The 72,089-nt window shown below is 40.6% G+C and overlaps 1 protein-coding gene, 1 long non-coding RNA gene and 2 pseudogenes across 2 annotated transcripts; 2 read left to right on the forward strand and 2 right to left on the reverse strand.

Moving 5' to 3' along the window:
• Positions 1-10,266: 10,266 nt before the first annotated feature.
• LOC121750826 lies at positions 10,267-11,966 on the forward strand. Its single transcript, XR_006039945.1, has 3 exons — positions 10,267-10,887; positions 11,046-11,196; positions 11,760-11,966. It is a non-coding gene; the product is annotated as an uncharacterized LOC121750826 (long non-coding RNA).
• Positions 11,967-19,400: 7,434 nt separating this feature from the next.
• LOC121750459 lies at positions 19,401-36,889 on the forward strand (annotated as a pseudogene).
• A 1,178-nt stretch (positions 36,890-38,067) lies between these two features.
• On the reverse strand, positions 38,068-40,587 carry LOC121750330 (annotated as a pseudogene).
• Positions 40,588-44,538: 3,951 nt separating this feature from the next.
• On the reverse strand, positions 44,539-46,005 carry LOC121751236 (exocyst complex component EXO70B1-like). Its single transcript, XM_042145945.1, has 2 exons — positions 44,865-46,005; positions 44,539-44,739 (listed from the first exon to the last, which is right to left on the reverse strand). Exon 1 carries the CDS (start codon positions 45,849-45,851, stop codon positions 44,865-44,867), a length of 987 nt encoding a protein of 328 aa, XP_042001879.1. The 5' UTR covers positions 45,852-46,005; the 3' UTR covers positions 44,539-44,739.
• Positions 46,006-72,089: the final 26,084 nt, after the last annotated feature.

Below are 72,089 nucleotides of genomic sequence, written 5' to 3' on the forward strand. Positions count from 1 at the left end.
CGGAGGAGGTCGTGAAGCTGAAGGGCAGAATAGAGATTTCTGCGAAGGCTTCTAGAAGACCACCTCCACATCTATATAAGGGAGAGAGCATGCAATGTAAAGGAGTTTGGATCTTTTTTCTTTTGGCTCTCGGTTCACTCACGCACACTACACACTTAGGTCTCAAAATTCGAGGGATTTTGGGGGGTTCACTTTCAGCTTGGTTGTCGTGTAACACCATCCTCACGTAGGATGAAGATACAATTTACTGCTTTTATTTCGTTTGTTGCTGCGAATTTCACCGAGCTTCGCTGCTCGAAGCTCGACCTTGTTGACTGTTGAATTTTCATTTTTCGTATTCATGCAATTTCTGTTTTCCGTAATGATGGAGTTGATTTCGAGTTTAGATGATGTTTGTTTCTGAGTTTTTAGTTATTTACTTGAATGGATGCTTTTCGCACTTGATCGTTGAGATGGAGTAAAATCGTGGTTGGATTGTCGTTGATCGGAGCAGATTTGTTGAATCGGAATCCATGGAGTTGATTTTGGTCGTACTTTGGTTTGGATTGCTTGGATCCGGAGTGGATTAAGCATCCGACGTGTGGATCTGAAGCAGAGTTGTCTGATTGTGCATGAGTTTGATGTTTCATTTCTGTTTTTTGTTCACTTCGTCTAGTAGAAGTAGATCGGTTGGTTTCCGGTTAATTGTCCGTTTCCGACGTCCGAACCTGTATGTCCTGTTTGAATCTAGTTATTTGCTCTGTTTTCTTCATATCTGCATTTGAATCAGGTAATGAGATGCAGCTTGTTGTTAGTTAAATTCATAGTTTGTTATTTGCAGCTTTTCTTCCGTACCTTACTGTTTTGGGAGATGGTCCCCACTGCTTGCGTCCTTTATGTCTAGCTAATTTAGGTAGTTGTTTACTAGGTCAAGGAAATTTATTAGTTAGATATCTCGTAGTTACAAATATGTTCCAAGCCTGCATGATGTTTACAGTTTCCTAGGTCTAGTGTTAGATTTAGTTCCTGAGTCTAGTAATAGTTTTCCTCAACCCAAATTTGCGTGACAGCAGCCATTCATTTTTCCAGAGTCTTCTAAATGCTTTCTTACGAGTCCATCTTCGTGAGATCGATCCCTACTTCCCTGTACTAATTCATAGTATAGCGGGTTGAGGGTTTTGAAGGAGGAATTTGTGTGTCCAACGACTGAGACTTATGAGATCCTCTTAGTTCCTAGACCTCGTGATCTAGTGGATTCTCTGGGTTTGAGAAGCCTGACCTAGCATAAAAGCACACACGGTTCCGAGCAAGCTTTCAAATGGCACCGTTGCCTGGGATAGATGGCGTAGTTTATGATTGTGTTTAGAGATTTTGGCGTATATAGTTTTGATTTGTTTTTCTTTCTCTTTATTTTCAGTTTATGAGCAGAGGCTCACGGTTTGGACACCGGGGTAACTCATCTGGGTGGAGGAACGATCGGTTCACTTGGCAGGTCAAGGACACAGCATCTACGGTCACCACCAGATCGGGATTATCTACGGGAGATCCATTTCCGTTTGGTTCGGGAAGTGATGACGATTGGAGTTCGTCAGGAAGGGAGGATCCTAAGTCATCTTCAGAAACAGATACAGAGGAGGCAGAGATCAGAGACATGGCACACGTAGTCGACCCAGATCCGGAGATCGGTTCGCTCACTTCCCATTTAGATGGTGAGCCAGCCCAGGCTATAGTCATGAATCCGCGTCAGAGGGCCATCGATATTAAAACAAATGTGCTGGGCATTCTACCGACGTTCTCTGGACGTAGGAACGAGTGTCCATACGAGTTCTTGAATGAGTTTAGCAAGCTGTGCAGTATTCAGAAAAGGCCCAACGACACAACAGAGGAGGATTATCGCCTACCTGCAATCCCATTTGCCCTGAAGGGAGAGGCTAACACATGGCTACTGAGGCTACCTCCAGATTCGATTCGTACATAGAGAGATTTCAAGTTGGAATTTCTGGATTACTTTTTCCCTTCAAACAAGACCAACGCTCTGAAGAAGGAAATCGTTGAGTGTAAGCAGGAGTACGATGAGTCTCTTAGTCAGTATTGGTCGCGGTTTAAAGGATTGTTGGATGCTTGCCCGAACCATAGAATGATCGAGGCAGAGATTTTCTATTTGTTTTATAAAGGAGCCAACCCTGAGTAAAAGGATTTGATGAATTCCTTGAGTGGAGGAAATTTTACGAAGAAGAAGGGAAGTGAAGCGAGAGATCTTGGGGAAGTTGATAGAGGCCAAAAAGGCGTACGACAGCCCGAGGAATGTTATGAGGAGAGGTCCGCAAATGCACTGAGAGAGCAAGATGACAAAAGAGTCGAGGCGAGAATAGATAGGCTTGAGAAAGCACTCTTGAATGCAATCGAGAATACCAATCCGCCAGCCTCACGAGAAAAAGGAAAATCTCCGGGTCCAGGAGAAATTCCACCCCAACAATATTATGGTCCTCAAAAAGGAGATTACCAGGCCCAAGTTAATGCGATGGGGAGTTGGAACCCAGATGGAAGTTGGAATCTAGGGAGACAGAGGGGTGCACCATGGAGAAACCATCCCAATTTTAGATGGTCTGACAACGATCCGAACCAGCCACCCCCACAACAGAACGCTCAGTTGGCACATCAACCAGAAAGGCAGACTAACTGGTCTGGGAGAAATCAGGAGGGGCAGAACAACTGGAGCAACCGGAACTAGGGAGATCATGCGAATTGGGGAAACAGGAATCAAAACCACTAGGAGAACTCTTATGTGCCGCCACACCAAAGGAATTATGCAGGAAATTATCAAAATTCCCAACCTCCTTACCAGGGGAACCAAGGGCCAGGAAATCAGTACAACAACAGTTCAGGAAGTCAGGGGAATTTTTGCCAGAACCAAGGAAGTGGACCGAACCAGGGCTCGGGACCGAGTCCCAGACAACCCATTTCTAAGCCACCAAGGAATATTGATGATATGGTGCATGATCTAGTCAGCTCGCAACAACATATGCAGAACAACTTGCAATCTAACATTGACATGGTGCATAAGCTTCAAGATGCTCAGTTGGGGCAGAAGGCAACAATGGACATGTTGGCCAAGCAATTGTCCCAGATCGCGACTTCCTTGAGCGAGATGCGAGGGAACGAAGGAAACATTCCTGCCTCAGTAAGGACACCAGACAAAGCTAACATCAGTCAAATCACTTTGAGATCTGAGCGAGGTTATGATGGTCCAGTGATAAGGATGAATTGAGAGACACCTCCCACGGAAGGCGAAAAAGGGAAGAACTCAGCTCCCGAACTTGGAAACTCGAAGGGGGGCAGTACCGTAAGAGGAAATGACCTTCGGGAAGGTGATCTAGAGAAACCGCTACCTAGTGAAGCTGAACCATTTTTCCAAGACCCAGAGCCAGAAGCAGAGAAGGAATTAGCAAGGGAGGAAATAGGCGAGCTTCCAGCTGGAGGATCTGCAAGACCACAGAAATAATTGAAACCATTTCCGCACCGAGGAGGGGCTAAGAAGAAGAAGGATGAACCAGTGGATTTCATGGATGTCTTTGGAAAGTTGGAGATAAACCTACCATTTTTACAAGCTTTGAAACTGCCAGTCTTCAGCAAATTCATCAAAGAGTTCATAGCTGGAAAGACAAGACCCAGTGGGAAGATCCTAATTGGAGAAAATGTGTCAGCAGTGATTCAGAAACGCAGGATGCCTTCGAAATGCACTGACCCAGGTATGTTCACCTTACCCATTTCCATTGGTGATGTCATAATTGAGCATGCCATGTGTGATTTAGGGGCATCGATAAATGCTTTACCGCTTTCCATATACAAAAGGTTGGTAGGAGTAGGGATGGTGAATACAAAAGTGGTGATCCAATTGGCGGATAGGTCGTGCATTTGTCTAGAGGGAGTTTTAGAAAATGTAGTAGTCAAAGTGCATGATTTCCTGTATCCGGCCGATTTCCATGTAATTAAAATGAGTGATAATGAATCTGCCGAGTCTAGCGGGGTGCTTTTAGGACGACCTTTCCTGCGTACCGCTAAGACCATTATCGATGTCTTTGATGGAACAATATGCCTGGACTATAATGGGGGAAAATATACATTTAGCATAGATGAAGCAATGAAGAAACCTCTAGATGTAGAGAATTTGCATGCTATGGATGTTATTAACCCCCTGGTCCAGGAATATCTTGAGACCGAGTTAATGCAAGAGCAATTGAAAATTCGGATTTAAGTCACTCTATTGACAGGGAAGTAGCTTGTTGGTGGAGGCATTGCACATGAAGGAATTAACGGATGAGGAGCTAGCCGAAGCTATTTCGGAGTTTTGTAAAAATCCAGATACAGCTAAGTCAAGGGAATCATTCCAGGTGGCTAGTATGGAAAGTTCTTCTGGGTCTGGGACGGGAATGACAACAGATGCTACAAAAAAGAATCCCTTGCCCCAGGAAACAAGTACCCCCAAGAAGGAACTGAAAACTCTCTCGCCATACCTTAAGTATGCCTATCTAGAAGAAAATGAGACTTTCCCGGTCATTGTCAACAGCAACTTGACCAAGGAACAAGAAAGAGACCTACTTGAGGTAATCAGAAGAAATAAGAAGGTACTAGGATGGACTCTCTCAGACCTAGTAGGGATCAGTCCGGATCTTTGCATGCATCATATCAGGTTGGAAGAAGGAGCTAAGGCCTACAGAGATCCACAACGTAAGCTAAATCCAAACATGAGAGAGGAAGTTCTGAAAGAAGTTTTGAAGTTGCTTTCCCTAGGCATCATTTACTCCATACCAGACAGTGAATGGGTCAGTCTGGTTCATATGGTACCTAAAAAGTCAGGAATTCAGGTAGTTAAGAATGACAAAAATGAATTGGTTCCCACTCGACTTGTCACTGGGTGGAGGATGTGCATCGATTACAGGAAACTTAATGAAGCAACCAGGAAGGATCATTTTCCCTACCCTTCATTCATCAGATGTTAGAAAGGCTGGCCGGTAAGCAATATTTTTGTTTCCTTGACGGATACAGTGGATACTTCCAGATCTATGTAGATCTCGAAGACAAGAGAAGACTACATTTACGTGCCCTTTTGGCACGTATGCTTATAGAAGGATGTCGTTTGGGCTATGCAATGCGCCAGACACTTTTCAACGTTGCATGATGAGTATCTTCTTGGATCTACTGGAGGATTGTATCGAGATTTTCATGGATGATTTCACCGTATATGGGAACTCTTTCGAGTCCTGTTTAGCTAGCCTGGACGTAGTATTGAGGAGATGCCAGGAAAAGAATTTGGTCCTAAACTTTGAAAAGTGTCACTTCATGGTGCTCGAGGGAATCGTCTTGGGGCATGTAGTCTCAGAGAAAGGCATACAGGTGGACCAAGCTAAGGTTGATGTGATTTTGAAATTGCCATACCCTACGAATCAGAAAGAAGTTAGGGGATTCCTAGGGCATGCAGGTTTCTATAGAAGATTCATAAAGGACTTCGCAAAAATTGCCCAGTCGCTTACCCATTTATTGCATAATGAAGTTGATTTCGTCTTCGACGAAGAGTGTAAAAAGGCTTTTCAACTATTGAAAGATAAATTAGTATCTGCCCCTATCATCAGGGCACCCGACTGGAGTCTGCCGTTTGAAATAATGTGTGATGCAAGCGACTACGCAGTAGGGGCGGTACTAGGTCAAAGGGTTGATGGAAAAAGTTACGTGATCTTCTATGCTTCGAAGACACTCAACCAGACCCAGAAAAACTATGACACCACGGAAAAGGAAATGCTGGCAGTCGTGTATTCATTTGAAAAGTTCCGGCCATAATTACTGGGGTCGAGAGTGATAGTTTTTACCGACCACGCAGCTATCAAGTACTTACTGCGAAGAAAGAATCCAAGCCAAGGTTAATCAGTTGGGTGTTACTTTTGCAGGAATTTGATTGGGAAGTCAGAGACAAAAAAGGGACATAAAATAAAGTGGCTGTCCACTTGAGTCGGATTTTCCAGGGAGAAACGGAGGAAGCTATACCTGATGCATTCCCGGAGCAACATCTGTACTACATAGGAAAATTTCCTAGACCTATCAGTTGGGAGGAAATAATGGCGATCACAGGTCCAGGAGATGTTGAGAAAGGGAAGTGTCAGCTGAACGCTGAACCATGGTTCGCAGACCTGGCAAGTTACTTGGTCACAGGAGAGGTGCCTTGTTCACAAGAAATTTCCCCCGCCCAGAGGATGAAGCTTAAAAGCGAGACGAAGTATTATTTCTGGGACGATCCTTATTTATGGAGGATGGGAGCTGACCAGGTAATCAGGAGATGTATCCCCGAATGGGAACAGAGGGATGTGCTTAATCATTGCCATGCATTGGCGTGTGGAGGTCATTGTGGGCCGAGAAAAACTGCGAGAAAAGTCCTAGACAGTGGATTTTATTGGCCTACATTACACAAGGATTCCTTTGAATTATGTCAAAACTGCGAGAGGTGCCAGCAAACTGGAGAGATGAGATGCCGCAAGTCCCAGTAATCATCTGCGAAATCTTTGACGTCTGGGGGATGGACTTCATGGGTCCATTTCCATCTTCATACGGGAATACATACATCCTTGTGGCTGTAGATTATGTTTCAAAGTGGATAGAAGCCAAGGCTACAACGTCTTGTGAAGCCAAAGAGGTGGCTAAGTTTCTTAGAGCTAACATTTTCAACAGGTACGGGGTGCCCCGAGCTATTATATCTGATCAAGGGACGCATTTCCGTAACCGAACTATAGAAGCTCTGATGAGGAATACGGGGTCCACCATAGGACAGGCGGAGATCTCAAACAGGGAGATCAAGGTAATATTGGAGAAGACGGTGAATCCGTCAAGGAAAGATTGGAGTAAGAGGTTTGGTGATGCATTATGGGCTTACAGGACTGCATACAAAACGCCTATTGGGATGTCGCCCTACAGGTTGGTGTTTGGCAAGATGTGCCACCTGCCCGTGGGAGTGGAGCACAGAGCATATTGGGCGGTCAAGGAGATCAATATGAGGCCCCAGTCTTGTGAGGAAGAGAGGAAACTGCAACTTCAAGAGCTGGAAGAGTTGAGACTGGAATCATATGAGTCTGCAATGTGGTACAAAGAGAAGACGAGGCTCTGGCATGACAAAAACCTCCGGGTCAAGGAACTCCAAGTAGGGCAGAAGGTTCTCCTTTCCCAATCCAGGCTCAAGTTGATGCCTAGGAAACTGAAGTCCAAGTGGATCGGGCCATACACAATTGTTGGCCTTCGAGCAAATGGAGCTGTGGAAATCCAGGGAAGTGCCTCAAACTCTACTCCTTTCCTTGTTAATGGTCATCGAGTGAAAGTTTTTAGGGATAATTCGGAGTTGTGTGTAGTGGAGGAAGTGCCACTACGCGCACTCTCTAATATAGCATAATCGGTCTAGTGAGTAAGTGCTCTCGACGAATTCCTGGGTCAGGTAAATGGGGATGCATTTTTCAATCTATACACTGAACAGGGGATCTCGAGAGTACTCAATTGAAAGTGAAAATAGTTTAATTGCTTTTGTAAAAGAAAAAATTACCGAACAAAAAAAATTTCTAATCTTCTAAAATTTTTTTCGAAACATCAGCCTTCTTAGGGAAATTGTTTTGTCACATGTGAATCCTTGACCTGGGAGTCTGGCGTTTCATTTTTGATATAAATATGGTATTGCAGAGAGTAGCGTTTACATGGGGCAGAGAGATTTTAGTTTGGGAGGGAAGTGGTGAAGTTTCGAATTTCAAATTTTCACTTTATGGGAAGGCGTACGGTTGCTTACATCACGCCTGCAACCGCCTGCAACCGTTCCCATCCTTACTCAATATACCTAATTCCCTCCTTATTCTTTTATTTTCCAAAAACCTAATTCTCTCTCACTCTAAAAATCCCCAAATTTTCTCTGGCTATACCCATAGTTGTCTAACCCTAATCGAAATTTCTCCCAAGTTCTTGAGAATTTTGCAGATTCAGGTCATGAAGAACACATCGGAAGCAGGGAACCTCACCACATCCGCCGATTTCGGTGCGGCGGCGTTCATGTCAGACTTGGTGCAGAAATTTGGAAGTGCGGAGGAAGCGATGAAGGCTTTCGCCCTCTTCACGGCAATGATGGAAAAACCAAATCCTACCGCGTCAGCAACCACCACAACCACAGCACCACCACCGCCTACGATTCAAGTAGATTCGACGACCCAACCCGCTATTTTACATACAGTGGCCGAACCGACCATTAGCGCACCGGAGAAAGACGCTGCGGTAGGCGAAGAAAAAGAGGATGAGGCTGATCTGGCGGCGGGGTTTGAGCAAATGGTGGTTGGAGACCAGAGGTTAGCATGTGTTGTTGAGGGGGAAACCCCTCTTGTTTCTGTAAATGTTGGTGAGGGGGAAACCCCTGTTACAGGAGTGGTGATGGAGGGGGAAGCCCCAGTTGTTGATGAAAGAATTGCTAAGGGGGAAACCCCAGAAAGGTTCGTGGGCAGTGAAGCCCTTATTTCTGACCGGTTATTTGCTGAGGGGGAAACCCCCTGTTTACATTGAGGGGGGGAACCCCTAGTTTGTCTGAAGGGGGAGAAGCCTCCATTACTAAGGACGTTTCGGTGCCCATGGAGAGCAGGGTTGAGTTGGTGGTTGATCTGGAAGAGATTCCGAAGGATGCAGACTCACCGGTGGACAAAAGAGAGGCCAGGCGTAGGGCCCGAAGGAACTTGAGGGACGAGATTGAAGATCTCACTCTACCCACGGAGGAGGAATGCCTAGCCCCGGGAACAGAGGGCGTGAGGAGAAGCCGGAGTCGCCGGCCAGGAAGAAAGCGAAAGTGACCCGACCCTATGTTCCACTCCAGTTTGGCTCCCGATGGGGCCAAACCTCGAAGTGAGACCCCCATTGACCAAGTAACTTTACTTTCTGTTTTTTTTTTATTTTCTTTCAGTTCTTAGATGTTTATATGTTTGTTGTTTTGTGTTTGTACTTTTGTGTTTATTTTTCCAGCATGCCTTTTGATGTATATATTTGTCTACGTTTTTTTTATGTGTCTTCTCCCACTTAGCCCAAGCTTTGGTCTAAGTGTGAGAAGTTTGTTTTGCTTTTGGGCATGTTTTGGTTTTTGTTCTGTTGTAATTTCTCCCACTTAGCCCGTTGCTCGGTCTAAGTGTGAGAAGTTTGTTTTGTTGTGCGTTTTGTGTTGTTCTGATCTGTTATTACTTCCCTGTTTCCCCCTTCACTGGGATAGCTCGGGGATAAGCTTGAGTGAAGTGGGAGGGGGAAGGAGTAGTACAGTTTGTGTTTAATGTCGATAGGAGTCTTTACGTCTAGGATTTTTTGTGTCGCATGAGCTTGTGAATATAATACGGCAAGATTCCCTTAGTAAGAGCAATTGAAGATAGGATGCATGTCAACTTTGAGGCCTTTTTCCTTAATAAGCTGAATTCGATTTGAATGACGTAAGGACGATGGAGGATGCCTTAGATGACCTAGTTGTGAAGCCCCATCATAAATGTGAGTTATAAGCCATACAATTAGAGCTAACTAGTATAAAAAGGGGGCCACCACTTGATTGCGTAGGGAGAAGAGTCTGGAGGTATAAGCTGGACGAAGTCCAGAAAAGAAGAGTCTGGAGGTATAAGCTGGACGAAGTCCAGGGGAAAAGAAATAAAAGAAAAAAAATTGTAGCAAAAGAAAAAATTCCTAAGGGCAGGAAACAATAGCAACCTGACCCAGGAAGTAAAAAGGAGGACTGTAGGAAAGAGAAACTCTCATAACCAGACGCATCAGTGGTGTACCATTGACTTAAGAGTGATTCGATCCTAACATCCCTGGTAAGGAATGAGCGATCGAGTGAATCCAACAATTGGGTGGAGTTGTTGGGGTTGTGAGTGACGAGCTTGGTGCCGATGTAAGGGAGGAGATGCATTTAAAAGGTGTCACTAAAAAAATTGCCTATTACTACACCTAGTTTATCACACTTTTTAAAAGGTGTCACTATATATAGTCAAATCATTACACCCATATTTTATTACGTTTTTATCAAATGCTAATAATGCACTTCAAAATGAATGTAAGAACGAGATGCATTATTGGGTGTCTTAAAATATTACTCCTAGTAATAGAATAAAATATAAAACTAAATTAATACTAGAAAATGTAAAACGACTTAAAGCTTTTACCACACACCACAAATATTTGATTATTTCACTTCCCGCCATCCCTAATTCACGTCTCCCTCTCCTCAATTTCAAATCCCTCCAAACCCCTCTATTTCAAATCCCCCAAAATTCACGTTCCCCACTTCCCAATTTTAAAAATTCCTCCAACAGTATCCTTTCCCTAATTCTCTCAATCCGAGCAGGAGATTGGTTTTCCATTGTTAACATTATTTGTTGCAGAGAAACACCTTTAATTTGCGTTGATATACTGCAATTGTCCTTCGGATTCTCTCATCCAAAACTGAAACTACCACTTATTCATTTACATTCCCAAACTTTGATTATTTTCATGTGTATTGTCATTAGAATGCTACCCCAGCCCCTCATTTGTTTTAGTTCTATTTGAATGTCTTTGCTTTTAGTATTTGTTAGTTGGGTATCTTGAATTTCTTAATGATTGTACGTCCTATTACACATTTAAGCTTTCAATGTTTGATTTATGTTTGTGGTTCGAGTGTAATTCAATTTACATTGAAACCTTCTTCCTAGAAATTGTGTGTCGATATAGTTGCTTCGTCGAATAGATAGGTTATGCCGTATTTCTGATTGCTTGAAACTTGACTGGATGATAAATCAAACATTTTTGAACTAATAGGGAGTGCTTGAACTTGATGAAGGGTTGCTGGAAACAAAGGCAATAGTGGAGCTTGAGGAAGGGCTGCTAGAAACAAAGGTACGTCTTTAACTCTTATTTTTGTTTATTAATTATTAGACTGTATGTGAGTTTAGCCATGGGAGTGATGAGATACTATATTTTACTTTGGTCAGGTTGGAATAAAGTATTAAGGTTCTATGATGCATTGCTTGATTGATTTGCTTATTATGGTATAGGCAATAGTTGAGGCCAATGAAATAACAAAACCTGACTAGATGAAAAATCAAACATTTTTTAAACTAAGAGGGAGTATTGGAGCTTGATGAAGGGCTGCTGGAAACAGATGAAAGAGTGGTCAAGCTTGAGGAAGAGCTGTTGGAAATAGAGGTACTTCTTTACCTCTTATTTTTGTTTATTAATTATTGGATTGTATATGTGTGTTTAGCCATGGGTGTGATGATATACTATATTTTACTATATCAAGTCTATCAATATTATTATTTGTAGAGTTTTGTTTTACTATTTTGATTTGAGTATTCACAGTCCAAATATGTGTATTTCTTGATCCAAATGGTGCATAACCTTCCCAACTTTTTTCTTAAGTTCTCAATATCACTAGCCATCTACATAGCAGTTTATAAATTCATATATAAAAATTCTTTATTAGTTTGGGGAAGTAGAACAACTTGTTGATTGGACCTGGAACTTAAGCTTACAGATTATTAAAAATTCACTAGGAAACAGACAAGTAAAAGAGTATTGGTAAATTCATTAACAATTTGAGCTCGGTGTCATAAATTTTCTCTGTCCTGAAGAGCAGGTAACACCTTAGTAATTGTCTTGACCTTATTTATCATGTTAAGGAATGTGGCAATTTTTGAGTTATCAGTGCTAAGATATGTTATTGACACAAATTGAGGTTAATATTTGTGTTTCTAATATCTTAATAGGAACATATGATGTTGCTGCGAAAATGAAGTTAACCAAGTATTCTAATGCGGATGAGAATGCAATAAGGAGCTTCTAAGAGAAAACCTAAGTGATTGATAAATTGTATAGTCATTTAGAACCTTTTTTGTATTTTTTTAATTTAATATGTATACTTTGATTTCATGAAAATTATTACATAAATTATTTATATAAAAATATGTTTTATATTTGAAGTCATGCTAAATTTCATAGGGAAGTGATAGTACGTTGGAAAATGGATGTAATTATATACATTTAGATTTATTAAAATCAAATAATGCAATTTAAATATTTGAAGGGTGAAAAGATAATTTTTTCATATACGAAGGTTAAAACTATAAATTACGGATATTTGTAGGTGAAAATGTAATTATTAATATTTGTAGGAGGGATTTTGTAAATATTTAGATTTAGTAATGGGTGTGGTCACATTGATCATATCCTTGCACTTTTAAGTGACATGAGATTTTGTTTTTCTTGACATTTATGAGTGTGGTAATAAAATGTGTATTATTACACGTTACCTATTCTTACATCTACTGTCATCACACTCACACAAGGTATGATTATAGATAAAGTGTAATAAAAACATATTCCTGCTCGCATTTTCAAGTGTCATTAAAAGCCAATTCTCTAGAGGCGAGGTGGACCAAGAGGGCATGAGGATAGGGATGTCAATGTAGCCCGCAACCCGTGGGCTGACCCGAATAGCCCGCCAAATTTATAGGGTTAGGGTTGGAAATTTCTAGCCCGATAAAATTAAAACCCGATTAGCCCGCACCCGATTAACCCGCGACCCGTTAGGGCTAGACCCGAAAACCCGATGGGCTGGCCCGAAAACCCGATAAAATTTCTATTATTCTATTTTTTACTCATAATTCGACATTTTATTGATTAATTTTATAATATAGATAACTAAAAAAATAACTTTCAATTTTATATTAAATATACAAATTATATATTGAATTTTTATTAATATAATAATTGATAAATAAATTAAAAACTTCAAATTCACTTAAAAAAATATTTAAATTTCTACAACATGCATTAAAATTTATCGAAATATCTCAAATATTAGTATTTGATCATGTTTATGATTGAGTTTGACCATATATCTCAAATGTATCATAATTAAATATTTTTCATTTTATGAATATAACTAATTTTCATCGTTATTTATTGGATTGATTGCATGTAAATCTTATCAGTAGCAACCCGATTAACCCGCTGGGCTAGCCCGAAACCCGAGCTTTTAGGGTTAGGGTTGAACTTTTACAACCCGAAAAAATTCACAACCCGATTAGCCCGCACCCGATTGACCCGCAACCCGAGTAGGGCCGGCCCGAAACCCGATGGGCCGACCCGATTGACATCCCTACATGAGGAGGAAGGAAGAATTGGGGGTGATTTGATAGGCGTGGCAGAGAGGGGACTCAATGGCTGCCAATAGCGGAGGGGAGGGTGGATTTAAGGTGCACCGCCCTTGCTTCTTCCATTGGAGATCATTGAGTGAAGGAGAGACGAGAGTGTCGAGAGAGAGTAAAAAATAATTTACCTTAAAAAATAAGAAAAAAAATTAAATATTTTTATTTATGCCTATAATCTAATCAAAATTCCTAATCTTGTTGTTGGCCATCAATTTTAAACGATGTCATCCAAAATGGACTAATTCTAGCCGAGTTTAAATATATGTGATGTAATAATTCAAAACATAATATTTACGACCAAAATTATAAAATCGTCATATGTTTAGGACCATTTTGGCCGTTACTAAAAATCTAAAATTCATTCCAACTTATTTATTCAAACACTTATATGCATTATTATTATTATTATTATTATTATTATTATTATTATTATAAATAATAAGTATATTTAATTTATGGATACATAACGTACACTTATTGACCATACCATCATTTTAACTTAACTGATAATACACTCTTTGTTCTTAAAAATAAAAACTCTTTCCTTTTTAATTTATTCCTTAAAAATAAAAACTTTTCATTGTAGAAAACTTCTTTCTCTTTAATAAGTTCATACTTATTTACCAATAGCACACCTTTGTTTTAACCTATCTCTTAGCATTATCAATTTTGAATTAAAACCTATAACGTTTTAAATGTTCCTATTTTAGGAGACGAAGGAAGTATAATTTTATATATAAAATAATATGAATATATTTTTTAAGTTATACTTAGATGATTGTTTATATATATAAATAAATTATATAAATATTTTATCATCAACAAGTATAATTCTATTGAGATTACAAAATGGAACTGTAGTTCGTATTAATTTATAAGAGCACCCACAATGGGGCGCCCGATGGCACGCCCGATGCGTGCCATCGTCCTCAGGCGCGCCCGATGGCTCTATTGTGGGTGCCCGGACGATGGCACGCCCTACCTACGCCCACGCCCTAAGCTTCGGGTACGAAAGAAGCGCGGATGATAGGCCATCGTCCGCGCCATCGGGCACCATTGTGGGCTCCGCGGAAGATAGACACGGACGATGACACGCGTTTTTGATTTTTTTTTCCGAATCTTGTCTATTTAAACCTCGTTTCTCATTCACTTATTCATACGAACATCTCGCCTCTCTCATTTCTCTCATCTCTCACATTTCTACCACTTTTACATACCAAAATGAACCACGACGACGACACCACTAGTTCTTCGGAGGAAGGTAGTCCGATCGGGGATGCCTTAGATGCAGCCGTTGAAGAGGCCATGGCGGAATGCTTAGCCGAACTGCGGCGGCGGCGGCGGAGCGGATCCACAGGCCTATTCGACGTCGGACGGTTTGAATTAAAACCTATAACGTTTTAAATGTTCCTATTTTAGGAGACAGAGGAAGTATAATTTTATATATAAAATAATATGAATATATTTTTTAAGTTATACTTAGATGATTGTTTATATATATAAATAAATTATATAAATATTTTTATCATCAACACATATAATTCTGTTGAGATTACAAAATGGAACTGTAGTTCGTATTAATTTATAAGAGCACCAACAATGGGGCGCCCGATGGCACGCCCGATGCGTGCCATCGTCCTCAGGCGCGCCCGATGGCTCTATTGTGAGTGCCCGGACGATGGCACGCCCTACGCCCACGCCCTAAGCTTCGGGTACGGAAGAAGCGCGGATGATAGGCCATCGTCCGCGCCATCGGGCACCATTGTGGGCTCTGCGGAAGATAGACACGGACGTTGACACACGCTTTTTATTTTTTATTTCCGAATCTTGTCTATTTAAACCTCGTTTCTCATTCACTTGTTCATACGAACATCTCGCCTCTCTCATTTCTCTCATCTCTCACATTTCTACCTCTTTTACATACCAAAATGAACCACGACGACGACACCACTAGTTCCTCGGAGGAAGGTAGTCCGATCGGGGATGCCTTAGATGCAGCCGTTGAAGAGGCCATGGCGGAATGCTTAGCCGAACTGCAGCGCGAGGAGGCGGCGGAGCGGATCCACAGGCCTATTCGACGTCGGACGGTTGTCTGACGCGACCACGCGGTAGGTCACCAACGTCTGGTTGCAGACTATTTTGCCGAGCAACCACGGTAGGGCCCGACTGTTTTCCGCCGCCGGTTTAGAATGCCGCGTTACCTTTTTCTCAGCATTGTCCGGACGTTGGAGTCACGTGATTAATACATGATGTATCAGGAAGATGGCGTCGGAAGACCCGGCCTTACACCGTTGCAAAAGTGCACGGCTACACTCCGTCAGTTGGCCTACGGCACTACGACGGACATTTTCGACGAGTACCTCCACGTTGGGGAGACAACAGGCCGGGAGTGCCTGAAGAGATTTTTTAGGGGAATTGTGGAAGCCTACGGGGACACATATTTGCGCAGGCCGACTGCTGTTGATTGCCAGGGCCTAATGAAGATGCACGAGACGGTGCACGACTTTCCTGGGATACTAGAGAGCATCGACTGTATGCACTGGGAGTGGAAGAATTGTCCGAAGGTGTGGAGAGGCCAATTCACTAGTGGATACAAGGGCAGCCACCCGACGATGATCCTCGAAGCCGTCGCTGACTATCGGCTCTAGATCTGGCATGCTTACTTCGGTGTAGTCGGATCGAACAACGACATCAACGTCCTCAACTCGTCCACCCTCTTCACCGAGCAATGTAATGGCAACGGCCCGGCCATCGAGTTCACTGCCAACAGGCGTCAATACCACATGGGGTACTACTTGGCCGATGGCATATACCCATGGTGGCCTGTTTTTGTGAACAGCTGCCCAATTGGTGAGAAGAGGGTTTTATTTGCGCACAAGCAGGAGGCGGCGCGGAAGGATGTCGAGCGGGCATTTGGTGTACTCCAAGGACGGTAGGCAATAGTGAAATGGTCGGCTCGTCTCTGGTTCAAGGAAGTCATTGCCGATGTCATGTATGCGTGCATAATCATGCACAACATGATAGTCGAGCATGAAGGTGAGAGCATCACCGATTGGAACGATGATGAAGGTGCATCTAGCTCGTCCGGCACGGAGACCGCGCCCACCGCTAGAGGATTACCGACGGGCTTCAATGAGGTTCTATCTAGACAGGCCTCAATGCGCAACCAATAAGACCATGCTCAGCTCATGAACGACATGATTGAAGAAGTGTGGGTCCGTAACCGCCGTCGCTGAGTTTGCGTATTTTTTTAATTCGTATTGTAATGTATTAATTTTTATAAATGAAATGAAGTTTTTTCCTAATTTTTGTAGTTATTTAAATATTCAAATAAAAGAAAATGCATAGGGCGCGCCTTAGAGCGCCCCATTGCAGGTGAGAGGGTATGAGGATAAAAATGATGACGTGACGGTGCATAGCCGCCTTAGGGCGCGCCTAAGGGCGCCCATTGCTAATGCTCTAAGAATCACGAGTGATAGATAATTATGAATTCCTGTACAAATCACCCTCCTCATGTATTGTTTTTAAATAATTTATCAAAGGGATTATCTCAAAAATTATGTATAGCTTGTATTGAAGATTGGGTCGCTAAATTTTGTCTTAGCCGTGAGGAATAAAGAGAGAAATCCCTACCAATTCCTAACTTGAAAATTCAAAATTTGTTGTAATTGATAGAAATCAAATGAAGTTTAGTATAAATAAATTATTAGCAGGCACAAAAAATATATTCCATTCCACAGTCCACCCAACGCATTAGATTTCCAATTTTACAGCCCATAACTTACAAGACCCAAATTTCGCTATATTTTCATTTTTCTCAGTATGATTCATTTTGTCCTTTTATTTTACTGTATCTTGATTTGAAAATTTCTTTCAAAATAACTTGGATATACTATTTAGGTTTTTTTATTATATTTTTCTCCACTGTTTTCTTAATTTTCTGAACACCGTTCCAAATATAGACAAAAATTTAAAATTTTAACATAATTTGGCATAATAATGCAATTGTACATATTTGGAATAAAAATGTCCATTTAATTACAGATTATTTTCGTTGTTTTCAAAAATAACCTAAGAGCATCTCCAGTGGGCGGATGTCCCACTCGGACATCCACTAGGACATTCCAAAAACACCTCCTGCCACGTCACTAGGACTTCCCATCCCACTGCCACGTCACTAGGACATCCCCTGCACAATCCGCCCTTCCCATCGCCATTCCCACTAGGACTTCCCGCAATTAAAAAAATCACTATAATGTAATTACGTAAAAACGGAATTATAATTTTGACACGGAATACGAGAAAGCAAAATAAGGGCAAAAATACATAGTCATAAAACATAAAAAAACATAGTTAGAAAAAAAGCAAAATGCATAGTCATTCAAAAAAAGAAAAATACATAGTCCAATATCCCCGGCTCACTCCGCGCTGTCCTCGTCGCCCGTGCCGCCCCCGTCGCCCGTGCCAGCCCCGTGGCCCGTGCCGGCCCCGTCGTCCCCGCCGCTAATCTCGGCGCCATCATCTCCAATGGGTGGCATCCCCAAATCGCGCCGACATCCATCGATGACATCCTTCAACATCCTCTTGTACACCGGATCGGTCGTGCTATGCCACCTATGAATGGTCCGGACCAAGCTAGTCGTTAACTGCGCGCGGGCGAGTCGGTCGATATCTTCTGGGGGAGCAGGGGCTTCCGATTGGACCTCGAACGACCCGCTGCTGCTTCCCCTAGCCATCCGCTGCGCAGCCTTTTGCCCAACCAGGCGACGGCGGCGGCGAGAGTCTGATTGAGGTAGCGGGGACACTTCGTCGGCTTCTGGGAGCTCGTGCGAACCGGCACTGCTGCTGTATTCACCAGAAGCGTTGATCTTCGTCCGCTTCGCCCAGCCCGATTCGACTCCCCCACAAAACTTTGGGGAATCCTTCACCACGAGAAAGGCCTCCCACTGATCGAATTGTTTGAACTTCAAGGCTCTATCGGGGTACTGAGCAAAGGCACGGTTCCGGACATCCTCCTCGGACATACCGCTGCTTGCCTGGCAGAGATTGTTTTGGTAGAGGCCCGCAAATCGACTAAGCTTAGGCCTCAACCGCTCCCACTATTTCCGGCACTGTTCGGGAACGCGACGCTTCGCCCCAGCCGGTTTGTGTGTGTGGTAGGCTTCAGCGATGCGATACCACAGTCTGTCAATATGTTGGTTGGCACCGACATAGGGATCCTCAACTACTGAAACCCAGGCCTTCGCAAGCGCGACATTTTCCCACGGGCTCCATACCGTCCTCTTTCCCGTCTCATCCTCATCCTCCTCCTCTGCCACCGTTCGCGAGGAAGAGCCTAGGGCTTCCCCTTGCCCTTGACACGTCCCTTCCCCCTGCCTGGAGTCTCCCTGACTGGAGATAGTCCCAACTCCTCTAAAGAGAAAGTTTCCAAGTCGGTGAACTGAGTCTCCGGAACATAAGTGGAGGGGGTATCAGTAGACAGCATATCGATAACTGGCCGATAGACATCGTCCGCTTGTGGGCCCCTGCCATCCCCTCCCCCGGCATCATCCCCGTCATCATCCCCGGCATCATCCCACCCATCCCCATCATATTTGGGGTCATGCCCCCCATCCCCATCCCCGGCCCCGGCATCATCATATTTGGGGTCATGCCCCCCATCCCCATCCCCGGCATCATCATCTTTGGGGTCATGCCCCCCATCCCCGCAGCCCTGGGCATCATACCACCCATCCCACTCATCCAATTGTACATGTAAGGGGACATCATCCCACCCATTCCACCCATCCCCGACATTTTCGGAACTGTTGTCGCATTTCCGCTAACGTTTCCCTCCAGGTCGATGGGAAACGCCGGAGTCTGCGACTCGCTCGTGGCAGGGGAGTTCCTATCGTTCTCCATTAAGTAGAAATGAAATTTGTAGCAAAAGAAGAGAGAAACTTGTTAACACAAGTGGTGCGAATGAAATGAAGTTCAACGAGCCGTATATATAGAGTTTAAAAAAAAAATTAATTACCGGACGTCCGACCCACTCCACAATGGCGGGCGTCCGCCCGCCCGTCGCCCGCACGTCCGAGGACACCCGACGTCCTCACAGGACGTCCGTATCCGACCTTCGACGCCACAATGGCGGACGTCCCGGTCGCCCGTCGCGGACGTCCGACCTGACGTCCGCCATTGGAGATGCTCTAACAAATGAGACCGGAAGAGCTCCTGTGACGCCCTCTTCCCGCCCAAACCGCCAAGCTCACCCTCGGTTGCCCCATCCTCGATCGCCTCCTCCACGGCGGCATTCCTTGCGAGAGCATCACCGAAATCGTCGCCGAGAGCGGCTCCGGAAAAACACAGCTTGCCCTTCAGCTCCTTCTCGCCGCACAGCTCCCAATTTCCGACGGAGGCCTCGCCGCCGCCTCCCTCTATCTCCACTCCGAATTCCCATTCCCCTTCCGCCGCATCAACCAGCTATTATTTCACAGACCCCACTCCCCCCATAACCCTGTCGATGGGATTTTCATCGAGCCCCTACACTCCGTCGACCACCTGTTCGACGTATTGCCTCGCTTAGATATTCTCATCCCCAAATCGAACATCAAGCTTATTGTAATCGACTCCGTAGCGGCATTGTTCCGTGGGGAGTTTGACAACACCGCACCCGAATTGAAGCGGTGATCGGGCTTGTTCTTCAAGATATCATCCAAATTGATATTCTATGCACGGAAATTCGGGTTGCCGTTGTGCTGACGAACCAAATGACGGATGTAATAGAGTCTTGTGATAATCTTAGGGTAGGGAATCCTGTGTCTTTGTGCACTTTGGGGAGGAAGGTCTGCGCGGCTTTGGGGTTGTCGTGGGCGAATTGTGTGAATATGGTGCAGAATTGGGGCTGCCGGAGCTGAGAACGGCTACCGGAATCGCACCTATACAAATAGAACTCGGCGAGAGGGAAGATAGATTGAGAGGAGAAGAGTTTTGCATTAATATTTGAATTGAATGAGTACAAATGAGGAAGAGATCAGCTTATATAGCTGAATGTGTAACTAATCGACAGTTAACAGCTCTAACCGCCTCTAACTAACTTGATTTCAGCTCAACTAACTCTCAACTACACACTCGTGTGCATGCTTGCATGCACACGTCAGCTTTATTAGCATTACATTTATCATGTATTATTAATGATACATCATTCCTCCCAGCTATAAGTATCATTCCTCCCAACTACAAGTATCATTCTTCCCAGTTACAAGTATCATTCTTCCCAGCTACAAGTATCATGTATCAAACGTCCCCCCCCTCAAATAACCTTGCCCTCAAGGTTGGAATTGAGGAAATCTCTCTTGAATATCGTGCAAGAATTCCCATGTTGCATCTTCCGGAAAAGAGTTGGACCAATGGATCAAGACTTGAGTAGCCGGTTGATTCCCCCTTTTTACTAATCGACGATCAAGAATTTGAACTGGTTCCAGAAAGGTAGAGTTACCAATGACTGGGAGAGTGCCGTGAAGTTGCGATAGAGGACCTACCTTCTTTTTTAATTGAGAGACGTGAAAAACAAGGTGGATTTTCGCATCAGCCGGCAAGGCTAGTTTATACGCCACCTCCCCAAACTTGTCGATGATCTTGAAAGGTCCAAACAAACGAGGACTGAGCTTGTGAAATTGTCTATCACGCAAGGTATTTTGACGATAAGGCTGAAGCTTCAAATACACCCAATCACCTATAGCAAAACGTCGGTCCGATCGGTGCTTGTCGTGTTGTTGTTTCATGCGACGTTGGGCTCTGCCCAAATGGAATTTAAGCACCTCCATCATAGCTTCTCTGGCCAAAAGGTTCTCGTTTACATCATGTACTGTTGAATCACCTCTGAAATAGGGAATGTGAAGTGGAGGTGGATACCCGTATAAAGCTTCAAAGGGAGTAGTCTCAATGGCCGAGTGAAATGATGTGTTATACCAAAATTCAGCTAAGCTTAGCCATTTACTCCAGTTCGCAGGTTGATCTCCACACATACATCGCAAGTAAGTCTCAAGGCACCGGTTCACTACTTCAGTTTGGCCGTCGGATTGAGGGTGATAAGCAGTAGACATATGGAGTTCTACACCCTGCAATTTGAAGAAATCGGACCAAAATTGGCTGAGGAAAACTTTATCTCGGTCACTGATGAGAATGGTCGGTAGACCATGGAGCTTAAACACTTGATCAAGGAAAGCCTGAGCTACTGATAGAGCAGAATATGGATGAGTGAGTGGCATGAAATGAACATATTTAGTAAGCCGATCTACCACGACTAGTATAGTTGATTTCCCTCGGGATAATGGGAGGCTTCAATGAAGTCAAGGCTGACTTGTGACCATACGGCTTCAGGAATAGGCAATGGTTGTAGCAGCCCTGGTGAGGCACTGTTATCATATTTAAAACGTTGGCATGTATCGCACTCTCGTATGAAATTCCTGATTTGTTTCTCCATATTAGACCAGTAAAATAGAGCAGATAATGTTTTATATGTAGCAAGGACTCCTGAATGCCCACCACAGCTAAAGTTATGAAATAGGTTGATGATTTTTAAACGAAGAGCCTCATCATTGCCTACTACCAAACGCCCTTTTCTTCTTAGTTGATCTCCCATCCAGGAATACTTAGATGCTGATGTAGGATTCAATTGTAACTCCTTAATGATGAGTTGTAACGCTGGATCAGTCTTCCATAAAGCTTGAATCAATGGGTAGATATCGGTAGCCACTGTAGTAATAGCCATACACAATATTTCAGAGGAATGCACTCTAGATAATGCATCAGCAACCACATTTTCAACACCTTTCTTGTAGGTGATTTCAAAATCAAAAGCCATTAGTTTAGAGAGCCAATTGAGCTGACCCGAGGTAGTTAGCTTCTGTTTCATCAGGTGGCTCAATGTTTTGTGATCAGTTCTTACTTCAAATGGCATTAAACTCAGATAGTGACTCCAATAGGTGACAGCAAACACAATAGCCAAGAGTTCCTTGTCATAAGCCGAGAGGGCTCTATTTTTGGGTGAAAGTGCCTTGCTTATGAAAGCAATAGGATGGTTATCTTGCATGAGCACGGCACCAATACCATAGCTACAAGCATCAGTTTCTATCACAAAAGGCCTAGAAAAATCAGGTAGAGCCAACACCGGTGGGGAGACCATAGCTTGTTTTAATGCCAGAAAAGCTTCATCAGCAGTGGCATCCCAATGAAAGGCATCTTTGCGTAGAAGATCTGTAAGGGGTTTACATATGATCCCATAATTCCTCACAAATTTCCTGTAATATCCAGTAAGACCAAGGAAGCCCCGTAATTTAGAAACATCCGTAGGTGTAGGCCACTCTTGCATAGCTTGGACCTTTTTTGGATCAGTAGAAACCCCATCTTTAGAGATTATATGTCCCAAATATTCTATCTGAGATTTGGCAAACTCACATTTGCTAGCTTTAGCAAACAAGGAATTCTCATGTAATTTCTGGAAGACCAATTGAAGCTGCTGTAGATGAGAATCTAAGTCTTTGCTATAGACTAAGATATCATCGAAGAAGACCAACACAAATTTCCTTAAGAATGGTCTAAATATGTCATTCATCAAGCTCTGAAATGTAGCTGGAGCATTTGTGAGACCAAAAGGCATGACAACAAATTCATAGTGTCCATCATGTGTCTTGAAGGCAGTTTTAGGAATGTCTTGAGCCTCCATTCTAATCTGATGATAACCAGCTCTTAAGTCGATTTTTGAGAAGATTGTAGCCCCTCTAAGTTCTTCCAATAGTTCATCAATGAGAGGAATGGGGTACTTATCTTTGATAGTGAGTTTGTTAAGCCTCCTATAATCCACACACATTCTCCAAGTGCCATCTTTTTTCTTTACAAGCACTACCGGAGAAGAGAAGGGACTTGAGCTAGGTTGAATAAAACCTTGCTGTAATAGATCAGCCACTTGCTTTTCAATAATATTTTTCTGGAGAGCAGAATGTCTGTAGGGTCTGGAGTTCACTGTAGGAGCATCTGGTATTAAAGATATCGTGTGGTTGTGAGACCTCATAGGGGGCAGTGTGGTTGGCTCTGCAAATACAGAGTGATGCTCATCTAGAAATGTTTGAATAGCTTGAGGGGTTTGCTGTTGTTCTTCATTACTTTGCACAGCAAAGAGCTCAGAATGTCCTTCATTATCCATCTGAATACAACATAATTGAACTCCTCCACCCTGACTCAGAATTTTATTCATTGCCTTTTCTGAAGCAACTTGTACCAGATGTTCATTATGCCCTCCTCTGAGCACATGTCTTCTGCCATTCAGTGTAAAATCCATGGTTAAGTTTTTGAAGTTCCATTGAATGTCGCCTAGAGTCCTCTAACCATTGGATTCCCAAAACCATATCACAACTTCCCAAAGGTAAGAGAAGTACATCAGTAACAAAGGTAGTACCCCTCAGTGACCAATTCAAGCCTTTACACATCGATTTACATTCCAATCGATTACCATCCGCCACATCCACATAAACAGGATTCACTCCAGTGAGTGACAATCCCAACTTCTTAGCTGTTTGCAAATCGAGAAAGTTATGAGTACTACCCGAATCTATCAAAATATGCAGAGCTTTTCTCCCAAATCTCCCTGTAACTCTCATAGTTCGAAAGCCTCTGGCAGAGGAACCATTTATAGCATGAATTGAGATTAAAGGATTCTCATCTTCACCTAATTCCTCAGTAATTTCCTCAGATTCACAATCAACAGCATGCATACCATCATCTATCTCAAGCAAATAAAGCTGTTTCCTAGCACACCTATGGCCTCTTTCAAATTTCTCATCACAACCATAACACACACCTCGAGCTCTCTTATCTGCCATTTCTTCTTCAGTGAGTAGTCGTTTAGATTTAAAAGCAGGAGTGATAGGAGTAGGGAGCAAGGGAGCAGAATTGTGTGCTTGTGAAGGTCTAGCCTCAAAAGTGTTAAATCGTCTACTAGGCTGATTAATTCCTTCCTTAACCGGTGTAGACATGTCTTGCAAACGAGCTAAAGCATAAGCATGCACAAGTGTTTGAGGCATAAACATTCTCACAGCTTTTTGCACATAAGGTTTCAAGCCATTGATGAAGTGACTCACAGCGTAAGATTCAGAGATAGACACACGACCTAAGAGTAATTCAAAGCGGTCATGGTATTCAGAGAAGGAACCTGTTTGTTTTAGAGCGAGCAGCTCGGTCATAGGATTGCCAAGGAGTTGATCGCCAAATCTTCCTTCAAGTGCTTGCAGAAATAGAGGCCAAGGAGTAGCCATAGCATGATCCTGATACCTCGACCAATTCTGGAACCACTGCAGTGCTCGGCCCTCAAAATTGATCACAGCTAAACGCACCTTAGATTCCTCCGGCGTTAGATCGACGGTGAAGAAATGATCGCATGTAAAATCCGAAAAAAAAATGATGTTTTCTTTTATTTAAGGTTTGAATTGTGAATTTCTTGTTTAATACATGGTGTGGAAATCTTAATTGATTTATATTATTGTTTTGGATGTGATATTATTTACCTAAGCTTTTTGCAAATGGGGTTAATTAATTAAGTCATGAATTAAATTTCTCCTAATTAACTAATTATCCCTCCCTCCTTCTCTCTCTTTTTTTTTTTCGAAAACCCTCCCTCTCTCCCCACTAATTTCTCAACCTCCCCCACTCCCTCTTAACCGATTCCTCCCCCTTGTTCCAATCTTTTTCTCTCTTCGGTCTCTCTCAATCTCTCATCTCTCTCTCGAAGTGTTCTCTCGCCGGTAAGCTCCCTCTTCTTCCCCCTCTCGGTTTTTACCTTTCCTCATTCACTCCCTCTCATCATCCACTTGGATTCTTCAAGGTGTTACGCTCTCTCGTTGTGAATCGGAGTCGGAAGAGGAAGTAAATCGTTCGAACTACGGTTGAACTCTCCGGGAAAGGTAACCCAAGACCCTAACTCGTGATAATTTCGAAAACACATGCATATAGGACGTTTTTGAGTTGTTTAGATGTTGTATAGGACTTGTGGTTATGTGTTGTTGTTGAGCATGTTTTGGTAGTAACTGACAGTGGGTTCCGACCCCTTTGTGACTGAGCAAACGATCCCCTTTTGGTACGAAATTTTAACTGTATAAACTTGGATGTGTCTTCTGCGTGGTGTGTAAATTTCAGCTTCATTGGGTGTCGGTTGATTTTATTATGATTTTTGTAAGTGAACTGCGCTTTTCTGATGGATGTATGTTTTTGGGTGATGTATTTATGTGCAATGGGTGTGAATCTGAGTGTGTGGTCTTTGTGATGTATGTGGGTGTGTTTGGCCAAGAGATGGCTCGGGGAAAACAGCGTTTGGTTCGGGTGGTTTGTGTGTGTTGGCCGAGAGTTTTGGGGTTCGGCCTAGGGCAGTGTTGTGGGGAGTTTTGAAGGTTTGATCTCATGTTTTCGGGTGTGTTTTGGGTTGTGGAATGTGTGTTGTGATTGTCGTATAAGGTTTGAGAATCGTTGGTTGGGGGAAAGTTTGTGTGCACGTGATCGAGCCAGCGGCCGAGACGCCGAGCCAGATGTCGGGCCAGGTGCCGAGCCAGTGCCGAGACAGGTGCCGCGCCAGGTGCCGAGCCAGATGCCGAGACAGGTGCCGAGCCAGATGCCGAGACAGGTGCCGAGCCAATGCCGAGACAGGTGCCGCGCCAGGTGCCGAGCCAGATGCCGAGACAGACGCCGAGCCAGTGCCGAGCCACGCGGCCGAGACGGTCGGCCGAGGTGCCGAGCCAGGCGGCCGAGACGGTCGGCCGAGGTGCCGAGCCAGGCGGCCGAGACAGTCGGCCGAGGTGCCGAGCCAGGCAGCCGAGACGGTCGGCCGAGACACCGAGCCAGGCGGCGAGACAGCCGGCCGAGGTGCCGAGCCAGGCGGCCGAGACACCGAGCCAGGCCGAGACGCCGATCCTTTTTCCGAACCTTTTCCGAGCCAAGTGAGCCGTTTGCACAGTGAGGGTATGCCGGGGGTATGAGTGTTGCGTGTGTGTCGTGTGCGCGTCTTGAGTACGTTGTATGCGTGTCGGGTGCGTGCGTGGTGTGTTTCGGACGTGTGTTTTTGTGTGATTGACTTATAAGATGTTGTTAAGTGTGCGTACGTGTAACGTGCTAGATGTCGAAGTCATCCACGTAGGATTCATGCATTGTCGTTTAAACCCCGTCTTTCCTGATTCTAATTATGATACTTATTTATCTTTCAAAAGGGTGATCTTTTACGAGGAAATTGTGGTTGAAGAAGGAAACTGTTTAAAAGCTAAGCAATCGAGGTGGGCTTTTCTACCCTACTATTTTGTGGGTTATTTTTACTACGGACGCTGTTCCGGAAATGTTTATGGAGGTGAACTGTTTGTCTTGCCAACTGTTTTGTTTTGAAACCTATCTGAAGTGGTTTACCACATATGTTTAATCGAATTCGGGTCTGTTGGGCTGCGAACCCTCAGGCTAGTGTACACGAGATCGGGAGCCATCTGAGAGCAAGTTGGCCGGTCTAGTTGACCTGGGGTGTGGCCACGCCCCTTGTCACCCGTTGGATCAGATAGTGTATGATGGTGGGAATAAGGGTGGCAATATCTGAAAATGACTGCGCAGTCGAATTTATGAAATATGTTTTAGTGTACTTGGTTATTTTCTTTACACTTAAAACCCCAAGGTTACACTGATATGGCATGACAAACTATGACTTTGGCGTGTGTCCACTGAGTGCAATAAGTACTCAGCCCTGCATGTTGTTCTCTTAATGTGCAGGTTGAGCGACGATGGGGATGACGGATGTTGAGCAATTAAAGTCAAAATTGTGTTTATACTTTGCCTTTTGGATGGTGTCGTGTCGTCATACCCGGCATTATCTATCTCTTGGTCTGTTCCGCTGCTTTGTAATCCGATACAATGTTTTCATTTAAACTCTGTTTACTTTAACTTTAGAAATGTCGCTACAGTACTTTGTTTTGAAGTGAACTTCCTCTAATTAAACGTTTCGGGTCAAGTATTCTTGTTCTCCCCTTTCTTCCCCGCTTCTTTATTCCTCCCCTAGTCGCGGTCCACCGTACTTCCTATCCTTAGGAAATGCGGGCGTGACAGAGTGGTATCAGAGCCTAGGTTTTCTTTCTGCTCTGGATCCAAGAGTCTTTTTCTGTTTTGAGTAAGTTTTCAAAAGTGTCATTGGCTCAACATCCGACTCATCGCACTCAACCTGAAATGCGGTAATGAAAATTTTGAATTTTTGGAAAGTATATGGAAGTGGAGGAAATTGTGATTTTGGGTTTTGAAAATGATTTTTGGAAAGTAAGTAAATATTGATGCATGTGGAAGGGTACAAAGTGATGTGAAAAGTGGAAATTGTTTGAATTATGAACTGTTATGGTGTATTATGAACTGTTATTGTGTGTCGAATGTACATGAAAGCATGTGACTGATGTGTGACGATATGGTGACGTGAATGTTGATGTGAGCTTTTATGTGAGTATGTGTTGGCCTTTTGAATGTTTGAACTTAGACGTGATAGGATTTCACTAGTGCTTCTTGTACCTATAGTAGATAAGGACTTATGGCCTTTGAACACCAACGGGTTGGAGTTAGAACAGCGATACGTCTGCATACACATATCTCTCTCTTCTTCGGTTATGCACCCTATTTTTATATGCGAGGCGATTGTTTCTGTCTTTCTATAGATGGCGCGTATGTTCCGAACCCCGCGACGGAGTGATCGTGATAGACTTAGGGCACAGAGGGTGCTCAGGGAGTATAGAGTGTACCGGAAGAAGGATCACATACCGTTGATTGAGTTCGTAGCGCACTTCGATACCCTCTGGAGGGCAGCTCAGGAGTTCGGAGTGACAGAGCATGACGGCATTGAGAAGCTAATAGAATTGCTCCCTGACAGCTGGAAGGAGTGGGCTGAAAGAACGGCGAGGAGGTACACGTGGCATGAGCCTGTTACCGATGACATGGTGGGCGACATGGCTGGCTTTCGGAAGGCCGTGTATTGTGCACTGGTAGACTCTCGAGAGGAGCAGCCCCCACAGGATGTGCAAGAAGGGATCGTGTATCAGGACAAGTACGTGAGTATGTACGAGGATGAGCAAGGGTTTGAAGATGACTATGAGGAGGAACCCGAGGAGGCTCCGCAAGGGAACTCCGAGGAGGACGATGACGAAGACCCGGAGGAAGGGCCTATGGATGAGGATGATCGAGTCGTAGTCTAGAAATAGAATAGTTGATGTCTTGTTAGTTTTGTTTTTAGTACGATCTGCTCTTGGGAATCAACGTTTGACCTCCTTTCTTTTAATGAGAATTTGATTTTGATATATATCCTATGTGTTGCATCTTACTACTTGAAGATTATGAGAAAATTTTGAGAAAGTGGTAATTTTGGATGAGAATTGTAGTAACACTTTTTGGATTTTGAATCAGAATGCCGCCAAGACGTGAACGCCGCCCACAACAAGGACCCAACGCTGAGGCACCACCTCCACCACCACCTCCACCACCACCTCCACCCCCGCCTCAGCAAGAAAGATTCATAGTTACGTTCTCCAGGCAGAATCCCCCTAAATTCGATGGACAAGGAGATCCATCAAAAGCTGAAGAGTGGATACGCGGCCTCGAGCGTATTTTCAGGGTCATGGAGTGCACAGATAGGGAGCGCATTGCTTGCGCCACCTTTCAACTATCAGGTGCTGCCGATTACTGGTGGGAGACTCGGCAAAGAACTATGAATCCTGCACGCTTGGAAGCGTTAACATGGGAGGAGTTTAAAATGGAGATTGATAACAAGTATGTCCCAAAGACGTACAGACGGGCCAAGGTGGTAGAATTCCACACGCTGAGCCAAGGCCGAATGACTGTAACTAAGTACGACCGAGCCCTCGCGCAGATGGCACGATATGCGCCCGAGTTGATGGACACCGACGAGAAATGGGCGGTGAAGTTCCGGGCCGGGCTCAAGGATGAGATAAAGGCCGCATTGGCTTGTCGAGGAGAACTCTCCTACTCGGAGATCTTGACTTGTGCACTGGACGTGGAAGATGCACTCCCTAAACCAAAAGTGGTGGCGACAACAAACGCGACACCCCTACAAGCTCAGTCAGGTCATTAAGAGAAGAGGAGGTGGGATGGTGATCAAACTCAGTATGGTGGCAAGAGGCCACAACACATGAAGAACCCACCCTACAATGGCGGGAGACAGAATACCTATCACCCGAGGGCAAACTTCCCGCCAAGGAACCCTCAATGTGGAAGGTGTTTCAAGTATCACACCGGAGAGTGTCGGGACCCCAGGTGCTTCAACTGTGGTGGAAGTGGCCATTACCTCCGAAATTGCCCGAGTAAGAATATGGGAATGAGGCAGAACCAGCTAGGTTTCCGTCCGCAATCTCAGGCACTACCTGCACCTCAACCGCAACAACGCCGCCAAGGACTGTCGTCGCAAGCAAGAGCCTACGCCTTGAAGGGGAAGCAGCCGGCAAACGGGAAAGAAACCTTTGGGCAAGGAAACTTGGCAGGTATGGGCACCCTTCTCAACACGCCTATAGTTGTCTTGTTTGATACGGGTGCATCGCATTCCTTTATATCAACTTCTTGTGTGGATACATTAGGATTACCTACTGTTAAGACCGAACCCACTATGAGTGTGACCTCACCGGTAGGCGGGACTATAGATATATCCCGATCTTGTGCATGTGAGAACTTTGGAATAGGTGAACTCAGTTTGTTGGCTCATAATTTACAAGTAATGACGATGGGTAGCGTAGACATAATCTTGGGTATGGATTGGTTAGCGGAGAACCACGTTACCCTTCATTGTAGAGAAAGGGAAATTTCGTTTGAAACCCCGGGAAAAGAGCCGACGAAGTTTTACGGAATCTCAATGAACCGACGCAAGTCCATTGTCTCCGCGCTGCAAGCCACTACAATGATGAGGAAGGGATGTCCAGCGTACCTTGTTTATTTGAATGGGGAGGAGAAGAAAGACAGGAAGATAGAAGATGTGGCGATAGTGAGTGAATATCCCGATGTCTTCCCCGATGCATTGCCGGGACCCCCACCCGACAGGCAGGTAGAATTCACGATCGATCTGGAGCCCGGATCGGCACCAATATCCAAAGCACCTTATAGGATGGCGCCAAAAGAGTTGGAGGAGCTTAAGGTGCAACTACAAGAGCTACTGGAATTGAGATTCATTAGACCTAGCGTGTCGCCATGGGGAGCACCAGTGTTGTTTGTAAAGAAAAAGGATGGAACGATGAGGATGTGCATCGACTATCGAGAGCTAAACAAACTGACGCTGAAGAACAAGTATCCACTACCAAGGATAGACGACTTGTTTGACCAACTTCGAGGGGCAGGAGTCTTCTCTAAGATGGATTTGAGGTCTGGGTACCATCAGCTGAGGGTTCGGCGAGAAGATGTACCCAATACGGCTTTTCGAACAAGGTATGGTCATTATGAGTTCGTTGTGATGCCTTTTGGACTGACGAACGCCCCGACAGTGTTCATGGACCTTATGAACCGCGTGTTCCATCCGTATTTGGATCGGTTTGTTCTAGTTTTCATCGATGATGTGCTCGTTTACTCGAAGAACGTGGAGGAGCACAAAGAGCACTTGAGAACCGTCCTAGCAACTCTAAGGGACGAGAAATTATATGCCAAGTTCAGTAAATGCGAGTTTTGGCTCAAGGAAGTGAACTTTCTTGGACATGTAGTAACCTCAGATGGGATTCGTGTAGACCCGGCCAAGGTGGAAGCTGTACAGGAATGGAAGTCACCTTCTACACAAAATGAAATTCGAAGCTTCTTAGGACTGGCAGGCTATTATCGAAGATTCATTGAGGGATTCTCGAAGATAGCAAGGCCAATGACACAACAACTGAAAAAGGGAGTCAAGATGAATTGGACACCAGAATGTGAGGCGAGCTTTCAGTTGTTGAAGGAGAAATTGACCACCGCACCAATTCTAGCTGTGCCGGAGTCAGGGACTGACTATGCGGTGTATACGGATGCGTCGAAGGTGGGACTTGGATGTGTGCTTATGCAGAAGGGGAAAGTGATTGCATATGCATCGAGACAATTGAAGCCCCATGAGCTGAACTATCCGACACATGACTTAGAACTGGCAGCCGTGGTACATGCACTGAAGATCTGGAGACATCATCTCTATGGAGTCCGTTGTGAGATATACACGGACCATAAGAGTCTAAAGTACTTCTTTGAGCAAAAGGAGTTGAACATGCGCCAGCGTAGGTGGCTCGAGTTGGTGAAGGACTACGATTGTGGTATAAACTACCATCCGGGAAAAGCAAACGTAGTGGCCGATGCTCTTAGTAGGAAGTCTCAATCTCAGCTGGCCACCTTTCTTACTACCGAGGAGAGTCTAATCCAAGAGTTCAGTAAGATGCGGTTGGAAGTAGTGAGAATGCCCGAGACTGTGGAAGGAATAGTAGCCACGTTGGTGATGGAATCCGACTTAAGAGCCAGAATTGTGGAAGCTCAACGGCGAGATACGTTACTAGAGAAGATTCGCTCGGAAGTGAGGACGGGTGAACCCGGAAACTTTCGTGAGGCAGCGGATAATGGTCTCACATACAAGGGAAGGTTGTGTGTGCCTAAGGATGAAGGCTTGAGGATCGAAATCATGAGAGAAGCACATGAAACCCCATACGCTGCACACCCAGGAAGCACCAAGATGTATCAAGACTTGAAGAGGCAATTTTGGTGGAACGGTATGAAAAAGCATGTTGCAGCTTTTGTGGAGAGATGCCTAGCATGTCAACAAGTAAAGGCGCTACACCAACGGCCCTATGGGAGATTGCAACCCCTCGAAATTCCAGAATGGAAGTGGGAACATATTGCAATGGACTTCGTGATAGGACTGCCAAGATCCCAGCGAGGAAACACTGTGATTTGGGTGGTTATAGATCGTCTCACCAAATCTGCTCATTTTGTACCGGTTCGTGCTACCTATGGATCCAACCAGTTGGCTAAGATATATGTGCGGGAGGTTATACGTCTGCATGGAGTACCAGCGACAATTACATCCGATCGCGATGCCAAATTTACTTCTAGATTTTGGACGAGCCTGCAGCGCGAGTTGGGGACTAAATTGAATTTTAGTACTGCCTTCCACCCACAAACCGATGGGCAGTCAGAGAGAACGATTCAAGCCTTAGAGGATATGCTGCGAGCCGTGGTGCTAGATCGAGGTGTAGGTTGGGAAGAAGTGTTGCCATTGGTTGAGTTCGCGTACAACAATAGTTACCAAGCGACTATCAAGATGGCTCCATACGAGGCATTGTATGGAAAGAAGTGTAGATCGCCACTTTATTGGGATGAAGTGGGTGAGAGAAGAATTCTCGGACCAGACTCTATAAAGGAGATGATAGAGATTGTCCGACAAATTCGTGGGAGGATCAAGGAGGCACAGGATCGACAGAAATCATATGCGGATGTTCGAAGGACCGATTTACAATTCGAGGTCGGAGAAAAGGTCTTTCTGAAAGTTTCCCCTTCTAAGGGAATAACTCGTTTTGGAGTGAAAGGAAAGCTAAGACCCCGATTTATCGGTCCGTACGAGATCTTGGATAGAGTCGGCGCGGTAGCGTATAGATTGGCCCTACCACCAAGCTTTGGAAATGTGCACAACGTCTTCCATGTGTCACAATTGAGGAAGTACGTGTTTGACCCCACACACATAGTTCACCAAGAAGAGATGATGGTCCTAAATCCCGATCTAAGTTATGAGGAGAAGCCCGAGGCCATCTTGGATCGAAGGGTGCAAGAATTGAGGAATAAGTCATTTGCTTCGGTGAAAGTGCAGTGGAGGAATCATGGAGTCGAAGAAGCAACATGGGAATCAGAAGATAGGATGAGAGAGAAGTTTCCAGAACTGTTTGAGTAATCTAGGCAAATTTCGGGACGAAATTTTCTTTTAAGGTGGGAGGAATGTAAAATCCGAAAAAAAAAATGATGTTTTCTTTTATTTAAGGTTTGAATTGTGAATTTCTTGTTTAATACATGGTGTGGAAATCTTAATTGATTTATATTATTGTTGTGGATGTGATATTATTTACCTAAGCTTTTTGCAAATGGGGTTAATTAATTAAGTCATGAATTAAATTTCTCCTAATTAACTAATTATCCCTCCCTCCTTCTCTCTCTTTTTTTTTTTCGAAAACCCTCCCTCTCTCCCCACTAATTTCTCAACCTCCCCCACTCCCTCTTAACCGATTCCTCCCCCTTGTTCCAATCTTTTTCTCTCTTCGGTCTCTCTCAATCTCTCATCTCTCTCTCGAAGTGTTCTCTCGCCGGTAAGCTCCCTCTTCTTCCCCCTCTCGGTTTTTACCTTTCCTCATTCACTCCCTCTCATCATCCACTTGGATTCTTCAAGGTGTTACGCTCTCTCGTTGTGAATCGGAGTCGGAAGAGGAAGTAAATCGTTCGAACTACGGTTGAACTCTCCGGGAAAGGTAACCCAAGACCCTAACTCGTGATAATTTCAAAAACACATGCATATAGGACGTTTTTGAGTTGTTTAGATGCTGTATAGGACTTGTGGTTATGTGTTGTTGTTGAGCATGTTTTGGTAGTAACTGACAGTGGGTTCCGACCCCTTTGTGACTGAGCAAACGATCCCCTTTTGGTACGAAATTTTAACTGTATAAACTTGGATGTGTCTTCTGCGTGGTGTGTAAATTTCAGCTTCATTGGGTGTCGGTTGATTTTATTATGATTTTTGTAAGTGAACTGCGCTTTTCTGATGGATGTATGTTTTTGGGTGATGTATTTATGTGCAATGGGTGTGAATCTGAGTGTGTGGTCTTTGTGATGTATGTGGGTGTGTTTGGCCAAGAGATGGCTCGGGGAAAACAGCGTTTGGTTCGGGTGGTTTGTGTGTGTTGGCCGAGAGTTTTGGGGTTCGGCCTAGGGCAGTGTTGTGGGGAGTTTTGAAGGTTTGATCTCATGTTTTCGGGTGTGTTTTGGGTTGTGGAATGTGTGTTGTGATTGTCGTATAAGGTTTGAGAATCGTTGGTTGGGGGAAAGTTTGTGTGCACGTGATCGAGCCAGCGGCCGAGACGCCGAGCCAGATGTCGGGCCAGGTGCCGAGCCAGTGCCGAGACAGGTGCCGCGCCAGGTGCCGAGCCAGATGCCGAGACAGGTGCCGAGCCAGATGCCGAGACAGGTGCCGAGCCAATGCCGAGACAGGTGCCGCGCCAGGTGCCGAGCCAGATGCCGAGACAGACGCCGAGCCAGTGCCGAGCCATGCGGCCGAGACGGTCGGCCGAGGTGCCGAGCCAGGCGGCCGAGACGGTCGGCCGAGGTGCCGAGCCAGGCGGCCGAGACGGTCGGCCGAGGTGCCGAGCCAGGCGGCCGAGACAGTCGGCCGAGGTACCGAGCCAGGCAGCCGAGACGGTCGGCCGAGACACCGAGCCAGGCGGCGAGACAGCCGGCCGAGGTGCCGAGCCAGGCGGCCGAGACACCGAGCCAGGCCGAGACGCCGATCCTTTTTCCGAACCTTTTCCGAGCCAAGTGAGCCGTTTGCACAGTGAGGGTATGCCGGGGGTATGAGTGTTGCGTGTGTGTCGTGTGCGCGTCTTGAGTACGTTGTATGCGTGTCGGGTGCGCGCGTGGTGTGTTTCGGACGTGTGTTTTTGTGTGATTGACTTATAAGATGTTGTTAAGTGTGCGTACGTGTAACGTGCTAGATGTCGAAGTCATCCACGTAGGATTCATGCATTGTCGTTTAAACCCCGTCTTTCCTGATTCTAATTATGATACTTATTTATCTTTCAAAAGGGTGATCTTTTACGAGGAAATTGTGGTTGAAGAAGGAAACTGTTTAAAAGCTAAGCAATCGAGGTGGGCTTTTCTACCCTACTATTTTGTGGGTTATTTTTACTACGGACGCTGTTCCGGAAATGTTTATGGAGGTGAACTGTTTGTCTTGCCAACTGTTTTGTTTTGAAACCTATCTGAAGTGGTTTACCACATATGTTTAATCGAATTCGGGTCTGTTGGGCTGCGAACCCTCAGGCTAGTGTACACGAGATCGGGAGCCATCTGAGAGCAAGTTGGCCGGTCTAGTTGACCTGGGGTGTGGCCACGCCCCTTGTCACCCGTTGGATCAGATAGTGTATGATGGTGGGAATAAGGGTGGCAATATCTGAAAATGACTGCGCAGTCGAATTTATGAAATATGTTTTAGTGTACTTGGTTATTTTCTTTACACTTAAAACCCCAAGGTTACACTGATATGGCATGACAAACTATGTTTTTGGCGTGTGTCCACTGAGTGCAATAAGTACTCAGCCCTGCATGTTGTTCTCTTAATGTGCAGGTTGAGCGACGATGGGGATGACGGATGTTGAGCAATTAAAGTCAAAATTGTGTTTTTACTTTGCCTTTTGGATGGTGTCGTGTCGTCATACCCGGCATTATCTATCTCTTGGTCTGTTCCGCTGCTTTGTAATCCGATACAATGTTTTCATTTAAACTCTGTTTACTTTAACTTTAGAAATGTCGCTACAGTACTTTGTTTTGAAGTGAACTTCCTCTAATTAAACGTTTCGGGTCAAGTATTCTTGTTCTCCCCTTTCTTCCCCGCTTCTTTATTCCTCCCCTAGTCGCGGTCCACCGTACTTCCTATCCTTAGGAAATGCGGGCGTGACATCGCATCTAAGGATCCAGCCGGCCAGATCCTCGCCGGAGAAGATTGGGAATCCGACCTTCGATTGGCGAGTAGCGAAGTACGGTTGGCGTTGAGGTCCATTTCCTCCAAATTGATTGTGAGGAATACCTCCAACAAATTGATTTCCAGTAGCAGCAGTTGGATTCGGCACAAATCGATTGAGAATCTCAGTATGTTGAAGCTGCAGAGCGAGGATTGCTTCGCGCAGCTCCTTCATCTTTGTATCTCTTGCGCTATCCGATTCAGAGACTTTTGCGGAGATGTCAGCCAAGGTGGCCGCTAGCATCTCCTCCACGCGACGCATGTCGCCGGAGCGAGTTTCCACCATGCTAGGCGAAGGATCGTTACGACTGATACCACTTGGTGCAGAATTGGGGCTGCCGGAGCTGAGAACGGCTACCAGAATCGCACCTATACAAATAGAACTCGGCGAGAGAGAAGATAGATTGAGAGGAGAAGAGTTTTGCATTAATATTTGAATTGAATGAGTACAAATGAGGAAGAGATCAGCTTATATAGCTGAATGTGTAACTAATCGACAGTTAACAGCTCTAACCGCCTCTAACTAACTTGATTTCAGCTCAACTAACTCTCAACTACACACTCGTGTGCATGCTTGCATGCACACGTCAGCTTTATTAGCATTACATTTGTCATGTATTATTAATGATACATCATTCCTCCCAGCTATAAGTATCATTCCTCCCAACTACAAGTATCATTCTTCCCAGTTACAATTATCATTCTTCCCAGCTACAAGTATCATGTATCAGAATACAAGGTTGTTCATGTGGAGAGAGGAGGATAGAGTGGGAGATGATGATGTGCAGACCAGGAGATTCTTGAGGGTTGTGTTTGCACCTCATTTGCCGGATTCTTCCTTTGAATTTGTCATTAGAAGAGAAGGGCTTTTTGGAGTTTGACAGAAACGAACAGAGGATGATCGATTATTGAAGACGAAAGCCAAATTTTGGGTAAGGTCTGTATTTGCTAGCTTTGTCTTTCAAGATGAACTTGTTATGATCAATGCAGAGTGCCTCAGTGTCGTATTGTACTAGTCTTGACCGCGTTTGTGTTCAAATACAATGAGAGAATTCCTGTTATACTACAAAACATGATATAAAAGCAAACAAAAACTAAATGAAATGAACACTGTTAGTTGTGTTATCTGCAAATGATGGATTATTTTTTTGCTGATTTTCAGACAGCATTGATTTGCAGATTCGTGCTGGTTTGTGGTCGAGGTAATTATCTACAGTTTTTGATACGGCGTGGGGTTTGAACTTATGCAGACGAGGAGCTCTACACATTGCCATTCAATCTCAACAGATTCTTCCCACCTACATAGATTGGTTGGATTCTTTATTGAGGCCTAGGTTCCTTTTTTTTTTGAAGAAATGTGCTAATTTTGGTCCAATCAACCATTTCTTGAAGGTCTTTTGTTTCTTGGCCTCCTCTCTTAGTTGTTTTATCTCTCTCTTCATTTTAGGATTGTCAAAGAGTTGAGTTTTAGCTTTGCTATCTCTTGTTTTAGTGCATGTTCATTGTTTCTCAAGTCCAATTGCAAAAAAAAATGTCTTGTCTGTTTTCTAGTGGTGGGAGGTGGCAGTGATGGCTCACTAGACTTCTGTGCAAGAGTCTGCCTCATTGATGAGAATGAAAACATCATTTTCCACACCTATGTCAAGCCAATCCAAGCCTTCGTGTCCCCAACTACAGGTACGAGACAACTGGCATAAGGCCGGAGTATTTGAGGGATAGGATACCAGTTAGACAAGTTGGGAGGAAGATTCAAGACTATTTATGCAATGGGGAGCCGATATGGCAGATCCGGTCTAGGACTGGAAAAGCTCGAATCCTCTTTGGCCATGACCTTGAACATGATTTAAAATGCTTGGGGTTTGAATATCCCGAGTTTTTCATAAGGGATACTGCAAATATCCGCCATTTGGTGTCTGCAGATAATGTTTCTGCATGATTTCATAGGTGTCATTATGTAAAGGGATTTATATATGCAATTACTTAATCAAATGTATATGGATTCAGATATTTGGCTGATTAACTGCTCTTCAATGTTTGCCTGTTGATATGATTACTTAACTTGGAATCAAAAAGCTATGATACTGATGAATTATACCCAGAAACACACTTTACATATACATTTAAACATTCTTTATTAGAAATATTTTGTTTCACAATTCCCATTTGCAGGAAAAGATACATTTTTTGTCTTCTATGCTTGGATTCACCAGGTAACGCCTCTTGAGATGACAGAGGTCTTTCAATGAAGAATAGTAACAAAAATTGAAGCTAACAAACAATACCATTTCAATCATCTCGGCATAACCATCATCATCAAAGCAAACTGAAACACAAAGCAACATGATGATAATATGTTAGCCCTGGTAAAAATAATGCCCATGACCCTCGGTAGCATAGAAGAGGATGTTTGATTCTACAAATACGAGCATGATGCATATATCGTGTATTGCAATAGCTATTTACAAGCTTCAGTTTAGATGAACATTTGTTGCTGGTGATTGTGAACATATATTTCTAGGTAATATTCAATCCAAGGAATCCTTTTACCTATCAAATATTCTTATTGACTTCTTATGCGTCTAATTAGGGCATATATAACCATGGGTTTCGTTTAAGTAGCAGCGATATATATATATATATACGAAATATGCAGACGACTCATCCACTAGCATCTATTTTCCATCTCTCATTCAACCTACCAAACCCATCATGCATACACACATCAAAGAAATACCTCTTATTGTGCTTCTTGATCGAGACAGTTCAAGTCGAAAACACCAAAAACGGCACTGCAAAAACAAATGCATGGAACTTAGAATCACCGAATTAGATAAGTAATAACTAAAGCAGTGACTAGTACATTGCAGGGAAAGGATGTGAATGAGCATACATCTCCACCTTTGTAACAGCACTTTCCCTTAGTATATTATCAACTTAAGTTGTTAGAGAAAAAACACATACCTACTAAAAAAATTATCAGCAGTAAAGCAAGCATTAAACGTAGGGAATTGACTGGAAACAATTGCACCATCTGTTGTTGTCTCTGATTTCTGTGACATCCTCTCAAGCGCTGCAAACCAGGCACAAAATGATTAGTATCTTAAAATAGTAAAGGCATACCCTTACTTTAACCTAATGTAGATTCTCTTGACTTCCCATATTAGGATAGGGATTTTATGCGTGAACACACTTGAAATATTAACTGATTGAAGTTATAGACACATCTAGCTATTATGGAAGTTACTTGAATTATCACAAAGACTAACCTGATTAATCCAATTAATCACATTTAACTGAGGAGGGCTCAATACTCCTCCTTTAACTACAGCATGATCTTCACCCCTCGAATTCCAAAAGAAAGGTTTTGTGCACTTCTCCTTGGGTGTCGCTTCAATATCAGCATTGTTTTGTGTATCATCCTTATCAATAACAATCTCCAGAGCACCCTTATGCGAAGGACTCCAAGTTCTACGATTACTAGCATTTCCATCAGCATAAAAACTAATACTGATGGCATCCTCGTTGGCTTTTTGGGGACTCCTTCCCTCACCTGAGCTTTCTATTGTGGAACTAACTTCAGAACCAAGATTGCTATTTTCTTTCCCACTAATTTTCTTGTTTGGTAAGCTCGTTCCAATGGCTTCATTAACATTGCGCTTTGATGTCCCTGTGCTTCCAGAAAGAAAAAGAGCTAAGTCATCACATTCTTCCTCATCCAAATCCACCCAGTGTAACTCTTTCTTCCCTTCTCCTTGAAATGATTCCTTCAATGCTCAACGCAGGATATTTGGTCTTCTAGTACAGAAACAAACTGGCTATGCCTACTAACAGTTATATCATCTCGATGGCTTCTGTGGCTCATACAAACAGCCTTCTCAAACTCCTCCAACTACATATCACGAAAAATACAAATTGAAACCAAGAAAGTGCAATCAGGCAAACTACAAGAACCACACAGAGAAAGAGAGCTATGAACGTCATTGACGATGAACGTGAAACACAATGTATGATGAAGTAATAACCTGCCATTTAGCAGTGCTTAAAGCCATTTGAAGCTCTCTACTCAGCTCATCTAAATCCTCCTGCTGACAACCTTCTGTCCTTGCTCTAAGCCATGTTCTGTATGAGGATTCCATTCTGCCCAACCAAAAAGGTAAAGCATAACGCTATTTTCAGCAAATAATCTTGTAACAACATTTCAAGAACTATTTTACTGTGATTAACGCTACACAGTCTACACATAAGATTTCATTGTTTAAGTTGTTTTTTAGAAGAAACACTTATATTAAGAATTGATAGCAGCAAAACTAGCATCCAATAAAAGAACATCACAATCAATTAATTAATAGGAGTAATATAAAACGAAGAAATTGTTAAGACCTCTGGAGAAAGATCCCAAATCAAATAACGAAATCGACCCAAAATTGGAGTAAAGATTACAATAAAAAAGAAATTCGAGTGCACACACTCACATGTCGGCAGATTGTTGAACTTCCTCAGCTGCCGAAAAGAAGGTATCTTTCTGCCATAAATCGAAACTGTTAGCCACCAACATCTTTCCTTCTCTTTCTCTTTCTCTTTCTCTTTCTCTTTCTCTCTCTCAACAGAAATAACACAGCTCCAATACAATCGAATATATATATATATATATATATATATGAAAATGATCAATACAAAACTTGATCTTAATACAAAATCCAGACCAAATCCTGACCACGAGATTTGACAATCCAATGGTCAATAATTAAACAAAAACACGGAAGGTCATTGTAAAACAGTTTTAGGTCATATTATAAACTTTGGGTTTGAGGTCATGTTAAGATCATTTCATGTCATCCTTACTAAAATGACGTAAAAATAAGCTTACAATGACCTAAAAATGACTTTTATATGCTTGGTTCTGCATTTTTGTATTAAGAATGGTTTTGCATGCATCAAAACCCTATATATGAAAATGATCAATACAAACCATCAAAACCCTATATATGAAAATGATCAATACAAACCATATATATATATATATATATATGTTAGTATGTATAAATAACAATAACACACACAAACACAATGATGTGATTTTGTAAAAGAAATTGTCCTATTCTCTGGCTCAGAATTCGTTTGCCCCTTCTCTTCTTTGCTAACGGGCAGCAAAGAAGGAGGAGAGGGTATGAATTTAGAGAAGAGAGCGACGTAAGAACGAATTTGGTAATTATTTTAGTGTTTACTTTTTCAGTCTTTTCTTTATATCCGCAAAATTTGATGATTTTCTTCTTTTATTTTTCCTTTATTTTAATATCGGTTGAATGCAATAATGAGGTTTGATTAGGTGTCAAAATCGCCGTCAACCACTCATCATAGCAACCTAAAACATTCTGGAAATTTGTCATACTCTTATCAAAATGGCACTCTTTCTCCCTTTGACACTATTTTCATTTGATTCATTCTATAAAAATGAGTTTTCTTCTGATCATATATTCTTTTTCATTGTGTTTATTGAGTTTTCAATTTTTGTCAGAGCATTATCAACGGTGGCTTATCTTCGAAGTCCATATCAGGGCATATCTTTATTTACTCCGGCTATATCAGCAGGTGTATCTTAAAGTCTATCTCTTTATAAGGAAAGTCCATCCCAGACCCTATCTCAGAGCCCATCTCATTTACACAGCAATCCAATTTTATTTTATTTTTAATATCAATGTCAAAATAATTTAATTAAATTAAAATATATTAATAAATTAATTGTTCGATGTATTACAATATTGGAAAAAAAATACATCGAGAAGCAAATTTCAATAAAATTACAATAAAACATCAGTGCCTATGTGACCACAATTCTTCAATCATATCACATTGGAGTGTGCGATGGGCTTCGGCCTAGCACATGTCGACAAATACGTGAAGACGCTCATCATCGTTGTATGGTAGCGTCGCACCTCGGCAAAGTAATCCGCGAACCGCCGATCGTGAGCTGCGGTGTGGTTACGGTGAATCGCCTTACGACGTCGGACTAGCATAGTAGGCCTGCCGCCTGTACCTTTTCCTGCCGCTGTCGTTCTGTTATCTCCGCTACGCGTTCCCACACCCGGGCAATGATTGGGTTGTTCTTGCCTGCGTCCGAATTGGAAGAGGAATTGAAAGACATTTCTAGTGAAAGAAAAATGTGAGTGGAGAAGGATGTAGTGTGTGAAATGAATGGGATTGTAAAGTATTTTATAATAGGGGAAGAAATATTTTAATAAATTAAAAAAAATTGAAGCCGGTGGCAGGGCTGATACAGAGATGATCCCACATCGGCTGAAGCGATGAGGCGGCCTTGGGCTGGAGGCGATTGGGTGTGTTCATCGGCTCCCTCTCCACAATGGAAGCCGGTGGGAGCCGATGGGGGCGGATCGATCCCCATTGCTAATTCCCTTAATAGGTGATATCTTAATTACCATACTTTTGGCGACTGTCTAATGCAATGTGATATAATAAGTTTTTGTTAAAAATGATACACGTAACGATGTGCCTTTGTTTTAAACAATAATCATAATTGTTAACAAAATCAGTTACCTCAAATGAAACTACATACATACGATAATTGGAAATATGCACATTGATGTCATTTTTTTAAGTAATAAAAAATGGATATGAAACTCCATATCCATTTATGACAATTTTTTCTCCTTTCTCTTTTACTTTATCATTTATGGGTCCACCATTCGCTATATAAATTCAACTATTTTTTTCTCTCTCTTACTTTACTAGTTACATATTAAAACCCGTGTCAACCCTAAATGACCTATTTCTATGGGACGAAATGAGTATTATATAATGGTATTAAAATTAATAGTTATGAGTTCATATTACCTAATTATGTAGTCCGCTTAAAAATCAATTCTATGCATTATATACAATGGTATTAAAATTAATAAATATGAGTTCCATATATTATCTAATTACATCCTTCATTCTATTTTAAGAGTCTCATTTGAGTTTGACACGAATTTTAAGAAATGAAACGAAAGTTGGTGAAAAAAGATAGTGGAATGAGAGTCATACTTTTATATATTAGTTTTATAATAAAATGAGAGTGGAAAAATTTTAATAGAGTGTAGGGCCGATTACAATTTATGGAATATTCCAACTGAGACTTCTGAAGTGGAACACTAAAAAATGGTAAACCGAGATTGCTAAAGTGGTATGGAAGGAGTAATAATTATTTAATTACTATTAAAATGTGTACAATCTGATTTTAGTGAAGTAAACAAGTGCATTCTCGCCGTGGGCCCCCCAATTTTATTTGAATTTCAAGTTCCGAAGTTATTGTAATTTCAAATTGAGGAGTGTGTCGGTCGGACAACAATGATGAGAGCAGGAGAAGAAAGATGAAGGCTTTTGGCAAGGCAAGGGTTGTACCTAGTAGTGCTCCCCAGGGAGGAACTAGAAAATTGATTAAGCCGATGCTGAATTTAATCTCTTCGTCATTCACATTTATGATTAAACCACAATATTCAGTTAAATCTACCAAATTACATCATTTTAGAAAGGGATATTGATCCCTAAAACCATGAACTTTGATCAAATTTTGGTATTTCTCACGAACTTTGAAATTGGTCTAAAAAATCACAAACTTTACATTTTGTTTGTTATTTCCCATGACATCCCAAATAAGATATCTTCAGAAAAAATCTTATTATACGTGGGCAACCCTAAAATATTTATGATATTTTAGATTACTTTTTAAGTTCGTGACAAGTAAGATAAAATGCTACATAGAAAATTACGTTGATTTAGTAGTGTCAAGTAGGATAAAATATGCACGGAAGTTGGTTGGTTATGGTGATTGACATGCCATGGGAAATAACAAACAAAATGTAAAGTTTGTGATTTTTTAGACCAATTTCAAAGTTCGTAGCAGTAGCGGAGCCAATTAATAACAAGGGGGTACGATTGTATCGCCTAAACCTTGGCTAACCTAGTGGTAAAATGTTCACATACCAATGCGTTAAACCTAGGTACGATTCCTGCTATTTTGCTTGTATTTTTGTTTTAATTTGTTAATTGATTAACTTTTGTTACATATGAATGTATGATTGGCTAATTAATGCTTCGAACTACCGTATCATTAAATATAACATTTTATTATTTGTCTTCTAATTTGTGTGTTTGAGTATATAACAAACTATTTTTAAAAATAATTCAAGCCTTAAACAATTAAAAAATATATCTCTATAAAATATTCATAATTAAAAAATATTCATAATTTTAAAGCTCTAAGTCTAAACAATTAAATTTTGCACCCCTGAAACAAAATTTCTGGATCCGCCACTGGTTCGTGAGAAATACCAAATTTGACCAAAGTTTATGGTTTTAGAGACTAATATCCCTTTTAGAAATAAATTTGTTCATCTTATATTTTAATAAGTTCACCCTAATACAAAACGATTTTATGTTCAATTGGAACTAGTTTCAAAAATCCAATATGTAGAACTTTATCTAATTAAATAATCTATACTAAAGTCCCAATTTGGTCCTAAACATATTGCGTTTTTTTTTTATTTTGGTCCAAAACATTATCTTTTGAATTATTCGGTCCCTCACATTTGAAATCGGATCACATTTGGTCCATTTTGGATGGTTCCGTCAAATTTTTGACGGTTTTAATTACCGGGTCACAAATCCATCACTAATCCGTCACTAACTGGGAGAAACTGATCCGTTACAAATCCCACCGTGCGTGGCTCTTCGTCTTCGTCCTCTTCTTCATCTTCACCTTCGCTTTCATCCTCAAGAACATGACAAGAACTGGAAACAAAGATCAAAAGAAAAAATCAAGTGAAGAAAACCCTAAAAACAAAGAACAAATATGATACAAAGTTAATAAACTCTAGCCATCAACAATGTCGAATCCAATCCCAAAAAAGAGAAACCTATTTCCTCCTCATCATCGAAATACTATTCCCCTCAAAAAGCTTCTCGATCGTCGTCTCCACATCCTCCGGCTGATACTTGATGTACTTATCCGCCTGCTTCGTGCTATCCATATACTGCCGGAACCTCCCCACGAATGCCCGGTACGCCGGGATCAGCACGGCTGCGATCGATATCCTCAGCTTCGACTGCAGCTGCTCGTCGCTGACAATCCACGCCGTCTGCGATCGGTTTATCTCCTCGAACGTGGCCGTGAACACCTTGAACCTCTCCTTTATCAGTTGCTTGTTCGGCTTCCCGTTCACTAGCAGCCCATCCTGATTCAGCGTCTGCAGCACTTTGTTCCACATCTCCCGCTGGTAGTTCTTGTGGTACTGCCTCACCACCGTCGATCGCCGCCGGCACCACTGGTCGCCCGTGACATCGAGGATCTCACTCGCGCCTTTCACCTTTTGCAGGATGTATCTGCCGTTGTTCATCAGGAAGATGTGGCGGAGCGCCGGATCGCGGTACAGCTTCGATTTCTTATCCAAATTTCCGTCGAGGAGATCCATCACCGTTACTACCTGGATGGAAAACGGCGTCGTTCCGGCCATGGTTTCGAAGTTGTGAGGGCTTAAGCTCTCCTTTTCCAGATCTAGACTGATTGATTCGGAGAAATTCTTCGCTAATTTCGTGTGTTTCTCGAAGATTTTCTGTAGTGTGTCCTTGTAATCGCAGGTGTGTTTGAGGTAATTCATTACGTACCAAGTTAGGGGGTGGATTGCACCGCCGGGGACCGAGACTCGACCGGCGTCGGCTTTGATTGAATTTTCCAGATCGCAGAAATTGCGGACGGCGGATTCTCCGATGCGGTCGATTTCGTCGGAGACTTCGTCGACGAGATCTCCACAGCAGGAGTGGCCGGTGATGGTAGGGAGGAGGAATTGGAGCGCCTCGTACATATCGAGGTATTTGAAGAGCTTCTCGGCGGATCTCTTCGCCATGGCTGTCGCCTCTGCGAAATCGAGGAGCTGGATTACGACGCCGCGGATGATGTTGCTGAGGGAGTACTATGATGGTTGGGTAGTTTTTGGTAAAATTAGTTATTTGCATGTTGTAACACCCGTACCTTAAGTTTGAAATTTACTTTTATGTGACGGAATAATTAATAAAATTATTTCGAAATGCTATGCTTCTCGATAAATGTAATATGAGAAAAATTATGGTTTATGGGTTTGATGGGAAAAGGAATGCGTTTTCTTTTTAAAAATGAACGTTGGGAGACACGTTTAAGGTCTCGTTGAAAGGTCGATGATGAAATTGCTATTCTTTAGCAAGACGAATGAATTAAATGGAAAGAAATATATGTTTTATGGATAACGACGCGCGTAAAGCAAGGAACGGTTGAATGAATATTATATTTGGAACAACACCAAATATAAATTATGTACGATTTATAGTACTTTAATTTTTTGGTTATGAAGAACGAGATAACAAAATTTAATAAGGGACCGTGAATTTTAATTGATGAAGGAAAATACGAAAAAATATATAAATGTATGAATTTATTTTGGACTTTCCAAAAATAAATTTGAAGTCCAATTAAATATGAAATAACTTGAATTTTAATAACTCTTTAAATCCATTCTAGCTTGGGCTTGTAATTTAATTGTTGATTTTAGCCCAATTGGAAATTAAATCATGGGAGCCCAAGTATGGATTTATTTTAGCTAAGCCCAAATTAATTCTTCTTCCCCCCCACCACGTCCGACGGTTCTTTCTTTCCCCTCATGATGTTCACGGTTTTCACTTCCCCACTTCCCCATCAATATCTACACCCCAAAAGCCACCCCCACCTTCATATTACACAACAAAAAGAGAGAGAGAGAGGCGGCGAGAGGAAGTGCCGAGGAGAAGGAGGAAGCTTTGAGCCATCCATCTTGTGTTTTCTTCCATCTTTTTCAATCTTCTTGGAGGTATAATCCATTCCTATCATAAAGCATGTGTTGTTTTAAGCTTTACATGCATATAGCTTTGATTATCCTCCATAACCAATTCAAGTAAGAAACCAACTAAGAATCAACCGAACGATCGCCGCGCGTAACCGAAACTTAGAAAGAACTTTGGAAGAACTCAAAATCCAGCTACAAGAACTACTGGACTTGGGTTTTATCCGACCCAGTGTGTCGCCATGGGGAGCACCTGTGTTGTTTGTGAAGAAGAAAGACGGGACGCTGAGAATGTGCATAGACTATCGGGAATTGAACAAGTTGACTCTCAAGAACAAGTATCCTCTGCCGAGAATAGACGACCTGTTCGATCAACTCAGGGTAGCAGGAGTATTTTCAAAGATGGATTTAAGGTCGGGATATCATCAACTGAGGGTACGAAGGGAGGACATACCCAAGACGGCATTCCGAACGAGGTATGGGCATTATGAGTTTGTAGTAATGCCGTTTGGACTGACAAATGCACAGGCGGTATTTATGGACTTAATGAATCGAGTATTCCATCCATACTTGGACAAGTTCGTCCTGGTATTCATAGATGATGTGCTAGTTTACTCGAAGGATGAAAAGGAACATGAGGAGCATCTAAGGATCACACTGGAAACACTCCGAACAGAGAAGTTATACGCCAAGTTCAGTAAGTGTGAATTCTAGCTAAAGGAAGTGAATTTTCTGGGGCATGTTGTGACAGCCGAAGGGATTCGAGTTGACCCCGCAAAGGTGGAGGCCGTACAACAGTGGAAGGCGCCAAAGACCCCAAATGAGATTCGGAGTTTCCTTGGTCTTGCGGGATACTACCGAAGATTTATTGAAGGATTTTCCAAAATCGCAAGGCCAATGACTCAACAATTGAAGAAGGGGACCAAGGTCAATTGGACACCGGAGTGTGAGGCTAGCTTCCAGTTGTTGAAAGAGAAATTGACCACCGCACCTGTTCTAGCCGTGCCGGAACCGGGAGTAGACTATGTGGTTTACACTGATGCATCGAAGATTGGACTGGGGTGTGTTCTGATGCAGAATGGTAAGGTGATTGCCTACGCTTCGCGGCAGTTGAGACCACACGAGTTGAACTACCCTACTCATGACTTAGAACTAGCGGTTGTGGTACACGCATTGAAGGTTTGGAGGCACCATCTCTATGGAGTTCGGTGTGAGATTTTTACCGACCACAAGAGTCTGAAATACTTCTTTGAGCAGAAAGATTTGAACATGAGGCAACGCAGATGGCTCGAGCTAGTCAAGGATTATGACTGTGGTATTAACTATCATCCGGGTAAAGCAAACGTGGTGGCGGATGCTCTGAGCCGGAAAGCTCAACCGCAATTGGCTGCATTTCTCACTCAGGAAGCGGAGTTGATTCGCGAATTTAGCGAGATGCGATTGGAGGTGGTGAGAGCTCCGGAAACTGTGAAGGGAAAGATTGCCACCTTGGTAATTGCATCCGATCTATGAACAAGGATAATAGAAGGGCAACGTAACGATAAAAATTTGGAGAAAATTCGACTGAAGGTGAGGAAGGGCGAACAAGAGAAGTTTCGAGAAGAGGCTGATAATGTTCTCACCTACGAGGGGAGACTATGTGTGCCAGGCGACGAAGGACTTCGAAATGAAATTTTGACCGAAGCACACGAGACTCCATATACCGCCCATCCTGGAAGTACAAAGATGTATCAGGACTTGAAGGGATCATTTTGGTGGGATGGAATGAAGAGGGACATAGTTTCGTTTGTAGAGAGATGTTTGGCATGTCAACAAGTAAAAGCTTTACATCAACGACCCTATGGGAAGTTGCAACCGTTGGAGATCCCGGAGTGGAAATGGGAACATATCACTATGGATTTTGTGACAGGCTTACCAAAGACCCGGCAAGGGAATACGGCCATTTGGGTAATCATAGACCGCCTCACCAAGAGTGCGCATTTTATACCTATCCCTATAACACATGGATCCGACAAACTAGCTCGGATTTATGTGAAAGAAATCATTCGGCTACATGGAGTACCAGTGACAATCACGTCGGACCGAGACACCAGGTTCACTTCAAGATTTTGGATAAGTTTGCAACGGGAGCTTGGTACGCGACTGAATTTTAGTACTGCTTTCCATCCACAAACCGATGGACAGTCCGAGAGAACGATTCAAACTCTTGAGGACATGCTGAGAGCCGTGGTGCTCGACAGAGGAGAAAATTGGGAAGTAGTACTACCATTGATCGAGTTCGCCGATAACAATAGTTTCCAGGCGACAATAAATATGGCCCCATGTGAAGCATTGTATGGGAGGAAATGTAGATCACCACTTTACTGGGATGAGGTTGGTTAAAGAAGAATACTCGGGCCAGATTCGGTCGAAGAAATGATAGAGATCGTGCGACAAATTCGACAAAGGATAAAAGAAGCTCAAGACCGACAGAAGTCGTATGCTGATGTCCGGCGTACGGATTTACAGTTCAATATGAGAGATAAGGTGTTCTTGAAAGTGTCTCCGTCGAAGGGGATACCGAGGTTCGGTGTAAAGGGGAAGTTGAAGCCACGATACGTAGGGCCTTATGAAATCCTTGAGAAGGTGGGACCCGTAGCGTATAGGTTGGCACTACCACCAAGTTTTGGGACTGTGCACAATGTTTTCCATGTGTCACAATTACGAAAGTACGTGTTCGATCCTAAACACGTGGTTCATCAGGAGGAAATGATTCTGAATCCTGACTTGAGTTACGAGGAGAAGCCCGAAGCTATTCTGGACAGGAAATTGCAAGAGTTGAGGAACAAATCGATCGCGTCCGTGAAAGTACTTTGGAAACACCATGGCCACGAAGAGGCTACTTGGGAACTCGAGGATAAAATGAAAGAGAAATACCCGGAACTGTTCGTTAGAAATGAGTAAATTTCAGGACGAAATTTCTGTTAAGGTGGGTAGAATGTAACACCCGTACCTTAAGTTTGAAATTTACTTTTATGTAACGGAATAATTGATAAAATTATTTCGAAATGCTATGCTTCTCGATAAATGTGATATGGGAAAAATTATGGTTTATGGGTTTGATGGGAAAAGGAATGTGTTTTCTTTTTAAAAATGAACGTTGGGAGACACGTTTAAGGTCTCGTTGAAAGGTCGATGATGAAATTGCTATTCTTTAGCAAGACGAATGAATTAAATGGAAAGAAATATATGTTTTATGGATAACGACGCGCGTAAAGCAAGGAACGGTTGAATGAATATTATATTTGGAACAACACCAAATATAAATTATGTACGATTTCTCATACTTTAATTTTTTGGTTATGAAGAACGAGATAACAAAATTTAATAAGGGACCGTAAATTTTAATTGATGAAGGAAAATACGAAAAAAATATATAAATGTATGAATTTATTTTGGACTTTCCAAAAATAAATTTGAAGTCCAATTAAATATGAAATAACTTGAATTTTAATAACTCTTTAAATCCATTCTAGCTTGGGCTTGTAATTTAATTGTTGATTTTAGCCCAATTGGAAATTAAATCATGGGAGCCCAAGTGCGGATTTATTTTAGCTAAGCCCAAATTAATTCTTCTTCCCCCCACCACGTCCGACGGTTCTTTCTTTTCCCCCCATGATGTTCACGGTTTTCACCTCCCCACTTCCTCATCAATATCTACACCCCAAAAGCCACCCCCACCTTCATATTACACAACAAAAAAAGAGAGAGAGAGAGAGGCGGCGAGAGGAAGTGCCGAGGAGAAGGAGGAAGCTTTGAGCCATCCATCTTGTGTTTTCTTCCATCTTTTTCAATCTTCTTGGAGGTATAATCCATTCCTATCATAAAGCATGCGTTGTTTTAAGCTTTACATGCATATAGCTTTGATTATCCTCCATAACCAATTCAAGTAAGAAACCAACTAAGAATCAACCGAACGATCGCCGCGCGTAACCGAAACTTAGAAAGAACTTAGCTTTATGTTCATAACACGTGTTGCGAGCCTTTGCGGAGTGTTTCCGGGCGGGTTCGGAGTTGTTCGGAGGGGAGAAGCCGCCGTCGGCGACGGGCAGCGGCGGATAGCCGCGCTCGACGTTCTCGGTGCGGATGACGGCGGCCGGTGACGCGACGGTGAGGCAGCAACCCCGGCGTGGCGAGGCAGCAGCCCCAGCCGCACGGCAGCGGCGACGTGGACTCTCCTCCGCGGCAGCAGCTCCCGCCGGCGAGCAGCGAAGACAGCAGCTTCCTCGGCGACTCCAGCTGCGGCGGCAGGCGGCTCCAGCCGCGACGGTGGTAAGCCGGAGGGAGAACGACGACGACGGCAGTGGTGGCGGTCGGCTGCTGTGTGATTGCCGAGAGAGAGAGAGGACGACGGGGAGAGAGAAAGAGGGAAGAGAGAGAGAGTGTGTTGGAGAGGGAGATGATTTTGGGCCAACATTTTATTAAGTTTGGGCCATGTACTTCTTTTAATTTGATGGGCTTCCTAATTAATTTTTTGGAGGAATAAGGTGGGCTAAGCTTAATCTTATGGGCCGAAAATTAAAATTTAATCAGAAAAAATATTTAATTAATTTCCGGAAGACTTTTTAAAGAATGAACAATTTACCTAAGTATGAAATGATACCTTTTTTTCAATGGTAAATAATTATGAAAATTTAAAGTATACGGTTGAATAATTTTTAGAAATTATTTTCGATGTTATGGAAAATACGAGGAGCCAACGAAGGAAAGAACGAGCGTAAGCGGCCGACCGGCGTCGCACGCGACGCCTTGGGCGGCCACCAAATAACCTAAAATGCACGGAAATCGAGAAAGAGAATTAAAAGATTTGAATTAGAGTGCATGCATTCCAAATATCGTCGTTACCGAGAATTGATATGAATTTTATGTATTTTCCGAGAAGGTGGTCCCCACGCACTCTAACAGTCGGAACGAGGAATTCTTACGGAAATCATAAGCTTTTGAGGTGGGCTTTATTCTTTAACGTTTATTTTAAATCAATATGTTTACGGTGTTATAAGGATGTTTCTATAAGTATGTCATGCCGTGTTTATGTTTTGAAACTGCCTATCTGTTTGTCTACTAGAATAAAACTCTACTAGACTTTGATGGTTAACGAATTCGGGTCTAATTAGGGTCTACGCCCTACTTAGACTAGTGCACTGATGGGGATCGTGAGCCGTCCCCTAGGTCGGCCGGTCCAGTGATCGAGATTGTGACAACAGTCTTGTTTCACATGATGGTTCAGATATGGTATATGGTGGAGGATGGTGTTGGTCCGCGCGGACACTTTTTAAGGAAATGAACTTTAGTGTCTCTCGGCCTTTTTAAAGTAAAACCCGGGATTCACACGATGATGACTTGACATATCTTAACGGTGAATGTTTTTGGGCATGAGTTCACTGGGTGCACCAAGTACTCAGCCCCTGCATATGTTTTCCCTATGTGCAGGTTGAGCGGGGTCGGGAGGCAGAGGATGTTGAGCGATGATCCAAGAACGTATTAAATCACTGTTCCGGTTACTATTATGTCTTCATACATAGTAGTAGCTAAACTCTCAAAATTGCTTCCGCTACTCAATGTTTTCAGAATTTCTGTTATTTTCTTTGAACTGTTGAACTCTGTTACTTCCTTTATGGTTGAACTCTGTTATCTTTCATTATGAGACTTGGGTTTTGAAACGTTGATCGATTTAAATGGAATTACCTCTTTGATTGTTAAGTTGTATTGTCTTGAATTGATTATTCCCCCTTCTTCCCCGCTTCTTAGTTCCCCCACTAGTCACGATTTTTCCCGTGCTTCCTATCCTTAGGAAGTGCGGTCGTGACACATGTAGATTCATAAAATTCACTACATTTTAGTCTTGTGGAGTATATTGAAAATATGCTTCTCAAATACGGAGTATTGAATTATTTATTTATTTTAATTTTAATATGAATCAAATTGAGATTCGGATGGTTGGATGACTTAGTTAGGGGGCACTATAGGGCGTCAACAAAAACGATGTATCGTGAACAACATAGCGACATGATATTATACTAATTTAAATGTATTTTTATTTATTGTATTGTCTTCCATCTTGTTTCACGTTTTCTCAATATAGTTATGAATTTTTAGTATAATACGGCTTCATTTCTTTGTCCACAATATGTAAGGTCATTTGTGACGGATCAGTTTCTCGCAGTTAGTGACGGATTTGTGACCCGATAATTAAAACCGTCAAAAATTTGACGGAACCGTCCAAAATGGACCAAATGTGATCCGATTTCAAATTTGAGGGACCGAATAACTCAAAAGATAATGTTTTAGACAAAAATAAAAAAAATTTATACATTTTGTCAAGAAATTTCTATCTATACTGTAATCAATTCATGCTACAAACTTAATATGAAACAAATTCACAAGCACAAAATTTATGATGCAAAAGGTTTAACTAAACATGAGTACATTAACAAAATTTATAATATTTAGGCACAACACAAATTTACACCATACTCACATATCATCTAGTAATGCACTTAAATTCACAGTTACAATCACTTCTATCATATAACCACATTTATTCATCTTATAATATAATAACTTCACCTATTTTTATTAATTCAATAAAATATCAGAGATAAGAAACATTTCATCTTTTAATGCAACCGCTTCATTGATTTAATCAAGCATTCTAGTTAAAACACATATCTATGAAATCACCTCAGACCATTTTCTAATATTGAACAAAAAAAAACAATTAGGACTCCCCGCAAACACGGTAAAAATGAATCCAATTTCAAAATTAAAGTATGTAATCATTTCATCTAATAATCAACTTTCTTCATCTTATACTCAACTTCCCAACAAAACACATATTTTTCACTTCACCACAGACCAAATTACTTCATCAAATAATCAACTTTCACCACAGAACATTTAGAACTCACAACAAATACATTCTGGTAAAATTTCTGAAGTTCTAGCATACCAAATATCTAGACATATTTACACCACATCACAAATGAAATTCAATAGCATTATACCAAATTATTTCATCTAATAAACAACTTCTTTCATCCTATAATGTAATAAGTTCACCCAAATATGAAATCATTTATGTAAAAATGAATCTAATTTGAAAAATGTCATCGAATGTGATTGAAATAAATTTTGATAGAGAATTGCTAAATGAATCCAATCATTAACTGAGGTGAAATATGTGTATACAAATTCTGAACATAAATAAAATTCGTGGAAATGTACACTGCCAATTTCAAAATTATGGTCGAATCCCTATCTCAAAACATAAACCAAGAATTACATTAATTCTTTTTTAGGTAATCTACTATATTTTTTCAACATCAATATCGTTGTATTTTATTTGCTCACCTCTTCGTAGTATGCGCTTGTTGTTGAGACATTCATGATTGTTTTCTAAATTCATAAAAAAAACGAACTCATTGCAAATACACTTAAATTCACAACTACACTATTTAATCACTTCATAATATAATCACATTTCTTCATCTTACAATATATTAACTTTACCTATTTTTATTAATTCAATATAATATCAGAGATAGAAACAATTCATCTTATAATGCAGCCACTTCATTGATTTAATTAAACATCCCGGTTAAAACACATATCTATGAAATCACATCAGACCATCTTCTATTATTGAATCAAACAAAAAAAAAACAATCAGAACTCCCCACAAAAACACTGAAAATGAATCCAATTTCAAAATTAAAGGATGTAATCATTTCATCTAGTAATCAACTTCTTCGTCTTATAATCAACTTCCCAACAAAACACATATTTGTCACTTCACCAAAGACCATATCACTTCATCAAATAATCAACTTTTACAACAGAACATTCGAACTCACCACAAATACATTCTAATAAAATTAATTAAGTTAAATATCTAGACATATTTACACTTCACCACAAATGAAATTCAGTCACACCACACCAAATCACTTCATATAATAAACAACTTTTTTCATAATGTAATAAGTTCACCCATATATGGAATCATTTTATGTTAATATGAATCTACTTTAAAAAATTCAAAACAAATATATTCATTGAATAATATACTTTATTCATCTTCTTACCAAATCACTTCATATATTGCAATCAATTCATATTATAAGTTAAGATGAAACAAATTTACCCAATCGAAAGATTAAAAAAAATATTGCAGATCACTGAGAAATCCAGAATTGATAACTAAAAATAGCAAAATTTTTACGAGAAACGAAACTTCAACCAAACTATAAAAATAAAAATGAAGTGGACACTACATGAAACCTTTGGTTATAACCTCTAATTCATGAGTTTCATTCTAGATTTTCGGTCACACACTACCGCAGAAGAAGAAATATTTAGATAGATTGTAGAGGATGGTGCAAAAGAAAATTAAATCAATCGATTTACCTACCTTTTTCAATTTGTGGTGTCTGCATCTCCATTTTGTAGTTGGATTAAACTGTCAACAGGCGGGGCAATGAACCCTAGGTTACTTTCGCTAAGAAGAAATCGCAGAATCAGATTGGAGTGAAAGAGAAATGAAGCGAAAAAACAAAATGGTGAAAACGAGAATGAAATCCCACTTAATCTGTAACCTAACTTCGTCCATACCATAATTAACTGCATTGACTAAGTAATTCGAGTTAGTAATGAACTACAGAAATCTGTTGGCCCATTTCTAATCTAATCCATCCAAAATCTGATCTAATTATATACTTTGGTCTCTAGTTCTACAAGTCACTATCCATTATGACTAACAAGCAAAGTAATACAAAATTGGACATTTTAGATATTTTAGATTCACAATAGTTTATACATTACATATTTACCCTTTTATAACTATTTAGGGAAGGTTGGGTTTCTAAGTTTAATAACTGAACATTTTGGAAAGATAGATCATTCTATTATAAAGCCACATAATTATAACTAAATCAAAAATAAATAGATAAATTTATCACGTTCTTCACCATACATATTTATAAGTATTTGAAGAATATTAAATTTCTTTTATTTTCTCAACACTCAAATACCTTATGCAATAAAAGCTAATGAATAAATTGACATATAAAATGTTAGTAGTCATTAGAAAAAAGGCACATAATGTATTTAAATTTTTAGAATTGTTATCCAACTAATTAAATATTATTATTTTTATTTTTAGTATTACAATCCAACTAATTGAAAATTATTATTACGATTAATCAGTAATAAAAAATAAACTAAAACGATAATAGTTATTCAAAACAAACTCTTTCATTAGTAAAAATTACATAAATTATAAAAATAACTATGTGTAAATATACTTAATTAATTAGTATTATCATCCAAACTCTTTGAGTATTGTATATCTTTACTCGAAAATTATGGAATAAATATAAAATAGTAAAAAATAAATATTAACAAATAACAGTAATTTGTATCCAACTATTTTAATACTCTTATTAGTAAATTTTAAAGTTGTAAATTATAAAACAACCACATGTATACTTACTTAATTTCTTAGTATTTTTATTAAACTAACTGATGATCATTGAATCGAATTATTTTGTATATTCCATATCCTGACTCAAAACCATGAAAAAATTGTTAGAAAATAATAAAATACATTAAAATAATAACAATAATCATTCACGACTATTTTATTGTTCAACAATTTTAAAATTGAAAATTTTGAAAATAACTATATAATATATACTAAAAATCACAGCCCTTGGATCCTTAGATTGGATAGTTGTGATAAGCTACATTATTACACTAAAAATGTACATTATTAACCGAGTTACATTATTAGACTTAAAATCTGCATTATTAGACTAAAAATCTACACTATTAGACTAAAATGCTACATTATTAGGGTAAATATCTACATTATTGGATGACATGTGGCATTAATCTAATCGTTAGATCACGAGATCTAATGGACGACAAGTGTTTTGTGTTTTTCAAATATTTAGTGTAAGGATATGAATATATATATATATATACATATATATATATATATATATATATATATGGATGTATTCAGATTCATAAGTTAAATAGTGTTCAAAATCAAAACACTTGTAGTCCATTACATGTGATCTAATAGTCATATTAATGCCACGTGTCATCTAATAATGTAAATTATTAGTCTAATAATGTAACTTATCACAACCATCCAATCAAAGGATCCAAGGGCTGAGATTTGCTTTGATTTTTGACCGAATTTCACTTATACACCATAGTGCGCCCATATATATATATATATATACATACATTTTCCTATATAGGGTTTTGATCAATGCAAAACCATTCTTAATACAAAAATGTAGAACCAAGCATACAAAAGTCATTTTTAGGTCATTGTAAGCTTATTTTTACGTCATTATAGTAAGGATGACATGAAATGATCTTAACATGACCTCAAACCCAAAGTTTATAATATGACCTAAAACTGCTTTACAATGACCCTCCGTGTTTTTGTTTAATTATTGACCATTGGATTGTCAAATCTCATGGTTAGGATTTGGTCTGGATTTTGTATTGAGATCAAGTTTTGTATTGATCATTTTCCAATATATATATATATAGGGTTGCGTTAAAGATAGAACCATTCTTAAGTGTAGAACCTAGAACTCTACATATTTTATTCATTGGATGAGGAAAAAATGACGGTCAAGATTAAAAATCATACATATTAGACTATGTTTTCACGACATTCCGGACTCAACATGTGAAAAAACTCACATGCTGATGGAAGAATGAATGAAACGAAGAAGAGTCCATGCATGCTTTATTTTTTCACTTATCTGCATTCACCCATTAATAATAGTTTTGGTTGTAATGGGAAGTTGTTGTGCAAATCAACACCATTTGATTAAAAGATCTAACGACCTTCGTTTGGCATTTGTTCTACGTTTAAGAATGGTTCTACGTTTAAGAATGGTTCTATCTTGATCACAATCCTATATATATATATATATATAAATATAGGGATGTATTAATTTCCTTTTTGTATCTTTTGTTCTATTGTTCTTTTTAATCTCAGCCCTACGATTTTGTCATCCGACGCTTAGATTGATGCCACATGTCATTTAATAATGCAAATTTTCAGTTGAATAATGCACACCGACTAATAATGCACCATTACAGTGTAATAATGCAGATTTTCAGTTGAATAATGCACACCGAATAATAATGCAAATTTTTCGTCAAATAATGCAGATCATCACAATCATCCAATTCAAGGATCCAAGGGCTGTGATTAAAAAGAACATTGGACTGAAAAGCTGCGAAGGACTTTAACACACCCCTATATATATATATATATGTTTGTGTTAAAATGACAACACCTCTTTAAATGACACTGTGACACCACGTATCCAGCAATATTATAAACGCTACACAACAATAGTATAAACGCTAGACAATAATCTATAGATTGTTGTCTAGCGTATTGGATATTGCTGGGCGAGAATTGTTGTTTAGTGTATTGGATATTGTTGGCCGAGAAATTTACCCTTGAGCATTTTTTATGATTACCACGTGGCAACTGATTATTCGTCCACGTGCACAAATGATTGGCCCGGAATTGTGTTATGGTGTTACTTTATGAGGTGTTGTCATTATAACGCACCCCTATGGTCCTAATGTCCCCTTAGTGTTAAGCTCAAAATTAATAATAACCTTTAGATCAAGATTATAGGCGGATGAGATGCATTCTACAGATGATACTCTGTGTTACATTATTAAGAGGCCCTGGCTACATTATGAGGGTAAAATTGGAACATCATAATCATAATTTTGTATCTTTTGTTCTATTGTTCTTTTTAATCTCAGCCCTACGATTTTGTCATCCGACGGTTAGATTGATGTCACGTGTCATTTAATAATGCAGATTTTCAGTTGAATAATGCACACCGACTAATAATGCACCATTACAGTGTAATAATGCAGATTTTCAGTGGAATAATGCACACGGACTAATAATGTAAATTTTTCGTCAAATAATGCAGATCATCACAACCATCCAATTCAAGGATCCAAGGGTTGTGATTAAAAAGAACATCTGTGAAGAACCTTAACACACCCCTATATATATATATATATATATATATATATATATATATATATATATATATATATATATATATATATATATGTTTGTGTTAAAATGACAACACCTCTTCAAATAACACTGTGACACCACGTATCCAGCAATATTATAAACGCTACACAACAATAGTATAAACGCTAGACAACAATCTATAGATTACTGTCTAGCGTATTGGATATTGCTGGGTGAGAAAAATTATTGTTTAGCGTATTGGATATTGTTGGCCGAGAAATTTACCCTTGAGCATTTTTTAAGATTGCCACATGGCAACTGATTATTCATCCACTTGTACAAATGATTGGCTAGGAATGGTGTTATGGTGTTACTTTAAGAGGTGTTGTCATTTTAACGCACCCCTATGGTCCTAATGGCCCCTTAGTGTTAAGCTCAAAATTAATAATAACCTTCAGATCAAGATTATGGGCGGATGAGATGCATTCTACAGATGATACTCCGTGTTACATTATTAAGAGGCCCTGGCGGCGGAAATATCAATTGACTTCTGCGATTGTCGCTGGCCAGAAATCTACATTTCGGGCTTTCACTGCGTTAAAATGACAACACCTCTTAAAGTAACACCATACCACAATTCCTAGCCAATTATTTGTACACGTGGACGAATAATCAGCTGGCATGTGGCAATCATAAAAAATGCTCAAGTGTAAATTTTCTCGGCCAGCAATATCCAATACACTATATAGCAATTTTGCTCGGCCAGCAATATCCAATACGCTAGACAGCAATCTATAGATTGTTGTCTAGCGTTTATACTATTGCTGTGTAGCATTTATAATATTGTTGGATACATTGTGTCACAGTGTCACTTTAAAATGTGTTGTCATTTTAACACAAACATATATATATATATATATATATATATAGGGTAGTGTTAATCTCCTTTTTTTCCCTTAGATTTAAGTTCCTTCTGAATTGGAACCGTTAGATTTGAGGGATGGACGATCCGGATGAGAAGCTTACTAATGATCCCGTCTGTGCATTATTAGGGCCCTTTTGTGGATTATATGGGCAAATTAGTAAATGTACAGTACTGCCAAAAACGGTAGGTGTGAATCTAAGTGCTATATAGCCACGACCTTCCATCTACTCTACCAATTTCTCACTCCAAACGACTCTCCCTCAATCTCTCACCCCATTTCGTCTCCCCAATTTCCATCCACTATCAAAACCCTAGCCGCCTCTTCAAGGGACTTTCAATCTCTATATATACTCCGTTGACATAATTTATACACTCCGTTGACATCAGTTTGTATAGTTTGTATTATAGAGAGTTTTTATTTGATCACACCTCTATATATATATATATGTAAATATATATATATAGGGATGTATTCATTTCCTTTTTGTATATTTTGTTCTTTGTTCTTTTTAATCTCAGTCCCACGATTTTGTCATCCGACGGTTAGATTGGTGCCACGTGTCATTTAATAATGCAGATTTTCAGTTGAATAATCCACAACGACTAATAATGCACCATTATAGTGTAATAATGCAGATTTTCAGTTGAATAATGCACACCGACTAATAATGCAACATTATAGTGTAATAATGCAGATCATCTTGACCGTTGATGAATGAGATCTAACGGCCCATATTAAGAAGAATAAAGGATCTAAGGGATGAATAGGAGAGTAACGCTCCCCTATATATATATATATATATATATATATAGGGTAGTGATCAAGATATAACTAATCTTAAGTGTATAACTAGAGAACAAATCTCAGCCACACATCTTAATACTCCAAATTAATCTTATGGCTTAAATAATCTTGCAGATTTTTATAAAAAATAATAGCCAAAGGGCATTTTTGGAATTCAATACCCACATACACAAAACACACAGTCAATCCTGAATCCAGCGTAACTTGAATGCTGCAGAAAATGAGTAAGCTCTCTTACGATTATCAAATTCTTCATTTTTTTATGGAGGATGAATCGCATGGATCATGGGATACGAATCCTACCAATTTCCAACAAGTCAAAAATAAATCCAAACATTTAATCATATTGACGTTCGCAAAATCAAATTCCAAGTTCCCAACCATTGATTTTCAAATCTGATGGCTTATAAATGGGACTGTACTTGTTAGATTTGGATTGCATTATGGCCATACACCCAAATCTGATTCATTGGACCATTATTTAAGCAACCAGATTACATTTTTTCATTGTCATTTGTGTAGATGTTCGTGAGTGGAGTACGAGTTTACGGAGCAAATAGTACTCCTACTATACTTTTTCATAGAGAAAAATATAGTTGGTAAATAACGACTCATATTATTGGTTATAGTTGGTAAATAATGACTCATAGAGAAACGCATCACTCTTGGTATGATTTTACTTCACTCTTGTTTACAAAACGCATCACTCTTAGCATAATTTTACTTCACTCTTAGCATGATTTTACTTCACTCTTGTTTACAAAACACATCACTCTTAGCATAATTTTACTTCACTCTTAGCATGATTTTACTTCACTCTTGTTTACAAAACACTTCACTCTTAACATGATATTACTTCACTCTTGTTTACAAAACACTTCACTCTTAGCATGATTTTACTTCACTTTTCTTCACTCTTAGCATGATTTTACTTTACTCTTGTTTACAAAACACTTCACTCTTAGCATGATTTTACTTTACTCTTGTTTACAAAACACTTCACTCTTAGCATGATTTTACTTCACTCTTGTTTACAAAACACATCACTCTTAGCATGATTTTACTTCACTCTTGTTTACAAAACACATCACTCTTAGCATGATTTTTTTTCACTCTTGTTTACAAAACATATCACTCTTAGCATGATTTTACTTCACTTTTGTTTACAAAACGCATCACTTTTACTTCACTCTTGTTTACAAAACACTTCACTCTTAGCGTGATTTAACTTCACTCTTGTTTAAAAAACACATCACTCTTAGCGTGATTTTACTTCACTCTTGTTTACAAAACACTTCACTCTTAAATAAAACTAGAGATGTGACATAAAATGACAATTCAATGTGAATGAAAATGATCAAGAGATTGGGTAGAAAATAGGGCATTCCAATACAGAAGCCAATGTACTATAATGAAAGCTAGCAGCATCACAATTCCTCCCTCCCAAATTGAAGAAGAATAATTTTTCTTGATATAATAATCTATACAAGTTTCTTTCCAAACAAAGAAACGCAAATCGAAATTTGATCTAAAAATATGGACACAGCAGCTCAAGCTACGGCTCTCCATTGTACAGAAAGAATTTTACAGTTCCTCTGGACTTGGGAGTTTTAAATCTGCAAACCACAGCCATTAAGAACTGCGGCGTATTTTAGCCACGGTCGCCGCTTCCAACATTCAGGTACTGCAAACCGGCCTCTATGGATTCGACCACTTGAAAACTGCCAAAGGCTTCCAACGCATGGTCGACGACGCCGTTGAGCGGTAACTACACTAACTCTGATACCCTCATTCCTCATTCCTTCAAAACTCTGAAAAATTAGATCATGTTGCTCATCGTTGATTGATAGGTCTAAAACACATCACTATTGGCTATGCAATCACCATTATACCCCCACCTTATTATTGTGGAGTAAATTTGTGATTAAGGGAACTAATATCTCATTAAATTCGAAAATTAATACTAGCTCTTAATTTTTTTGATCTTGTGGCTATGATTTGTTCTCTAGTTATTTGGTTAAGGGGTGTTTGCCATAGATCACTACCCTATATATATATATATATATATATATATATATATATATATATATAAAGGGTTTTGATCTATGCAAAACTAGATTTAAATAAAAAAACGCAGAACAATATCATACGTAGGGCACTTTTAGGTCACAGTTAGTTAATTTTTAGGTCTTAGCATGACATTAAACCCAAATATTATAATATGACCTAAAATTGTTTAATTATGACCTTCCGTGTTTTTGATTAATTATTGACCATTAGATCATCTAATCCTAGGGACAAGATTTGAGCTGCATTTCTGGATTTAAATGCATCTTTATTTTGATTATCTCCCTATATATATATATATACATCCATATGGCAGATTTGACAGAATTTCACTTATTAGTCTGATCACATCATATGGCAGATTTGATTTGATTTGATATTGTGTTGACATTTTCTGTTACTACTATTTTGTCATCTGTAAATATTTAACTATAATATTTTTGCAAGGAAGTTCCATTTGTACACCCTGTTGACATCAGCCCCCGTTGAAAAAAAAATGAAGAACAACGCTTGTCTTCCTCGATTCTAAAAAAGAACCAGATCTGAACTTTTCTGCCTCCGGACTTCCCCATATTCCTCCTCTATTCTTCACAACGATTTTTCTTATTCCTCTCTTGTTTACCTTCAAATACTGAAGGATTCGGAGGGGGTGGACCTTCCATGGGGTCGGAGGTCAAAGGTCGATTATTCAAGTTTTCCGGCAATGCTCGATGGCTGGTGGTGGGGTTGGCCGACCCCATGAGATTTGTACACCCTGTTCCTCTGTGGGGTCGGCCAACCTTCCGTGGGGTCGGTCGACCCCACGAGATTTGTACACCCTGTTTCTCTGGCTGGCGGTGGGGTCGGAGGTCAAAGGTCTTTTTTAAAATTTAAATTATTTTGTCATCTGTCAACAGGTGTACAGATGACAAACTTTTTTGTCATCTATAAATATTTAACTGTAATATTTAACTGTAATATTTACTTCTTGTTGGTACATTACCCTTATACATTATGTGCAAGGAAGTTGGCGAGAATAAGTACGTGCAGAAAATTAAAATTATTTCTTGGCCCTTATCAGGACGGTATTACACTTTCAACTGAGCAAACACACCACGCTACACTACCCAGGATTCCCCACATGAAACCAAACGCGTGAGCTAAGTGAGTGAAGATGAAGAGTGAGTCGAAAATGGCTAAGAAATTTTCTAACTAAAAAAAAGCTTGCGACCCCCATTCAATATTTTTTCCTCATATTTATAGGCGTGGCTCAAATCCTTAGGGCAACGGTCTTTGCGATTTGACGTTTGTGCCCCTGAGGATTTCACTTCTTTTCTTCACTCTTTTTGCTCCTTTTTCCTCTGCCCTGGTAATTGATACACGTTCTTGGGTCCGGCAGATAATTTACGCATCTGGACTTACAATTACACGTTAGCACCATAGAAAACACAGAATTTAGATAAAAAACAGATGCATGAAACGAGCCTTATCAAACTGCTTACACTTAAACCATGCTTGCCCTCAAGGATGAAAGACAAGAAAAAGAAATAAGGCAAGTTTCAATGCATGTTCCCCTTTTAACCGACCCTAAGAAAAGAAAACAAAACACAAACTCCTAGACCTAGACACAAAAAGACTTTGACAAAGAAAACAGACACGAACAAACACAAGACAAAGAGAAACGTAACACATAAGTGCATAAACTGGTATTTTTTTCCTAGCAGCCATCCCCACAAGTTTAAGGTCAATCCAAGTATCTTACAACCTCAGATTCTTCCCCCTCCCTTCGTCTATCTAGTCAAGCTGTCAGTTCGTCAAGATAGCCTTAGTTTTTTACCATCTGTTGAATTCACTCGATCACTCATTCCTCACCAGGGATGTTAGGATCATTCACTCTTTATTTTGTCGTGCCACTGATGCCTTAAGATCGAATGTCACAGAATAGTTCCTTCAGGTCTTTCATTGGGTTATAATGGGGCTAGAGGATTACAGTGTATATCGGTGAGAATCCTAGGGTCCTAAGTTCGAGAAGTATAGGTAAAACATGATACGAACATGTGAACTTAGGGGAAAAACTTGATAACAACGTCCCGTGTATGATATCTTCTTTCCCAACATTTTAGAGGCGTTCCCTGGCTAATTGGCCTTATTTTCCCTACTTTATTTTCACTGGGCCATATAATATTTTCTGCTCTTCTTTTTTTATATCTGTATTTTTTCTTGGGTCAGGTTACAACTGTTCCTGCCCATTTTCTTTTCTAACTTCTTTTTTTTCCCGGGCCTGATGACATGTATATATATTTTTTTGTCTGCCCATATTCTAACCACTTTTTCTCGGGTCAAGTTACAACTTTCCTTGCCCGTTTATTTTTTTTCCTAACTTTTTCCCTTGTTTCTAAATCTATCTTTTACCCCTACCATCGAGCTACTCTATCCCTGCCCCCTTGTTCACATGGCATGAAGGCTTAGAGGTTCCAAAGAAAATGGATAAAGTTTAGTACAAGCCCAAAGTGTTCGCTAGGGGTGCCTTTCTAATGAGGCATGTTCAGCAAGTTTGAAAGAATTAAGCTCAAAATGGTTATCCCTATTGCCTTTAGTCCTTACTATCTGTGTCACTTTTCCCTTAGCATCAATGGCAGCCACTCAATTATTTTCAATGTGTTTAGTAGAGGGCTTCACAGTTAGTTTCAAATTAAGGCATTTTCTATCGTTCTCACTTCATCCAACTGATTTTGATTTATTAAGGGAAAATGATTCACAAATTGGCATGCATTCTCTCTTCAATTACTCTCCCTAAGGGGCTTTTGCTATTTATTATACCAGTTATGCAGACGAAAACACAGAACCTAAAAAAAAACTTCTACTAATTCTTAGACCTAACAGAGTATGTACATGCTTGACACTAACTGCACTAACTGCTCTCACCCTCCCACCTCATTCATGCTTGTCCCCAAGCAATCCCAATGAGGTGGAAACAGGGCATTTAGTGGCTACAACCAAACAGAGATCACAAGCATAAGAAAAAAAAATACAAACTTCTCACACTTAGACCAAGAATTAGGCTAAGTGTAAGAAGGTAAAAACAAACAAGACATATATACATAAAAACCTCCTCACACTTAGGCCAAGCCATGAACTAAGTGGGAAGAGTTACACAAGAAGCACAGAAAACAATACATGCTAAGCACACAAACTCCTCACACTTAGGCCAAGCCATGGCCTAAGTGGGAGAAGGCATAAGAACAGCAAGAACCTAGCATGCATACTACTACACAAAATTAAAAGTAAAAACTAAAACTGAAAGTAAAATTTACTTGGTTTACTGGGGGGTGGTGGATCAATTCTGACCCTGGTCCCCACGGGGACTAGGCTTCCAGGTAATTCCTCTGGGCGGTGGTGTTGGTGCATCCTTACTGTCCTTTTGTACAGGTGGGCCGGCTGGGTGGTGAGCTCGAGATCGACGGATTGGAATTGGATAAAGTTATATGGAAGATAACCGAACCGGTCGGATCAGTTAGCAAATTGTCGTTGCCACTTAATCAAATCAATCCTCAAACCGACTCACGCAAGAAAATATTTATAACTCCCAATTTGCACAATTTTAACAGTAAAGCGGCAAGTTCGGGGTCGATCCACAGAGAAGTTGGTGTGTCGAGTGTGTGAGTAGTGAACAGGGGGGGTTGGCTGCTGCCACACTTTAACTTGGGAGGTTTTAACTACTATTTTTAATCTAGGCAGAATTAAACTAGCTAGCTTGATCAATGGAACTTTAACTACTGGGTCAAGTAAAACATGAGTCACGGTACATTAAACCACTTTATTCGTACATTAAGTGCTACAAACTTTGAAATCCGATAGGGTTCTGATTTTTTGGTTCGTCTCCCAGATTTATCATGACGAAAAGAGGACGTACTTCCACTTCACAACCATCCCAGTCTGAAGGTGAGCATTCAATTTCATTTGCATGTCCAATTCCTGGAATAATTGGCTGCTTCTGTACATGAAGTACTGGGTGAATGCAATATTCATGGCCGCATTATTTAACTGAATCTGTACATTATTTACCTATTTGTATGCATTAATTATCATGTTTTAGGCATTATAGGCCTGCTGTTGTACATGGGTCAATGAGTGAATGCAGTAGTTGTATGTTCATTACTTGATTGAATCTGTACATTATGTAGCTATTTCTATGTATTATTTATCATGGTTTAGCCATTATGTGACTTGTGTTGTACATGGGTCAAAGAGTGAATGCAATATTTGTATGTTAATTACTTGATCGAATCTGTACATTATGTAGCTATTTCTATGCATTATTTATCCTGTTTTATGCATCATTTGACTGCTGTTGTACATGAGTCTAAGAGTGAATGCAATATTTATATGTTCATTATTTGACCGGATCTGTACATTATTTGGCTATTTGAATGCATTATTTATCCTGGTTTATGCATCATGTGACTGCTGTTGTACATGGGTGAAAGAGTGAATGGAATATTTGTATGTTCATTACTTGACCGGATCTGTACATTATTTAGTTATTTTAGTGCATTATTTATCATGGTTTATGCTTTATGTGACTGTTGTTGGACATGGGATAATGAGTGATTGCAATATTCATGGTGCATTTGTTGATTTATTCTGAACATTATTTGATTATTAAAATGCATTATGTGTAAGTTTTTAGGCATTAATTTGATGCTTCTGTACAAGAGTGTATAAGTGAATGCAGTATAACTATCCACATTATTTTATTCAGTCTGTACATTATGTAACTAATTGTATGTTATTATTTTGTATGTTGTACAACATCAAAGCAGCTAGGGTTGGACATCAACGAGGCGGTCGATGATATACTGCCAGTAGGAATTGCCCAGAAATTCCAGGAGTGATTATCAGAGGCCGGGACTAGTACAACTCCAGAAGAGACGGAGGACAGGAAACCAAGGGGTAGGAACGTTGACCATCTGTATTGTCGACGAACCCCTACAGAGTTTCTGAATTGTATAAAGAGTTTAACTCCACGGCAGAAGGAAGCCGTCACGGAACTTGTACATGAGTCTAAGAGTGAATGCAATATTTGTACATTATTTAGCTATTTCTATACATTATTTATCCTGTTTTATGCATCATTAGACTGCTGTTGTACATGAGTCTAAGAATGAATGCAATATTTGTATGTTCATTACTTGAGTGATTCTGTACATTATTTGGCTATTTGAATGCATTATTTATCCTGTTTTATGCATCATGTGGTTGTTGTCGTACATACTAGACACTAGCCCCTAGGATTGTTAAACCCTTAGGGAAAACAAGAAACGTGCGCCAAACATCGAAACACGGTACAACTTAAATTAAACAGTTCAGGATAAATATTCATTCCATATTACAAATAATGAATTATAGAAACTAAAATATGCATTATACTACACTAAAATGTACATTACGTATGTCTGTTTTAAAAAATATCTACGCGCTATGCATGTGCTACCCGAGATGAATTACTGCAGCTCGTGTATTTGGACAACGTTTTTTAGACTTAAAATATACTACACCCTAGCCCCTGGGCTTGTTAAACCCTTAGGGAAAATATGAAACGTGCGACAAACATCGATACACGACACAACTTAAATGAAACGGGGCAGGATAAATGTTCATTACATATCACAAATAATGCATTTCAGAAACTAAAACTACGCATTACACTACATAATATGTACATTATGTATATCTGTTTTAAAATATACATACGCGTTATGCATGTGCAACCCCAGACAAATTACTCCAGCTCGTGTATTTGGACAATATTTTTTAGACTTAGAACATACTACACCCTAGCCCCTAGATTTGTCAAACCCTTAGGGAAAACCAGAAACGTTCGCCAAACAACGACACACGACACAACTTAAATTAAACGGGTCAGGATAAATGTTCATTACATATCACAAATAATGCATTATATAATCTAAACTACGCATTATACTATACAAAATATACATTATGTGCAGCCCCAGACGAATTACTACAGCTCGTGTATTTGGACAATGTTTTTTAGACATAGAACATACTACACCCTAGCCCCTAGGCTTGTTAAACCCTTAGGGAAAACAAGAAACGTGCGCCAAACATCGAAACACGACATAACTTAAATTAAACGCGTCAGTATAAATGCTCATTACATATCACAAATAATGCATTACAGAAACTAAACTACGCATTATACTATACAATATGTACATTATGTGTACATTATGTGGATCGACGACCGAGTTCACGTTCACCAGCACTTCAAAGTCCCCGAGTTGAACCATTCAACTCACCAGCGCAACCTCTTCTACCGCCGCATTTTGGTCTACCTCACCTCCCTCCCATCGCTTGAGGACTCCGATTTCACCAACCTCTCCGCCGGCAAAAAATCAAACGATATCGTTTTATCGCTCGACGACAATCAGATGATCCATGACGATTTCCTCAGCGCGAGAGTCTCGTGGCTGAATCGAGTGGAGAGAGACGGCGGAAGCCGGAGCTTCGTGCCGAGGATTAGGAAGAAGGATAAGCGGAGGATTCTGAAACCGTATCTCCAGCACATCCACACGGTTTCCGATGAAATTGAGGAAAGAGGGAACGAATTGAGGATTTACACGAAAAAAAAGTGCAGAGATGGATTAGGGAGACAATCACTTCTGGAGCGTGTGAAAATAATCACATGATTTACAACCTCCGAACAATAAACATGACCGGAAACCGCTGGATTACCTTCTTCCTTTATTAATCGAAAGACGTCGACGGGTGATTCAAAGCCAGCAACAAACAGTTTGTTGAAAAACGAATTCTGTCCAAGTTTGATTCAAAGAGGTCGACGCTGCGAAATTGATCTTCTCGACGGGCGACAAAAATCGTGCAATGATGGAGAAGGGAGAGAACGAATTCTATACAAGTTTGTTGAAAAAACCGCAGAGATCCTCAACGGAGGAAATCATGAAATTTTCCATAACAACCCACTTTATTGATTCTCCATTTTGCCCTTTTCATTTTTAAAATTGATTAAATATAATGATTTCAACAAATCATTTAGACCACAGGATTTGATTAAATCTACGAATGAGATCTAGAAGGAGATAGGAGAAATTATGGGAAAATGATATGAACACAACTATATATATATATATATATATATATATATATATATATATATATATATATAGGGTTGTGTTAAAATGACAACACCTCTTAAAGTGACACTGTGACAACACGTAGCCTGCAATACTATAAACGCTACACTGTAATCTACAGTCTAGCGTATTGGATATTGTAGTCCAGTGTATTAGATATTGCTGGCGTGGTAAACTGCAACATCGATATGGTAAGACTGCAATATTCAATGAATAACACTGCAATCTGGTAATGTAAAATTATAGATTTCCTATTTTACCCCTCCGCGTTTTTAATTGATTCAACAAATGCTGCTACATGGCAACTTGACAAGCACACGATTTTCAGATCTAATGGCCTAAAATGGTAGTATGGTGTCACAATAAAGAGTGTTGTCATCTTAATACATCCATATATAAATATATATAGGGGCGCACTATGGTCAATAAGTGAAATTCTGTCAAATATCAAAGCAAATCTCAGCTCTTGGATCCTTAGATTGGATGGTTGTGATAAGCTACATTATTAGACTAAGATGTTACATTATTAGCCAAGCTACATTATTAGACAAAAATGTTACATTATTTTACTAAAATAGTACATTATTAGCTAAGTTACATTATTAGACTAATATTCTACATTATTATATGACACGTGACATTAATCTAACGGTTACATCACAAGATCCAATGATTGAGATTTGATTTGATTTTTGACAGAATTTCACTTATTAATTTGATCACATCCCTATATATATATATATATATATATATAGGGGTGTGATAAACTACAAACCCTCTATAATACAAACTATACAAACTTTAATCCTACTCACTTAATATAATTAATCAACGGTTAATATAAGAGATTTTTCTAATATCAACATTTCCTACAAATCTGTATACTCCGTTGACATCGAACAATCAGAATTTGTACACCCCCGTTGACATAATTTGTACACCCTGTTGACATCAGCCTCCGTTGACAGAATTTGTACACTCCGATGACATCAGCCCCCCATTGACAGAATTTGTACACTCCGTTGACATCAGCCCCTGATAGGGGGAAAAGATGAGACTATGACTCTGTGTGTGCGTGCCAACTGGCCAGGAGGGTACCTAGACCTAGCTGTGTCGTTGGGTCTGTGTCTATCTTCCCTATCAACAAAAAAAATACCTCAACCCACTTCTACTGGCTAGTATAGTGGAGTAAGGGTCGAATCCCACAGAGATGGATGTAGGCGAGATACACTTGCGATGACATTCTGGGAGCGGTTGGTTAGCTACCATGCTTTTTTTTGGGGTTGAGTTTTACCTAGTCGGAAAATGAAATGGAACCTATACCCCTCCTGACCAGTAGGCCAGGGTGGGCTCTAAATGCTGCATGCTAAAAGAAATTAAAATGCGTGTATAAACTAGGGTGCGAGTGTGCATGTGAGAAGCTACTAGACGAAACTTACTAAAAATGGCTAGACAAAAGGTAAATGGAATCAAAGGACATGCTGGCAGACTTTCTACTAGGTGTGCAGAAAAGCAGAAAAAGTGCAAGTACAAAAGCATAAAGCAACAAAAGCAACACAAGTGGTCCCATTCTTTGATTGTGACATTTTCTTCTTCACCAAGCTAAACTAACAAGATCTGACAAACTCCATTGATGAATGCTCAAGCTTGAAAATTCGTGAATGCAATATTTAACTTGAAATCAAGAACGAAAGCTAAGAAAACTGAGATCTACGCAAACTGGTCAGTGGGACAGGGTGACAGAAACAAGCAGAAACGAATTCCATGCATTTTTTAGAAACTTAAATTGATTAAAACTTGTAAGCACTTGAGGAAAAACTAAATCTAACTAAGCAAAGCAGATTCAAGCACTTAAACAACAAAAATCAATATAAAACTATCAGATCTAGCTACTGGGCAGAAATAGATAATAAGCAAGCTGAAACACAAAATAAAACCACAATAAACATCATTGCATTCAAGATTATCACCAAAAAGATGTTCCAACTAAGTAGCTACTGGAATCCAAGTCATAGGCAAGCAAAAACAAGTACTTAAACTAAGAAATCTTAAAAACAAAGCAAGTAAAAGATTGTTTGGCTCATCGGAAACTGAAACTAGAGGAATTTCTGGAACTACGGCGGCTGGAATGAATCAGGCATGATGCTTCTCACCGGCAGGTGGCCGGAATCTTCAAGTCAGGCTGCTGGATATAGATGGAACTAAGAGCTAGTGGAGCTATTCTCCTCAAAAGTGATGTAGGAGTGATGATAAGTCC

This window comes from Salvia splendens, chromosome 10, assembly GCF_004379255.2.
Source record: "Salvia splendens isolate huo1 chromosome 10, SspV2, whole genome shotgun sequence".
In the NCBI taxonomy this organism is placed as follows: Eukaryota; Viridiplantae; Streptophyta; class Magnoliopsida; order Lamiales; family Lamiaceae; genus Salvia; species Salvia splendens.

What these genes read in the sequence shown, in the direction of transcription:
- LOC121751236 (XM_042145945.1), bottom strand. Translation starts at nt 45,851, where the DNA reads ATGGCGAAGAGATCCGCCGAGAAGCTCTTCAAATACCTCGATATGTAC.